At 51.5% G+C, this 64,783-nt stretch overlaps 3 protein-coding genes and 2 pseudogenes across 3 annotated transcripts; all 5 read right to left on the bottom strand.

The window, feature by feature from the left end:
* Nucleotides 1-3,805: 3,805 nt before the first annotated feature.
* LOC129082486 (leukocyte immunoglobulin-like receptor subfamily A member 5) lies at nt 3,806-18,452 on the bottom strand (annotated as a pseudogene).
* Nucleotides 18,453-26,776: 8,324 nt separating this feature from the next.
* LOC129082485 (putative killer cell immunoglobulin-like receptor like protein KIR3DP1) lies at nt 26,777-35,199 on the bottom strand. The gene is made up of 9 exons (XM_054588178.1): nt 35,166-35,199; nt 34,989-35,024; nt 33,903-34,181; nt 32,799-33,098; nt 30,236-30,535; nt 29,573-29,623; nt 27,577-27,699; nt 27,063-27,115; nt 26,777-26,950 (listed from the first exon to the last, which is right to left on the bottom strand). Exons 1-9 carry the CDS (start codon nt 35,197-35,199, stop codon nt 26,777-26,779), a joined length of 1,350 nt encoding a protein of 449 aa, XP_054444153.1.
* An 8,535-nt stretch (nt 35,200-43,734) lies between these two features.
* Nucleotides 43,735-45,159, bottom strand: LOC129082484 (leukocyte immunoglobulin-like receptor subfamily A member 6; annotated as a pseudogene).
* A 3,407-nt stretch (nt 45,160-48,566) lies between these two features.
* On the bottom strand, nt 48,567-53,633 carry LOC129082483 (leukocyte immunoglobulin-like receptor subfamily A member 6). Its single transcript, XM_054588177.1, has 7 exons — nt 53,600-53,633; nt 53,445-53,480; nt 52,980-53,264; nt 52,541-52,843; nt 52,028-52,324; nt 51,472-51,774; nt 48,567-48,703 (listed from the first exon to the last, which is right to left on the bottom strand). Exons 1-7 carry the CDS (start codon nt 53,631-53,633, stop codon nt 48,567-48,569), a joined length of 1,395 nt encoding a protein of 464 aa, XP_054444152.1.
* Nucleotides 53,634-56,489: 2,856 nt separating this feature from the next.
* LOC129082482 (leukocyte immunoglobulin-like receptor subfamily A member 6) lies at nt 56,490-63,593 on the bottom strand. Its single transcript, XM_054588176.1, is given in 10 exon segments — nt 56,490-56,824; nt 56,942-57,015; nt 58,601-58,733; nt 61,462-61,764; nt 61,988-62,097; nt 62,099-62,267; nt 62,485-62,787; nt 62,931-63,215; nt 63,401-63,436; nt 63,560-63,593. Coding segments are annotated over 10 exon segments (1,782 nt in total).
* Between the last annotated feature and the right edge of the window lie 1,190 nt (nt 63,594-64,783).

Below are 64,783 nucleotides of genomic sequence, written 5' to 3'. Positions count from 1 at the left end.
CATACACAAAACCACCCACTTGGGAATGAGCACTAGAAGGACCAGTTTGCTTGTGGGTGGTGGGCAAAGCAACTGAAAGCTGCCCAGGAGTCAAGCAAGTGGCATTGTCCCCTCTCAGACCCCTCCCTGACAGAGAGAACCCAACGCAGTGACCTGAGTTGCCCACTGAGGTGAATACCTAGGCTGGACCACTCCAAATGTAGCAGATGTGCTGAGACAAAGAAATATGGCCCAAATGAAAGAAAAGATCAAGACTCCAAAAATACAACTAAGCAATGAACACATAGCCAACTTATCAGATGCACAGCTCAAAACACTGAGATCAGAGAGGGGGAAGGCGGAGAATGGGAGGAAAGGTACAGGGAATAAGCAGCATAATTAGTAGGTACAAAATAGATCAAGGTGATGGAAGAGTGAATGGAAGTCACACTGACCTCCCAGGACCAATCTGGAATTACAACTAAATTGCAGAGTACTCACCTGGAACAAACCACTCAACAATAGTGACACAGGGGCCTTTCAACCTCAGACAGACAGAAGAATAAGTTTTAATACAACCTGACTGATAAGGAGTGTGGTAGAGACTCGAGAACATGGGCTGGGCACCCACAGGTCTTGGGATATTGAAATGGCCAGTAGGATCCCCCTGGCAAGAGTGGGGTTAAACTGTAAGTGGGGATCTCCAGCCTACAGCACCGGAGCCCAGGAAGTACACAGATAACAACCAGCTGCAAAAAGCGGCAGGGTAGCTCTCTGCCAGAGACAGGAGGCTGGAGGCAAAGAGCCTTTTAAAGAGCCAATGCACAAACTTTTATTTGCAGCCACTAACCCTGTCTCCAGCAAAGGCAGGGGCAGAGTGGGCTGGAGATGCCTGAGGAGAGACTGGGGAAAGAGGCTTTAGGGAGAGAACTGAGAGAGTAGCTGGCAGGGTCCTGGTACTGACTCATCCACATACAGCAGCAGCCATCTTCCTCAGGCAGACCATACCCCTGAGGGGCACCAGTGTGAGAGGTCACAATAGCCCCACCCCCAGGAGGGAGTCTGCCCTGCCCTGTGGTGCCTAAACTGGCCTGCTGAGTGCAGAGTGACTAAATGAACAGCTGAAGGAGACAGCCACAGATAGTAGATTCCTGGAAGTCTCGAACAGATTGCCAACGGTCAGATGGGGACAACATCTGACATCATCAGAGGCAGATCCAGAAAGAAAAAACAGCAGTCTCCTACCATAGAAGTTCACACACAAAGTCAGGGGATCAAGGCAGATCAATTAAAGAAGCAGAAGCAAAAAAGGAGTCTCACAAATAATGGAAAGACAAAGAAACACCTCCCAATCGAATGGAAAGGAGGAATCCTCAGAAAGAGAACTAAATGAAATAGAGGGAAGTAAACTATCAGATATTGAGTTCAAAGCAACGGTTCTAAGGAAGCTCAATGAGCTCACTGAGCTCAAAGACAATTACACAAAAACTACAGGGAAACTATGAGGAACTTACTGCAAACTATATCAGCATGGAAAAGGACATAGAAACTATCAGTAAGAGACAAGAGGAAATGCAGAATACAATTTCTGAATAAAGAACACAGTAGAAGGAATCAAAAGCAGGCTAGAGGAAGCTGAGAACTGAATCAGTGAGCTGGAGGACAAGGTGGAAAAAAGCTCCCAGAAAGAGCAAGAAAAGGAAAAAAAGACTCAAAAAGAATGAAGAGGCTTTTAGGGGAATGCAGGACAACCTGAAACGTAATCATATCCATATAAGAGGGATACCAGAAGGAGAAGAAGAGGAGCAAGGGATAGAGAACCTGTTTGAAAGAGTCATGATGGAAAACTTCCCTAATTGGAGGAGAGAAAAAGTCACACAAGTCCAGGAAGCACAGAGGGTCCCATTCAAGAGGAACCCAGTGAGGCCCACTCCAAGACACATCGGAATTAAAATGGCAAATAGCAAAGGCAAACAGAGAATCCTAAAGGCAGCAAGGGAGAAAGATGAAGTAACATACAAGGGAGCCCTGGTATAGCCAGCAGTTGACTTCTCAACAGAAACACTACAGGACAGAAGGGAATGGAAAGAAATAGTCCAAGTCAGGAAAAGCAAAGGCCTGCAACCAAGACTGCTCTACCCAGCAAGGCTCTCTATTAAAATGGAAGGTGAAAGGAGTTCCCCAGACAAAAGAAGGCTCAAAAAATACACCTCCACCAAACCAGCACTGCAAAATATGCTAAAGGGACTGCTTTAAGATGAAGAAAAAGAGTCTATGAATACCCAGTTCCTTTCACAGTCAGCAGTACTTGATCTTAACAATATTTTAAATACTTACTGATCTGATTGTGACAATGGTGTGTTATTTTAATTGTTACTTGATTATTTGTTGAAATAAAACCTGTTTTTGTATATTTATTGCTTATTTCTGTCTTTTTAAAGCTTTAAATGACTTTTTGGTATTCTTTATCCATTTTTTGACTAAATGTTTGAGAATTTTTTCCCTAAAACAAAAAATTATTAACCCTATTTTAGATGTGTTGTAAATATTTTCCTTTTCTATTACTTGTCCTTTAACTTTTTAAATATGTATATTACTGTATAGTCTTAAATGTTTAATGTAGTCATATTGTCAATATTTTCCTTTATAACTTCTGGGTTTGAATATTTTACTTCAGGGTAAGAAAAATATTATTCTGTGTTTTCTCCTAAAACTCCTTATATTTTACCTATTGATTTTTAACTCACCTGAATACTTTGTGTATAATGTGTGAAATAGAGCTCTATATTTGTTTTATTTCAAGTAATAGTGGTCCATGCACCTTATTTGTTGAATAAGCCTTATTTTTCCCCATGGATTTGCAATATCAATTTAATCATATATTACATTGTTAGACAGAGATATAAGTTTGTTTCTAGAATGCTCAATTTTATTTCATTGATCTATTTGATAATTCCCATGTGGTGTCATGTTGGTTTAATTGCTGAGACTTTATAATGGATTTACATTTTTGATATTTTTTAATGGATTTTGTTATGTAAAATAAATAAGTAAATAAAATCAATCTGTATTTAAAAAAAAAAAGAAACAAGGAACTCCTACGTTTTGTGACAACATGGATGGGACTGGAGCATATTTATGCTAAGGGAAGTAAGCCAGTCGGTGAAAGACAAATACCGTATGATCTCACCTATAAGTGGAATCTAGTCAACAAAATAATCTAATGAACAAAATAAACCACAGGCAAGGAAACATGGAGCAGAGTGAGAGTGACCAGAGGGGATGGGGCAGGAGGACCGTGGTGGGAAGAAGGAGAAGGGACTAGACAAAGAACATGTATGAAGGACCCGTGGACATGGACAGCAGAGTGGGGATTGAGTGTGGGGGGGGGGCGGGGTGGGATAGGTGTAGGGGGGCCAAGGGGGGAAAAATTCAGACAACCGTAATAGAATAAACATGATTTAGAAGTAAAAATTTAAAACAAAACAAAACAAAGATTAAAACATTTTTTTAAAGTAGGTAATGGCTTTTACTACACGGCCGCAGCCCCTCATGCTGGAGGCCGTCCCAAGGGCCCGCTGGCCCCAGCTCAGCCTCAGGCCTCCTCCTTGCTCCCTTGCGGGGATCAGAGGCATCTTAGGACCCTCTGGGGACGGCTGGAAGGGGGCGGGGACAACAAGCCCGTCGCCGGTGCTCTGGGCGGGGCGAGGTCCGCGCGGGCTGCCGGGGCCCCGCAGGCCGGCAGGGGCAGGGCTGAAGGCTGAGGGCTGGCCTGTGCGCGGGGCTCCACCCAGCCTGCCAGGCGAGGTGCTTGGGGGCCCGGGCTCTAGGCTCCGGAGCAGTTACGGTGGCAGCTGGGGTGGCGGCGCGCGAGCTTGGACAGGTGGTCGTTGCGGGTGAAGCGCTTGGAGCAGAGGGGGCAGGCGAAGCGCTTCTGCCCCGTGTGCAGCCGGTGGTGGCGGGCAGCTCGTCGCCGCGCGCAAAATTCCTGTCGCAGCCGGGCCTGTCCGCAGGCCCAGGGTGCTCCCCTGTGTGCGTTCTCAGGGCTATTTGAGGGGCAAGGACTAGTGGTGGCTTTGGCGCAGCCCCGGAAGGGACAGAGGTGGCTGTTGGTGGCAGTGGCGCAGGCACAGGACCGGGACAAGGTGGGGGAGGACAGACAACAGCTCAGCCTCACGGTTGTTGGGCGGATCAGCAGAGCCTGGGACACGAAGAGGCTCCATCGGAGTCATTCCTGGGGCCTGACGTAGACGCGGGCATGAGAGACGTGTGGCAGGAAGGGCCCCTGGGAAGCCACATCTGTGTCCCCCAAGCCGTGAGGGGGAATCAGAAGCTCTAGGGCGTCCTTGGCCGAATGGCACGTGAGCCCCGACTGAGAGGAGACAGGGACGTGGCGGCTCGTCCCGTGTCCTGGTCTCAGCCCCTCTCAGGAGTGGGGGTGGGAACCCCACCAGGGGCTGAGCCCTGAGCACAGGGCACGGAGCGCATCTCGGACCTGGTGGGGGTCCTGCGTCCCGTGAAAGTGCACGGGGACGGGGGGCAACTTCTAAGGTGAAAAGGATCCACAGGGAACCATGGGGACGGGCTTGCATTTCTTTGTAATGATGTACATTCTTTGTAATGATGTATGATGTAACTTAGACTGGAGCCTTTTAAAATATAGAATTCACTGGAATGTAGTAAAGACACAATGTCTCAATCACAATTTTTATTTGGTTTGCATAAGAAGTTTGTGTAACCCCACCCCCAAATACCACAAAGCCGCCAGTCTCCCACCTCTCCTGTCAGCCCCTGACAAGCCAACCTGACTTCTGTCTCCTGAGTCTCCTTCTCCTGGACATTTCACACAAGTGCAATCACAGAAAAAGTGATCTTTTCTTTTTACCTGCTACAGGCATTTATTTTCTTGACATTTTAGGACTGAAACATTTTACACACACAATTTACTCCTTCTATGAATGCTCTTTATCTCATGGATAAGCATTGACCACTTGGAATGGCAAATAAAGCCCTTTCTGAGCTAGTCACAGACAATATTTCTAACCTTCTAACCCTAAATTCGTCTTAACTGAATTCTAATTTTCACCCTGTACGCTAACTTCCCCCAATATATTCTCTAATTTAAGTACTCTAAATTAATCATAGTTTATTATTTTTTTATTTTTACATCATGTTTATTCTATTACAGTTGTCTGAATTTTTCCCCTTATGCCACCCTCGAACGATCCCACCCCGCCCCCGGCTCCCACACTCAGTTCCCACTCTGTTGTCCGTGTCCATGGGTCCTTCATACTTGTTCTTCGTTTCGTCCCTTCTCCTGCTTTCCACCATTGTCCTCCTTCCCCATCCCCTCTGGTCACTTTCAGTCTGCTCCGTGTTTCCATGCCTGTGGTTTATTTTCTTTGTTAGTTTATTTTGTTGAGTAGATTCCACTGATAGGTGAGATCATATGGTATGTGTCTTTCACCGACTGGCTTACTTCACTTAGCATAATATTCCCAAGTTCCATTGATGCTGTCACAAAATGTAGGAGTTCCTTCATTCTTTTTTTTTAAATGCAGATTTTATTTATTTATTTGTTTACTTTTTAAATGTCAAGATTTATTATAAAATATTGAAAAATTTAAGCCCATTATAAAGTCCCAGCAATTAAAACAACATGACACCAGCACAGAAATAATCAAGTAGATCAATGAAATAAAATGAGCATTCTAGAGACAAATGTATTTATCTGTCTAACAATGTAATACATGATTAAGTTGGTAGTTCAAATCAATGGGTAAAATAAGGCTTATTCAGTAAATAAGGTGCATTAACCACTATTAATTGAAATAAAACAAATATAGAGCCCCATTTCACACACTATACACAAAGTATTCAGGTGAGTTAAAAATCAATAGGTAAAATAAGGAGTTTTAGGAGAAAATACGAACTAATATTTTTCTTACCTTTAGGAAAATATTCAAACCCAGAAGGTATAAAGTAAGACATTGACATTATGACTATATTAAACATTTTAAGACTATACAGTAATATACATGTAAAAAAAGCTAAAGGACAAGTAATGGAATAGGAAAGTATTTGCAACACATCTAAAGAAGGGTTATAGGGTTTTTTTTTTTTTTTAGGAAAAAATTCTACAAACATTTAATCAAAAAATGGATAAAGAATACCAAAAAGTCATTTAAAGCTTTAAAAAGACAGAAATAGGCAAGAAATATACAAAAACAGGTTTTATTTCAACAAATAATCAAGTAACAATTAAAATAACACACCATTGTCACAATCAGATCAGTAAGTATTTAAAATATTGTTAAGATCAAGTACTGCTGACTGTGAAAGGAACTGGGTGTTCATAGACTCTTTTTCTTCATCTGAAAGCAGTCCCTTTAGCATATTTTGCAGTGCTGGTTTGGTGGAGGTGTATTTTTTGAGCCTTCTTTTGTCTGGGGAACTCCTTTCACCTTCCATTTTAATAGAGAGCCTTGCTGGGTAGAGCAGCCTTGGTTGCAGGCTTTGCTTTTCATGACTTGGACTATTTCTTGCCATTCCCTTCTGGCTTGGAGTGTTTCTGTTGAGAAGTCTGCTGCTAGCCATGTTGGGGTTCCCTGATATGTTACTACTTGTTTCTCCCTTGCTTCCTTTAGGATTCTCTGTTAGCCTTTGATATGTGCCATTTTAATTCTGATGTGTCTTGGAGTGGGCCTCACTGGGTTCCTCTTGAATGGGACCCTCTGTGCTTCCTGGACTTGTGTGACTTTTTCTCTCCTCCAATTAGGGAAGTTTTCCATCATGACTCTTTCAAACAGGTTCTCTATCCCTTGCTCCTCTTCTTCTCCTTCTGGTATCCCTCTTATATGGATATGATTACGTTTCAGGTTGTCCTGCATTCCCCTAAAAGCCTCTTCATTCTTTTTGAGTCTTTTTTTCCTTTTCTTGCTCTTTCTGGGAGCTTTTTTCCACCTTGTCCTCCAGCTCACTGATTCAGTCCTCAGCAGCCTGCTTTTGATTCCTTCTACTGTGTTCTTTATTCAGAAATTGTATTCTGCATTTCCTCTTGTCTCTTACTGATAGTTTCTATGTCCTTTTCCATGCTGATATAGTTTGCAGTAAGTTCCTCATAGTTTCCCTGTAGTTTTTGTGTAATTGTCTTTGAGCTCAGTGAGCTCATTGAGCTTCCTTAGAACTGTTGCTTTGAACTCAATATCTGATAGTTTACTTGCCTCTGCTTCATTTAGCTTTCTTCCTGGAGATTCCTCCTTTCCATTCGACCGGGGTGTGTTTCTTTGTCTTCCCATTATTTGTGAGACCCTTTTTTTTTTTTTTGCTTCTGTTTGTTAAACTGATCTGTCTTGATTTCCTGACTTTGTGGTGTGTACTTCTATGGTAGGAGACCGCTGTTTTCTTGTTTTTTTTTTTTTCTTCTGGATTTGTTTCTGATGATGTCAGATGTTGACCCTGTCTGACCTTAGCCAGTCTGTTTGAGACTTCCAGGAATCTACTATCTGTGGCTGTCTCCTTCAGCTGTTAATCTAGTCATTCTGCACTCAGCAGGCCGACTTAGACACCACATGGTGGGGCAGAGTCCCTGCTGGAGGCAGGGTTATAGGGTGTGCTCACACTGCTGCCCCTCAGGGGATTGGTCTGCCTGAGTCAGACGGCTGCTGCCTTATGGGGGAGGGGTCAGCACTGGGAACCTGCCAGCTACTCTCTCTATTCTCTCCCAGAAGCCTCCATCTGCAGTCTCTCCTGAAGTGCCTGTAGACCACTCTGCACCCCCTTTAGCCAGGGATCTACTATCTGTGGCTGCCACTCTGTACTCAGCTGTCAGGCTTTAGCACCGCCGGGCCAGGGCAGAGTACCTCCTGGGGGCGGGGCTATTGTGTGTTCTCACACTGTTGCCACTTGGGGGAGTGGTCTGCCTGAGCAAGATGGCTGCTGCTCTATGGGGGATGAGTCAGCACTGGGATCCCTCTGGCCTCTCTCTCAGTTCTCTCCCCAAAGCCTCCTTTTCCAGCCTCTCCTCAGGCTTCTCTAGCCCACCCTGCCCCCACCTTTGCCGGAGACCAGGGTAAGTGGCTGCAAATAAAAATTTATGCATTGGTCCTTTAAAAGGCTTTTTGCATCTCCGGCCTCCTGTCTCCGTCAGAGTGAAACCCTGCCACTTTTCGCAGCTGGTTGTTATCTGTGTACTTTCTGGGCTCCAGTGCTGTAGGCTGGAGATCCCGCTTATGGTTTAGACCCCGCTCTTCTCAGAGGGACCCAACTGGCTGCTTTGATATCCCTCTGGTGTTGCCACCTGTGGGTGCCCCACCCACCTTCTTGAGTCTCTACCACACTCCTTACTGGTCAGGTTGTGTTAAAGCTGATTCTTCTGTCTGTCCCAGGTTATATGGCTCCTCTCAGACTATTATTCAATTGTTTGTTTCAGGTGATTTCTCGATGATTTAGATGTAATTCCGGATTTGTCCCGGGAGGAGTTCAGTGTGACTTTTATTCATTCCTCCACCATTTTGATTTCTCTTAATCTTAATGTTTTGATAATCTGATTCACTGTCCTATCTCTATTAACTCCCTTTCTTTTTTAAAAGTGTATTTTATTAATTAAGCTATTACAGTTCTCCCATTTTTTTCTCCCCTTTATCCCCCTCCACCCTGTATTCCCCTCCTCCCTAAACCCCTTCCCCCCTGAACCCCTCTCCCATCAGCATTCCTTAACTCTGAGTTCACGTCCATGGGTCATACATATAAGTTCTTTGTCTTCTCCATTTCCTATACTATTCTTAACCTCCCCCTGTCTATTTTTTGCCTACCAATTATGCTTCTTATTCCCTGTACCTTTTCCCCCATTCTTCACTCACACCCTCCCCACTGTTAACCCTCCATGTCATCTCCATTTCTGTGATTCTGTTCCTGTTTTACTTGTTTCCTTAGTTTGTTTTTGTTTTTGTTAAGTTCAGTTGTTGATAGTTGTGAGTTTGTTGTCATTTTACTGTTCATAGTTTTTCACCTTCTTTTTCTTAGGGAAGTTCCTTTAACATTTCATATAGTAAGGACTTGGTGATGATGAACTCCTTTAACCTGACCTTACCTGGGAAGCACTTTATCTGCCCTTTCATTCTAAATGATAGCTTTGCTGGGTAGAGTAATCTTGGATGTAGGTCCTTGCCTTTCATGGCTTTGGATACTTCTTTCCAGCCCCTTCTTGCCTGCAATTTGAGAAATTAGCTGATAGCCTTATGGGAACTCCTTTGCAGGGAACTGTCTCCTTTTTTCTTGCTGCTTTTAATATTCTCTCCTTATATTTCATCTTGGGTAATGTAATTGTGATGTTCCTAGGTGTGTTCCTCTTTGGGTCCAATTTACTTGGGATTCTCTGAGCTTCCTGGACTTCCTGGAAGTGTGTTTCCATCACCAGATTAGGGAAGTTCTCCTTCATTGTTTTTTTTCAAATAAGTTTTCAATTTCTTGCTCTCTCTCATCTCTTTCTGGCACCCCTCTAATTCAGATGTTAGAACACTAATGTTGTCCTAGTGGTTCCTAATCCTCTCCTCACTTTTTTGAATTCTTGTTTCTTCATTCTGTTCTGGTTGACTGTTTATATCTTCCTTTTGTTCAAAATCATTGATTGGAGTCCCAGTTTCTTTCCCTTCACTGTTGGTTCCCTGTATATTTTTCTTCATTTCATTTTGCATAGCCTTTACTTTTTCCTCTGTTTTGCATCCGTACTCCACCATTTCTGTGAGCATCCTGATTACCAGTGTTTTAAACTCTGCATCTCTGATAAGTTGGCTATGTGTTCATTGCTTAGTTGTATTTTTGGAGCCTTCCTCTGTTCTTTCATTTGGACCATATTTCTTTGTCTCAGCACACCTGTTATGTTGTAAGGGGTGGAGCCTTAGGCATTCACCAGGGTGCAGCAACCTATATGCTGTGTTGTGGTGCTTTATGTGGGGGTGGGGCCTGAGAGGAAACAATGCTGCTTGCTGGGGTCTTGCCCTACTTTCAGTCACTTCCCCTGCTACCCACAAACAAATTGAGCCCTTTTGGTGCTGATTCCTGAGTGGGAGGATTTGTGCACAGCTAAGGAAATGAATCAGTATCTCCAATGAGCTCTCCCATGAGGCTGGGAGTTTCTCCTGCCATCATAACACCCACAGGTTTTTTACTGCCAGGAGTTTTGAGGCTTTAGTTTCCTGCGCTGGAACCCTGGGTTTTGTTGTCTGTCTTGCTCCCCAGTTGTTTCTCTTGGTTTATCTGCACATGAATGTGGGATTGCCTGGTCCACCGGCCCGCTCTTCTAGCCGCCGCCTTGCTGGTGTCTTCTTTGCCTCAGCTGCCTATCTCTACCCCTCCTACATAAAGAATGTTTCTTCTTTAACTCCTCTGTTGTCAAACTTCCATACGGTTGGATTTTCTGGCAGTTCTGGGTTTTTTTTTCTTCCAAATTTGTTGTTGTCTTTCTTTGGTTGTGTGAGGAAGCAAAGCTTATCTACCTATGTCTCTGTCTTGTCTGGAAGTCAGGAAAAGTAATCTTTTCTGTCTTACTTCTGTCATTTAGCTACAGAATGTTGACTTTCACCCACTGAGTAGAAGGTGTCAGTACTTTGATCTTTATGGCTTACAAAAACTCCAGGGTTATGAAGACTTCACATTTTGTTTATATGAATGGGATCCAGCATGAAGGGGTGTATAGAAATAATGCAAACCAGCCATGTGGGTTTGCCTGTCATGTCACAGTGTTGTGAACAGAAGGACAGTTATGGGGTATCTGTGGTGATGAAGGCGGACAACCCCACAGTGGGATGGAAGAGGTGTCTCCAAAGGAGTGCAGCTCATGTTTCCTGCCTCCAAAGTTCGTCTGCCATGTCAGCTCCCCTGGACATTCTCAGCAGACAGTTTCCCCACCTGTGTTCCAGACCGTCCTTCACCACCTGCTGGGTCATCAGATGGGCTCCACAGCTCCCCGGCTCTGAACGGTGTCCTGTCCCCTCTGTGTTTATGTCCTGGCTGCATCGTGGGTCCTTCTCTTGCTGTTTAGAGCCTGAATAAGCAACACCATGAAGACCACCAGGATCAATCCAGCCACACCCATGCAGATGAGAGTCTCCACTGTGTACTTTTGTGGGTGGGAGGCTAAGAATTATAAACAAGGATGTTGCATAGTTCAGAGCAGACCAATGTCACTGCAGGACTCTGGATGTTCACCCAGGACACCTGCCTCCCTCTGGCAGGACATGACCCTCTGCACTCAGCCCCATAAGTGAGAGTTTCTCCTACTCTCCACTCTTGGGGTCTGACTTGTTTTGTGATGGGCTCATGGTATTGGCTGCTCCTGAGAATCATGAAATGAGGGTATGAACAAAGACTTGGGGAGATGCAAACCTTCCTCCTGGGGTCTGTGCTCTCTGATGCCCCACCTCTCAGATCATAACTTTTGCGTAGACCCTTCATGAGCCCTGTCTCTACTCTGCCAGGTTCCCTGTCTCCTCCTTGAATTATCTCAGCCTCTTGTGCTCTCTGAACCTGCACAGATTCACTTTGGACCAGAGTTAACTGTGCCCTAGAGTTTAGGATTAGTAATAAATGGTCACAGCGTGGAAACGGTTGCGTGCTGTGTTCTGTGTTCTGTCTGAGAGGCAGACCCCATAAGCTCATTCCCCTATAGCTGAGAGATCCCACCAACTCAACAGCAGATGAACCAGAGTGCATGGAGTAGGGGCTGGTGTGGGGGTGGCCCGAATATCCTCCTCCGTGGAGCCTCCTAAGCTCCCCTATTTATTACAGAGCCTTGTGCTGAGTGAGCTCAGGATGATCAGGGTTCATGTCCCCTCACCTGAGGCCAGGAGCTCCAGGGCTCCCCACAGCCATGGGGAGGCGCTGTGTGAGCTGCAGCACCTGTAGGGTACTCCATGGGGTGAGGTCACAAAACTCATGAAGAATTGGGGGTGGGGGGAAAATGTTCATCCCTTTATGGAAAAAGGAAATTGTCTGTCAGGCTCAATGACACATAGCAGGGTCACCTGCTCTACTGAGGTCTCTGGGGGCCTGGCTACACAGAGAGAGAGGGTGTGCCTAGGAGTCGTGGCACAGAGAGGAGCGTTGGGTGGGGTTGGGGGCTCTGCCTTCCTGAGCTGTGTGAGGCCCCTCATGTCCCCTAATGTCACCGCAGGCCTGTGAGCAGGAGGGGACCAGGGGTGAACAGACATGAACCCGACACTCAGAGAAGAGAAGGGACCATGGGCCCCACAGCGGGAGCCGCAGAGCCGGGACCTGACCCAGGACTGACTCCAGCCCTGGCTCCTTCCTCTGAGCTGAGCACCTGAGCTGAGGGATAGACCTGGAGGCCCCAAACCCATGTCTTTTCTCTCTTTCCCTGTACAGTGTCACTGTCACTGCTACAGAGGGGACAGACCCCATAACATCACATCCTGAGGGGCTTCCCTGTGAGGACCCCTCCCAGGAGGTCAGAGTCAGCACTAAAAAGAAACCAAAGGTCTGGGCCAGGATTCTCTCCTTTTACACTTGGAGACACTGAGGCACAGAGAGGGGGAGGGCGTGTCCAAGTCAGGGCCTCCAGAGGAGGCTCAATTTCCACAGGACTCAGCCCCTGTCCCCCGTGGACACACCCACCACCTCCCCATGGAGACCCTCACTCACCGCTCTGCTGGCCTGACTCTATGGTGGGGAGGGGCCGATCCTTAGAGCCCCCTATAAATTTGTGATAACAGCGAGGTGTGGGGGCTGCCTTCTCCCAACAGGAGCCTGGCTCCTCCCCCAACCTGGGACCCAACATGTCCCTCTGACATGACCGCGCATCCTGTCACCTGCCAGCCTCAGAGCCCTGGGGGCCCTGTGGTTCCAGCATCTCTGCCAACTTCCAGCCCTTGGGACACACATCTATCCCCGAATGTCTTGGGGACACAAGAGCCCCTGATGGACTCTCAGAACTTCCCTGGGCTGCTCTGTGCTCCCTCTGAGCAGGGTTCTCAGTGACCTACCAGCTGTGGAGACAGGGGCTGAGGTCTCCGGAGGGTCCTGGGAATGAGGACTTAAGGGGGTGAGGGCCTGGGCCTAACCCTGGAGTAGACAGATAACCCAGGATCTTCCGCTACATCTGCTCTGAGGCCCCCAAGACATGCCTCCTGCCCACCTACAACCTTTGGAGCCCAGGTGAAGGGAAGGCTGTCCAGGACTGAGAGGGTCTCTGGGGGCAGATCTGTGCTGGGCGACCATCACTCAAAGACCCTCACTCTCATCCCACTTCAATTGTCTCCTGGGGACAGGACCCTGAGCTGACTGTGCTCAGAGAGGACGAGGTCAGGGGCTCCTCACCTGAGAACATGAGCTCCAGCGGGGCCCTGGGCTGAGACCACACCTGGGGGTACTTCCTAAAATATCCGTAGCATCCGAATATCCACCTGTGGCTGAGGGTCACGGGGCCCAGAGGGAAGAGGGCCTGGGCCTTCCCCCTGGGGTGTCGCTGTGAGTCCAGGGTCGAGGGGGGCCTGCGTTCTTCCTTAGAATGAACCTGCCAAATTCCTCCCGTGAGCCACCCTGGAGGGTCACGTTCCCTCCTGAGGTCACGACAGGGCTGGGCAGGGCTGAGAGGCTGGGTTTGCTGCAGAATCCTAGGAGAGAAGGAGGCAGCGAGGTAGATGGGGCTCTCACCTCCTTCATGTCCCCCAGAGCAGGGCTGTGAGGGGGAGACACCCTGAGGGCATCCCCCTTCCTGAGGGCAGTTCCTAAGCCTGGCACCCCTGAGTGTCCCCTCACCTGTCACCGCCAGCTCCAGGGGGTCACTGGGCTCTGACCAGCCCGTGGGGCTGCGGTATTTACAATAATATCTCCCTGCAGAGACGTCTTCCATGAAGAACCTGGCTTTGTCACCAGGAACCAGCGGTTTCTGTCTGTCCAAGGGCGTATCCATGTCTTCTGTACCGAGACAGCACTTCTGGGCTTACAGGGCCCCCTGACACCAGATGGTCACTGGGCTCTCCCTGGGGATCACAGAGCCTGGCTCAGCCCAGATGGGTCTGCGGAGGGTCCCTGGAGGAATCAGAGGTGGCATTAGAAAGACCTTCCTCGCCCCTCGTTCCCCAGTTCAACCCATGTCTCTCCTCTTTTATCCCCTCGTCCCAGGACCTCTGTGCCCCTTCCTGAGCCCCAGGCGTGAAGTAGGAGGTGGGACAGGGGGCCTGGGGAGGACTCATCTGCTTGCACACCGGTGTTTTGACCCAGATTCAGCCCTGGAAGAGAGTCCCTGTCATATTTGCACCCAAGGTCTGAGCTGATTCCCTTACCTCAAGGCCTCAACCACTTCAGCTGCCTGAGCCTGAGGTTCCCCATGAGCAAGTGCGTGCCGCTGCCCCGCCCCCTTCTGCTGCCCTGTCCCCATGTCCCCACAACTGACTGAGGCAGAGAAGAGCAGGGAGGATGGACACCGTGCTGTCTGCTCTGAGTGTCCCCACAGTGCAGGTGGATGAGACCCTGGGCCTGAAGGACAGAGACGAACAGGATGTGGTGAGTCAGGGACTGCCACCGCCCTTCTGGGTTCCCACCTCTGTGGGCCCACAGTGAGGGGACGGCCCCACCCTGGGCTCTGGGTATTTCAGGATTGAACCCTCAGGAGGACTCCTCGCCCTCGGGAGACCCTCAGTGCAGACCTGGGGTCTCTTCTCACTCCCAGGACCCTCTGTCTGGTCTGAGCTCCTGCTCAGAGAGGGCGGGACCCAGGCTCTGGTTCTCAGTTCACCCTCAACAGGCTGATGCTAAATAGAAGTTGCTACTCATTTTATCAACCTCCCACAAACAGCATTTACTTTGGCCATTGACTCACCCATAAACAAATATTTAGCGATCACCTAGTAGAGTCAAGTATTTGTGCCAAAACCAGAAATGCATCCATGATCCAGGAGACTACTTTTCTATATCTCGAGAACTCTTCTTAGCAGAAAACGAGTATTCTAAGACTAAACTGGAAATGACTTCACTTACAAAGGAGAAACGAGAAAAAATATGACTGGACCCATAACTAGAGTGTGGTTGAGGGAACAGCTGTTTTTTAATCCTCATTGAAGGATATAATTGTTGGTTTTATAGAGAGAGGATAGAAGACACAGACAGACATTTATGGGAGAGGGAAACATTGATCAGTTATCTCTCATATGTGCCCTGACTGGGGATGGCACTCACAACCTTTTGGTGTATGGGATGCAACTCCAAGCAAGTGAGCCACCAGACCAGGGCTGAGGGAAGGGCTGTTTAATGAGGTGGAACCCCAGGAGGAGGGAGTGAGGATATTCTTGAGAGGAAAGAATATTATAGAGAACTCTAGAGACAGAGACTGTCAGAGAGCAGTGAGGGAGGGTGAGGTGGTGGCTGGTCATGGCGGGGGGGAGGTCACCCAGCGCAAGGACATTGGATTAAGTATGTGAGGCAGAGGGATATGCAGGAATGAACTGTTATGGTATGACTGCGTTATGAATCTCATGTGGGCCATGTATTACAAAGGACAAGAGCAATGCAATATGTGTAAATAACATATAATGTCAATAGTAATTGAACTCCAATCCTGTGTGTCCAACAATATTAGATGAAAGGCTCACATGGATTTACCACACAATCCATGCATATTTTTAGCTGTCACAACACATGAAGAGAAGAGAAATGAGGAGAAGAAATCTCAGTGTTAATTCTAGTCCTGTGCTTTTAGTGGGAAACTTGGGAAGGAATTTCCTACTCCTATGGAACTTTAAGGAAGCAGGCATGGAGAACAGATGTGATCAATAAGAGATGATGTGAGTGTGTGTGTACAAGTGTGCATGTTTGTGAGTGTATATGTGTGAGTTGGTTTCTGTGGTGTATACATGTGTGAGTCTGTGAGTATGTGTAAGTGTGTGTAGTGAGTGTGATTGTGTGTGTGTATGACTGTGTGTGTATGACTGCGCCTGTCTGGTTGAGGGAACCAGCAGTGGGAGCTGAGGTTGGAGAGTCATTTGTGGATCATCATGAACAGCTCTCAGTTCAGAAGAGTCTAAATTTACCCTAAAGACAGTGAGGACTGTGGATGGGTTTGAGCAGAAATGGACAGATTCTGAAAAGGAGGCACAGAGACTGAGGTGGAGGGTGAATAGCAGAAGGACTTAAAGCTCAGATCCGAGGCAGTTGGTGGATGTGACCACTGCCTTGGGGATGATAAGGGTGACCTTCCTCTCCTGCCTCATTGACTGGAGACCCAAGGAGCCCTCAGGACCGTGAGCCAAAAGGAGGGAGAGGAACGAGCCTGAGGGCCTGTGTGAACACTCTGCTGCCCCAGAGGAGCTCAGCCCTTCCTCCCAGCCTTGGAACGTATGTTCTCTCTCACACAACTTTCTCTTGACTTTGTGTCTCTGTGAGAACTGGTATCTTTCTTTCTCCACCTCCTTGGAGTCAAGTATTTGGGTCATTTCTGCTGCCTCAGAGCACCTGGGAGGCTGGGCGTCACTCTCCAATGGAAGCTGTGGAGACTTTGCGGATTCAGAAAACAGCTGAGGTTCTGGGAGTTCTGTTAGAGATAGAACACCTCATACCCTTTACACATTAGTTGTTGCAATATCACATCCTGAAAGGCTGAAGGACCCTGGAGCAGCCTGCTTCCTCTGATGGTCTCACTTCCCTCATTCGTGGCCCAGTGAGGCCACCCCCACCCCGCAGCGGTGGTCAGAATTCGCCCTGCCTGAGGTACGGGGGAAAGGAAACCAGCCATTCGGCTTTAGATGAAGACATTGGACATTGGAGAAACTGAGAAGCGGAGATACTTCGTCCAATGAAAGAAAGATCAAACTCAGACCACCGTGCAGAATCACGTGATCATGACAGAGACCTTTGTGGTGCAGTGGGCAGCTCCGGGTCCTTCTGTCACGGGGGCAGGGCCTGCGGGGGGAGTGGGTGGAACAAGGCGGACTTCACACCTGCTTCACCCCGTATGCAAAACTGATGCGAGAAGGGCAACAGACTGAAGAGTAAATCAATTACTTTTTCTTTAGCAAAATATGTAGAAAATGTCTTTTCTTTTTTTACTTGCAGGAAACTTTTTGTAAAATCAATTATCATTGTTATTCTATTACAGTCACCCCATTTTCCCCTCTTCTCCCTCCTCTGCCTATCCCCCACCCCCGTTCCCACAATCCATCCCTGCGCTGTTGTCCATGTCTGTGGGTCCTTCATACATGTTCTTTGACGAGTCCCTTCCCCATTTTCCCAGCATTATCCCTCTCCCCCCACCCCCTTGTCACTGTCAGCCTGTCCCACGGTTCCATGCCTGTGGTTCTATTTTCTTCATTACTTAATTTGGTCCATTAGATTCCTCTTATAGGTGAGACCATATGGTATTTGTCTTTCACTGACCGGCTTGTTGCACTTAGCATAATATTCCCCAGCTCCATCCATGCTGTTGTGAGAGGCAGGAGTTCCTTCTTTTTTGTGTGCTGTGCAGAATTCCATTGTGTAAATGTTCCACAGTTTTCTGATACACTCATTTGCTGGTGGGCACGCGAGCTGTTTCCAGAACTTGGCTATTGTAAATAATGCTGCTAGGAACATAGGGGTGCATACATTCTCTTTAATTAGTGAATAGTAATTCTAAGGTCTAGTCCCATGACAGCAGAGGATAGGACGGGCGGAGGAGGGCAAAGGGAAAACTTGGGACAACTGTAATGGAACAACAAAAAAATATTGAAACAAACACGCAAAGAAACAGGAAGCAGACGGTAGCTGGGTGTGCTCCAGAGGATGGGGGGTGGAGCTGTCCAGGACCCAGTGCTGAATCTCCACAACTTCTTGGAATTCGCATACAAAATAAGACAGAATCAGGGGAGATGGAGCTGTCCCATGGTTTAGAGGGAAGCCCCCCAGATACACGTGCCCAGTCCTGTTCAAAGCTGGACTTGGTCTGGGTCAGCACGACCGCTGGACGGTAGACGAGCTCTTCAAACTTGGGGACCCCATGATGACTATTGTGAGTTTACTTTGCAGCATCAGGTGTGTGGTGTTCTGACATTAGGAAAAGGGGTAAAGTCTCAGTGGACATTGTTATAGCAGGGCTTTTGATGATTTGTTTTTTGGTTGTTAACATGAAGCTCAAGAGACAAAGTGACAGGATGTGGTGGGCAGTGTCCCCACATCACGGTCTGTTCAGTGCAACGTGATTGTCACACAGGAAGAGGACCAGCTCTTCTCACCCTAAAAATAGCAGGTGCTGAGGGACTGAGCTGAGCCACACCACTTAACACTCCTCATGTTTAAGGTGTCACATTTAGTGTTCCTAAACTCTACAATCACATATAGGTTTTAACATAGCCTGCTGCCATTTCAGAGTTGTAATAACTAGTTCATACTATGCAATATTTCTGGCCTAAGCTGATGTACAAAATGGTTAGTGGTATGAAACTATTTTCAGGAGACATAGGAAATCTTTCTCACCTAATATCCATTAAGCTTTTTGCCAGTTGCATATTTTTTATCCTCTTGCCAAACATAAAGCAAACAGCTTGATTCTGTATTTCTAGAAGAGAAGAAAACCTGTAAAGCCTGTTTTTTTTTTTTTGTTGCTTCATTGAAATCATTTTTTACATATGAGTCAGGACCAAGTTTCTCCTATGAGAGGGGCCGGGGAGTAAGAGAGACAATTAGTGTGTAAGTTTGGCACAATAAAATGCAACTAACTGGGTGGCTTAAAACAGAAATTAATTTTATTAGAGTCTGGGTAGGATACAGATTGATTGGCAGATGAATGTTATATATATAATATATACATGTAATATCTCTATATAGACAGATACATAGACACACAGATAGTAGATAAATGGACACACAAGTAGACAGATTCACAAAATTTCCAACATTTGCTATGGTCAGCCCCGTTACTTGCTTTGCTTTTTTAGGCAAGTTCTTTTTACATAAAGCCTGAGGATAATTTTTTTCCAGCTTTACTGACATGTAATTGACAAAAGTGTTTGGTGAGAATGAGTTGATGTGATACATTTAAGTGTTGTAATATCACTCTTTCTTAGCTTTCATGGGAGCAGAGGGTGGGATGGGAGGAGGAGGACAAAAGGGGAAAAGTTGGGCAACTGTAATAGAATAACAATAAAAATACAGAAGAAGTATGAGGAAAAAGTCATATAACTATTACTTCTTGTGTGGTGAGAACATTTAAGATACATTCTCTTAGCCACTTCCGGATACATAACAGTGTTGTTAACTACAGTCAGTATGCTGTCTGTTAGACCCCCAGGAAGCGGGAATCTCCTAACTTAAAGTCGATGCTCTTTGACCAACAACCCTCCTCTTCCGCCTGCTCCCCTTGGTAACCGCCATTCCACCCTCTGTTTCTACAAGTTTGGCTTTTTCGGATTCCACATATTCATGAGATTATTCCATATTTGTCTTTGTCTGTCTGACTTGTCTCACTTAGCACATTGCCCTCAGGTTCCATCAGGGTTCTCGTAAACGGCAGGGTTTCCTTCCCTCTTGTGGCTGCACCACGTTTCATTTCCTGTATGCTCAGACGTTCGCCAACGTCCCCATGAGCGCGTTCCGAAATGATTTTTCCTGACACTCCTCCACGCTGTCCCTTCAGACATTATTGTGTTGATTCCGAACAATGAGATTTCTGCAAAAACGAGACTGGTGGCGCCTGGGGGAGAGAGAAAGAGTCGTGGGGTCCAGAGAGGGCGGTAGGCATCGCTTTAGGTCTCCTTTCTTCATGTGGGTCTCACTTCTGCCATTTATTCAATTGTTGGATTTAGGTAAAGTCCTGTGAACGGAACGGTTGAAGGTTCACTAACACTCATCTGGTAATGCGGTTGTTAGAAATTTTTTTAAAAAAGTATTAGAGGAAGTCGGAGGAGAGCGTGAGGTTTTCGATGTGTGGACCCAAACCGCTAAGTGGGATGGGTCCTCGTGTCACGGGGGTGAGAGTCAAAGGAGCCACGGTCAGGGGAGAAAACACTCCGTTCGTGGAGGAAGGGTCCCCAGCCCCAGGGCGGAAGCAGGGGTGGGACATGGAGCTTGGGGACGTGGAGACTCTCCTGCCTGCACGTGAGCCCTATGACCCAGACTCAGCCCGGGAAGGGAGTCCTTGTAAGAGATTTGCACCTGGACATCTGAGCTCATTCTGTCCCCTCAGGGCCCCGACGCTGGGACTGCCTGAAGCTGAAGTTCTCCACAGGCAAGGGGGTGTAGCCTCCCCATTCCCTCCGGCTGCCCCATCCCTACATCCCCACAACTGAACGAGGCAGAGAAGAGCAAGGATGATGGCCATGATGCCGTCCACGCTGAGTGCCCCCGCTCTGCGCAAGGATGAGCCACTGGACCTGAAGGACGGAGACGCACAGGATGTGGTGAGTCAGGGGCTGCTGCTGCCCTTTCGGGTTCCCACCTCTGTGGGTCCACAGCAAGGGGATGGCCCCGCCCTGGGCCTGGCTCTGGGTTTTCCCATGACGAGGGCTCAGGAGGGCTTCTCCCCCTCTGGAGACGCTCAGCCCAGATCTGGGGCCTCTTCTCACTCCCAGGACCCTCCACCTGGTCTGTGCTTCTGCTCAGGGAGGGAGGGTGCCAGCCTCTCATCCGGAGGTCACCCATGATTGGCTTGCTCTAAAGAGGACAATCACTTATTTTTCTTAGTGCCCCTGCAAGTGAAATACAGTTTTCGACTTCCACTAGTCAATAAGGAAATATTTACTGATCACCTGCTGCCTGCCGGGCATTTGTGCCAGAACCAGAATTACATCTGTGATCCAGGAGACCCACTTCCTGTATTTTTAAAAACTCTGGTTAGAAGAATACGGGGGATTCTAAGGCTAATATTTCAGTTAAATTATTTACGAAGGAGCAATAAGTGAAAATACAAGAACAACTGGGGAATGTGGCTAGACTGTGGTGGGGAGAATGTCTGTTTGAAGAGGTGGAGGCCAAAGAGGTGAATTAGAGAATATTCTAGAGAGGAAAACCATTCCAGAGACAGAGCCTGCCCAAAAGGGAGGAAGAGAAGGTGAGGGGGAGGCTGGTCATGTGGGTGCTGTCCATCGTGCACAGATGTTGGGTCATGGCTGTAAGACAAGAGGAAGGTGTGGGGAATGGACTGTTACGGTCAGGTTGTGTTATCAAAGCCCTCTGTGCCACGTGTTACAAATGGACTGGAGAAATCCCATATTTGTTGATAAAAAGAAAATACCAATATTTGCTGAAACCCAACATTGTGTCTTCAACTGTGTTTCATAAACATCTTTCATGAATATATCATGTGATTCTCACATACCCCTTAGCAGTCATGAACACATTTAGAGAAGAGAAACAAAAAGATAATAACTCAGTGTTATTTCTTGTTTTATGACGGTATCTGGGGCCTAGGAAGTGATTTCCCAGGTGTACATGGCTCTGGAAAAGCCTATGTGAAAAAAAAGAGAGAAGTGTTGAATAGCAGGTTGTGTGTGAGTGTGTATGTGTGTGTGCATGTGAGTATATATGTGTAAACAGGTGTGTATGTGTGTGCATGTGTTTGAGTGTGTATGTGTGTATATTTGTGTAGATGTGTGTGTGAATTTATATGTGTGTACATGTTTGTGTGTGTGTGTGTGTGTATGAGTGAGTTAGAGTGTATATTTGTATGTGTGAGCGTGTGTTCACAGGTAACTGCAGCCGTCTGGTTGAGGAAAGCAGAAGGGAGAGCTGAGGTTGGACGGTCACATCTGGGTGACCATGAATAGCTTTCAGTTCAGCCAGAAATGTCTGGGTTTACCCTGAAGACAGTGAGGTCGATGGAAGAATTTTCAGCAGATAATGGACAGATTCTGAAATGTGATTTGAGAACACTGATATGGAAGGTGAGCAGTAGAAAGTAAGCAAGGACTGAGAGCTCTGAACCTAGGCAGGAGGTGGATGTGACCACTGCCTTGGGGACATGAGGGGTGACCTTCCCTCCCTGCTTCATTGATTGGAGATGAAAAGGAACCCTCAGGACAGAGAGCCAAGGGGAGGGGGAGGGGCGAGCCTGGGGTCCCTGCAAACACTCTGCTCCCGCAGGAGAGCTCAGTGCTCCCTCCTGGCCCTGGAGCGCAGGGGCTGCGTCTCACACGGTTTCCACCTGACTCTGTGTCTCTGTGAGAAGTGGGTCTTTCTCTCTCCCTCTCTTTGGGGTAAATCATTTGGGTCATTTTTCCCTCCTCAGAGCACCTTTGATGCTGGGGATCAGTCTCCTCTTCCAACTCTGGAGATTCTTCAGTATGCAGACAAGAATGACTTTCGTGAGCCTTTTCCTTAGAAGGCAGTAAACACACACACTTTAAATACCAGCTGTGGTAGCACCATCTGAATGGTTGAGGGACCCTTGAACAGTCTGCGGCTTCTGTTGCTCTCACTTCCCTCAATTATACCCCAGTGATACCAACCCCACCCTCACAAATGTGGTAGACTTCACCTAATCTGAGATACAGGGGAAAGGAAACCAGCCATTCAGATTTAAGTGGACACATTGGAGGTCTGAGAACATGAAAAGCAGAGATAACTTGTCCAATGAAGGAAGGCTCAAACTCGGACCACATGTGTAGAGCCATGTGGTCATGACAGAGACTCTCTCCGTGCAGTGGGCAGATTGTGGACACAAGAACACATGGTGCTGGGCCAGCTGGGAGAGCGTAGGGAACACAGGGGACTTCATACCTGACTCACACCATTACCTTTTTTTTTAACCTCCAATCCTGTCATGTTAAGCTTCACTTTGGGAGGGAAGGCGTGGCTTTGGGAGGGGCTTGCCAGCCATCCTAGGGCTGGCCTGTGCTTTAAAGGAATCCTAATCCAGCTGCAGGGGTTTCCTTGGAGCCAGGCTGAGGTGAAACCAGGGGTCCCCTGCTTTTACCCCAGTCAACACCATGTTTTCAAGGCATTGTATGGGGTGCATTCATGGTCCCCCCGCCCACTGCAGCCCAGGATGCCAGGATCTGGGTCACAGAAGGAGGTGACAATGTCTCACAGCAACGTCATGTTTCCAGGCTTCTTGTCCTGAAGCATCAGCTCAGAGTCCCCCTACCCACACGGCCCCATGGACAGAGAACCATGATCTCCCATGACCATGGTTGTCCACAGACTCACCCCCCGATTCCACACACACACCTGTGCACACAAACACAGACAGAAACACCGACACACTCACACCCACACCCATCCAGGCACCTACGTCCAGGAAAAAAACAAGCTCACCTTTTCTGTAGTATTAATTTTAGAATAAAAACAGAAGTGTTTGTGGAGAGTTATCTCTATGGGCTTTCCTGTGTGAACACACAGAGAATAAACCATTATGTCCTTATAAGGGACACTGCCATTTTTGAAAATGTCACCTGTTATTGACAAGGTATTTGCATGCACACTCACACAGTCTGACAGGAAGTTTCCATAACTGCCTGTGATCATAAAATTACTCAAGTCCCAGGATCGTGTGCATGTTCCTCAGGTCTCATGTAACACACAGCTGAGCAGAGCCTGTCACCCAAGCTGGGATGAGCCTCCAGGTCAGGGGGTGCTTGGCCCCAGGCTCAGGGCTCTAGTCAGCTCCCAAGTATGAGCCGTGTTGTTCCTGCACAGGATGCACTTGCTGGTTTTGTTCAAATACTCTTTCAAGACAAAGGTTGGGAAAAGAAAAGATGTAAGATTACCAGCATCTTCTAAAAAAAAGCTACCACTCCCAAAATACTTTATCTAGAAAATAGGCAAATAAACCAATACAAAAGTGAAACGGGATCAACGTAAAGTAGCATCTTGTTTTAGAATTATTGGGTGGACGGGGAAGCAGAACTCTGTCTCTGGGCACCTGGTGATAAACTTGCCCCTGTCAGTGTGGCCACAGGCCACTTTCAATGGCTTTCTCTCCACAGACTTTTGGGGCATCTGGTAACCCTGCTCTGTGGGGAGTCACGCAGAACTTCCTTTCACTCCAAGTCAGTCCTGTAGCCCACAGGTGAGCCTGTACTTCACTGGACCACGGAGCCCACCTTCCAATGATACAAAAACACTGTTCTGTCTAAATACATCTTCCAGGCTGTGCTCCATATTGGGGGCTTCCCCTTTCTACGGATGACCCTCCATCAACATGGTTGTTTTGTGTTCAGCCTGGTGGACCGTGAGCCCTTACATGTGTTCCAGGGAGATGAGAGCATTCGCATTGCTTCCTGATTCCCTCACCTCAGGGTTCAGGTGCTGCCCAGGGACTAATTTTGCACCTTTGCAGCATATTGTGGGGGAGCCAGGGTGATTGCTGTAGGGATTCAGCAAAGTTCAGGGCACAAGAATTCCCCAGGTGGGAGAGGACCTAGGAAGGGCAAACACTTCAGAGTCCTGATGGAGGGAGACTCAACAAGGATCTGAGGACATGGACAGAGAGATTCCCTCAATGGCCACACCTGTACAAGACTGTCACCTCGGGTTTGTTAAAAACTGCTGCTCAGTGGACAAGCCATGGGCCTGACGGGAGCTTGGCCACTTCAAAGCCCTCTACATTCGAATGGGTGGTATTGGGGGCGGGAGGAAGGAACTGCTCCTCAGAGAGGGAAATGCTTGGCATGTCTCTGTGGCTGGAACATGCTGGCGGCACCATGGCCATGATGACTTTTGCTCTATTCTGGGTCCCACAAACCCCTGAGGGGGCACACCACAGGGTTTACAGTCAGAGCTGTCCCTGAATCACAGAGTCCCGAGAGTTGTCCCGCTGCTGCTTCACGCAGCTCATGGTCCGGGTGTGGTGGAACGTGGAGAGCCAGCAGCTACAAGTCAGCCTGCTGGGCGTGGGAGAGTGGTGGCAACAGAGCCTCTGGGGTAGGGGTGACTGAGACTGTGAGAGAGAGACGCTGGAGTGAAAGCGAGGTCTACACTGAAACGCTCAAGAAATCTAGGAGAGTGCCTGGTGCAGGAACAGCGCATTCTAACACCAAGAGCTGAGCAGGAGTTTTTATGGTATGCAGCAGTTTGAGGGTTGTTTGTGTGGATACTGATTCAATTAGAAAATAAAAGAATAAAGGGTTAGAAGGGGAGGTCATCAGAAGCCAACGTTCCCAGGGGCACTGTGTCCTAAGAACAAAAGTTTGGTTTTTCTCCAGAAGATAGTGGGTACCAAAAAAATGTGCAAGCAGCAGGTGGTAGTCTCAGAGTTCGTGTGACACTCTATATGGAAGAAATTTTCATGAATTAAAGACACAATAAGACATTCCAGGATGTTCTTCTTGTTGCTCACATTTCACTAGACATGGTAATCTCATAACGGATGTTGATTATGACCATTTCCTGTAGGTCTCTTGCATCAGACGGAGACCCATAAGAATGTGGACTCTTTCTTTCTGGGCATCCTCAGTCTGGGAGAGCTACCACACGCTGCAAAGACAACAATGTGCTGTAGCTGCTCTGTGGTGTGTGACCTTCAGCAGCGACTGTATGTGTAGTTGCTGAGAACTTGGGTCCAGGCTAGTGTAGCTGGGGAAATAAGGCCACAGATTTATTTAATCTGGATATTTATCCAAAGAAAATGAAAACACTAACTTAAAAGGACATATACTGCATTATTTATGATAGCTAAGATATGGAAGCAACAATGTGCTCATCAATAGATGAATGGATACAGAAGACATAGTACATATATACGATGGAGTATTACTCAGCCATGAAAAAGAATGAAATCTTACCTTTTGGGACAACATGGATGGACCGAGAGGATATTATGTTAAGTGAAATGAGTCAGACAGAGAAAGATATACGCCATATGATTTCACTTATTGGTGGAAGCTAACAATAAAACAAATGAAACAAAACAAAACCAGAAACTCATAGAAAAGGAGGAGAGATGGATGGTTACCAGAAGGCAAGGATGGAGGATGGGTGAAATGTGCAATAGGAACATAGTCAATAGTATTGACATGAGTTTACTCAGTGACAGATATTGCAAGAATTAGTGGGGTGATCACACTGTACAGTATAAAAATATCCTATCACTATGCAGTACATCTGAATCTGATATAACTAATATGAGTGTATACCAACTACACTTAAACAAAGAAATAAATATAAAAATACAGAAAATAAAATAAAGTCCTGGCTGTTGTAGCTCAGTGGGTTGAGTGCCAGCTTGCGAAAAAAAGGGTCATGTGTTCGATTACCAGTCAGGGCACATGCCTAGGCTATGGGTCAGGTCCCCACTAGGGGGCACATGAGCGGCAACCAGACATTGATGTTTCTCTTCCTCTCGTTCTCCCTCCCTTCCCCTGTCTAAAAATTAACAAGTAAAATCTTAAAAAAATAAAAAAAATATGTTAAAAATAATTTAATCTAGAGCAGATTAAGTTTCACTAATTTCAATTGAAGTAGCCATAGATTTCTAATGTCTGCCATCCTGGACACCACCGACGTGAAATATACTTCATCTCTGCAGAATTTTATTGAAGAGTTAGAAGAAATTACTGGCAGAGTCCATACATGAGCCTTTCTAGAGTTTGGTTTGGCAGAATTTCAGAAAAATGTAGGGCGGTAGTGATCAGACTTATAGCATGTATGGGTGAGTACACAACATCTCTGGAGGTGGCTGGGTACTTACAACAGCCCTACAACAGCTGAGCTCTTACGAAGAGGTCGTGGGATTCTGAAGATGCTCCTTCAAGTCTGAGGCGCCCCTGCTGTCACCTGGAGATGTCAGGCTGGGTTTGAGAGGGAGAAAGAGCATTGCTGGAGGGTCTCCTCCCAGAAAGAGACCCAGGTCCTTGCTTGGCAACACTCTGTGTGCTCAGAGCCCAGGTCCAGGCTCGGCCTCAGCATGGGCTTGGTTTACTTTGAGTTCCATGTAGATGCTGGGCTCAGTGGAGACATTCTTAGGACTCCGGGAAGAGGGCGTGAATCCTCTCTGTTGGGGAGTCAGCAGGGCATATATCACATTGTGCGTGTCTTCTGCTGCAGGGTCCTGGGGGAAGAAAGGTAAGAACCATGGGCTGAGGCTTGATGCTTGGAGGCAGGATCATGGGTCGTTTGGAGGAGCTGAAGATGTGGTCGGTGTTTGGGCAGGGAGAACTCACCTCGCCATTCATCGTCTGGCCTTTCTTGGGCTCTGGTTCCCTAAAGGCAGCACCTGTGAGTGGAAGAGTGAGTCAAGACTCGTGGGAGGGCGATTCCTGATTGTCACACTGAGATCAGGACATAACGGCCAAAAAGAGGGAGAGGTGTACCCAATGTTGCTCAGCCTGTCTACCCCACTAATTCCAGAATTGTCCCGTCAACACAACCGGGCATACCTTGACTGTCCCTGGGTCCTGTCCTAACCCATCACTGCACCCTACACACTCTCTTGTAGACCATCCTCAAGAGAGTGGAATCCCCATTGCTGAGGAGGAGGTTGGGGAAGGGTGGTGGCGGCTGTTGAGTTGAAGAAAAGAATGGGGGCCCCTGGGTCCCTCTGGAAAATCCTCCATCAAAAAATCTCAACAACAAAACCACAGTTCAACCCACAGGAAGTGAACATGCATCTCTGTGCTCCAACCACACCGCCCACATCCACTCAGGTGACACTAGACTCTCCTCCTTCAGACTTACGATTTTTGATAGAACACCAGTAACACACAAGAGCAGCGAGGAAAACAGCAATGGAGAGGAAGGCTGTGGAAAATCCAATGAGAGTGTACAGCTTGCTGGAGTTTTCTTGAGGAAGATGTGCCTCTGTCAACAAGCAAACGAGAAAGCCTCCATTTACTGGTTTCCTATTCATGCTAATACACCCTGGATTCATGACATACCTTGAGTCAAACTGTCCCAACCTCCCTAAACACGATCAATCTCTTTATGTTCCAATATGTATATAAAATTCAGAAGAAGTGGTAACAGAGGTCCAAAGCAAAGAGACAGGACAGACAAGCAGAGGTCTGATCCAGGTCTACCAGGCTCTGAAGTGCTTTTGGTTGCTGCCCCCTAGATGGGACATTATTCTTTTGCATGAAAAGGATCTCCCTGCATCAACCACAGGTGACTCCCCTTCCCCCGGGCTCCTCCTCTCCCCACCCCAGCTGCCCATCCTGAGACCTGAGGAGGAAGAAGGTCATGCCTTTATTCCAGGGTCCTCATGTGGAACTTGCTCTGAGGAATCTTGATCACTGTCCCCAAAATGATTAAGAGTGGGGTCCGTGGAGGTAATCACAAGATGGAGAAGTGAGTCCAAAAAGGGATAAATCATATATGGAGCCACATCTCTGTGCCTGGGCCCTTCTGCGGTCAGGGGACTATCACATTTTTGAGCTCCTCTTCTCCTCAGTGAAGCCGTGGAGGGAGCATTATGAGTTTTACGATCCAGCTGAGAGAATTTACTCACTAAGACTAGAACAGCTATCAGTAGAGCCCCGGACGGTGACTCCACCCATTTGTCTCTGGAGGACGCCAGGCTCCCTGCCCGCCTGGGTGTTCCTTTCTCTGACAGCCCAGGCACGAGTTTCTGCCCAGTGCTGCAAAGGCTGCAGAGAAAAAGAAATACGACCAAGGTCCCCCAGCTGAGAAATACGAGACCTGTGGTCTGCAAGGTCCTTCCTGATGAGTCTACCTCTGAGTCCATCTGGAATGCCCTTCTCAAGTCCTTCCCCCGCACCTTCATGGCTACGCTGACAGGAGTTTTCTCCACCAGGACTGGCCTAGTCTCCCGCCACCCTTATGGCTTCAACTCCTGTGCCCCCGACTAAATTCTGTTCACACCTGCAATTTGCTCCTTCTAACGTGTCATGCACACCATGCCACTTTTCTGATAGACACCGTCGAATGTCTCCCAGTTTCAGGCAGAAAAAAAACCCAAGCTCTTTTCTTGCTTATCGACCTTTTCCCAAAGCTGCCCCTTGTCACCCTGTTCCTCTCCACCTCACTCGTCACATGTCCAGGACACTGGTGGTTTGAACACTCCAGCCTCATTACTGTGTTGGCTTCATGACATTTACCATTCCTTCGGTCAGGAATAGCCTTCTGCCCATCGTTCACTGTCATTTGACGGCATCTGAAATGTCGCCCTCAGAAGGGTCTTCCCTGCTACTCATTCTAAGCTGCCCACGTCTGCTTTGTCTATTGCATGACCTAGCTCAATGTACATAAATGACTGAATCAAAAAACTGTCATGCATTTATTCATCATACTATTTCCGGCCTCCCCCACACACCCAAAGTATGATCGGCACGAACACACGTTAGCTGTGGGATATTGAGCTCACAGATTTCTAACCGAGGGACAGTGAGTACTGAGGGCCGTCCCTGAAGTCTTTTCCGCCCCTGCTCATGCCCATCGGCACATGACTTTATGGAGGGAGGATAGAAGTCTCTCCTGAGCATGGGATTGGAGTCACTGTTACCCCCTGGTCCCAGTTGAGAAGCACGACCAGCCCAACGCCTTCTCTGCTTCCCATGCTGAGCACAGTCAGCAGTGCTGACAAAGGACGTGTATGTCAGCAAGGGACGTTCACTAGGCCAAGGTCACAGAGCAGGGGCCGGGCAGAGCCACGCATATGCAGGAGCCTTTGCCTTCCAGGCGCCATGCACCAAATTTAAGAGACCCCCTTGCTCACCTTTCGTGGTGCTTGGCTCTCTAGCTGACAGGAAAGCACTTGTAGAAGATTCTAGGGAAAGGAACAGAGAGGTGTCGCCAGGTGTCCCCTTTACGCCGCTGAAGTAGGACCAGTTTTTCCTGAAGGGGTGGCTCCCAGCTCACCCCCTACTCTGTCCTGTCCTGTGGGGCCTTCTGGGCTTCCACCTGAGTGCCTTGAGCAAAGACCCCCTGAGATGGGACAGTGGAGAGGGGCAAAGTAGGATAAGCCTGGTGACAAAAGACAGCTGTGGTCAGGAAACATGTCCCCTTGGTGATATATTTCGATGCCCCTCAGTGGGGAAATCACATGTGTGTCAGAAGGTGCTTCTGGGAAACAAATAAGGGTGAGAGGCTGGGCAACCTCTGTACTCCCCAAATTGCACCCAGCCCCTCCCCGTCCCGGACCCGCCCTGTCCCCCTCCTTCACCTGCCTGGATGCATACGACCCCCCTGCGGACATCCATACAGCAGGCGAAGGGAGGTTTCAAGGGCTCTGCCTCCCTCCCTCTCTTTTCCTCCCTGTGTTCTCACTGCTTCCTTCCCCCCAGAGTCCCTGGGATGCCTGTCACCAGCAGCGTGACCTTCGGATGGAGCTGCGTGATTCAGCGTCTCATAAGCCTGGAACAGGTACGAGGTTCCTCACCTGTGACAACAAGGTGCAGCGGGTCGCTCGGGTCTGACCACGCATAGGGAGAGTGACCGAAAGAGCTGTAGCATCTGTAGGTCCCTCCGTGGGCTGAGGTCGCCGGGCCCAGCGGGAAGTCTGCCTGGAACAGGCCATGGTGACTCTGCCCTCCGGCCGGCCAGCACCCGTGGGCCTCGTGCGCCCTGCAGAGATGGTACAGGTCGCTTCGACTGTCGGAGTGGCAGGACAAGGTCACGTTGTGCCCTGACGTCACCGTGGGGCCTGGCTGAGCTGAGAGACTTGGTTTCTTCTGTATTCCTAGGAGAAACAGAGACCTTGCTCTCAGCCCACAACGTACCCTGTCCTTGGGCAAGAATGAAGAATTCTCTCTTCCGGGCCTGCAGTGCCCGCTCTGTGTGCCCTCTAGTGTCCCTCAGTCTCCCCTTGACGTCTGCAATGCCCACTCCTCTGTGCATGCGTGTGCGCGCGCACGTGCGTGTGCATACATGTGTGTTGGCCTCTGCTTTTCGCTGGCCCTGTCCTGTTTTCTGCAGGCACCCCCGTCCTTAATGTCCCTCAAAGCCGAGAGACCTGGGATTGTCTCGAATGATGGAACCGGCAGCACCCTCCAGGGAGTCTCCCAAGCATGGACTGAGCTTAGGCTTCCTCCTCGGAAACGGAGAGGTCATGGCGTGAAAAGTGCCAGGGCCTCCCCTCGTTCCCACTGCGTGAGCCCCTCGTTCTGCAGGGACTGGTCGCGCGGCCCTGCACCCAGGTGTCGGGAGTGACCGCTCCTCCCTGTTTGTGCCAAAGGACCTGTTACGCCACGGTACTGGGCGACTCCTCTGGGTCCTAGTCTCTCATCGGGACCTTTCGCGGAGCTGCCTGAGGGGTGTCTGGTGCGTCGCTGTGTTCTCGCCGCCGCAGAGGAGGGGGGTTGTGGTGTCAAAGCGGGAAGCTAACTCCCAGGTGTCTCTCTGTTTCTGAGCTGGAGAAACAGCCCTCATCCCCCGTCCATGTGTCTTTTGGTCCAACTTTCTCATCCTCTGTCTGTCTCTCTGCCAATGTTGCCCCCGTAAGAAACGCCCGAACCTGTAGGGAAATCTGTGAGTCTACTTGAGACAAACTGATGACACTCGTCAGGAACAAAATCCAAATAACTTGAGAAAATGCTCCAAAGAATGGAAATTTTGCACCTTATTTTATAAAGTACAATGAAAAGAGTCAATCTACTTGATTATTTATGTGCTGGTGTCATGTTGTTTTTATTGCTGAGACTTTATAATGAACTTACAATTTTAGTATTTTATAATGGATTTTGACATTTTAAAAAAATAAATAAAATCTGCATTTAAGAAAAAAAGAAGAAAGAAAGAAGGAACTCCTACCTTTGCGACAACATGGATGGAACTGGAGAATATTATGCTAAGTGAAATAAGCCGGTCAGTGAAAGACACATACCATATGATCTCACCTATAAGTGCAATCTCTTCAACAAAATAAACTAACGAATGAAATAAGCCACAGGCAGGGAAATATGGAGCAGACTGAAAGTGACCAGAGGGGATGGGGAAAGAAGACAATGGTGGAAAAGAGGGGAAGGGACTAGACAAAGAACATGTATGAATGGCCCAGGGACATGGACAACAGAGTGGGAACTGACTGTGGGAGCAGGGGGTGGGGGTGGGACGGGTGGAGGAGGGCAAAGGGGGAAAACGGAGACAAGTGTAATAGGATAAACATGATGTAAAAATTAAAATGAAAATGAAAATTAAAAAAAAGAAATTATAAAACATAGTATGCCAGCAGGGAAAAAAAAAGAAGAGTAGGCCTAAATGAAATCCACTGGTGATAGCTTAAGGAGGCGGGAGGAAGCAAAGTGGTGACCTCTGGGATTAGACGAAAAGTAAGATGGTAGACGCATCTTTTACACGGGAGTGTACAGGTCGTTAATAGTCAACATGTAACATGATAACAATAACAAGGAGGGGACTCGTGGTCTTCCCTGGTGCAGTGCCTGTGTTCTGAGGGGTCTGGAGAAAGGAAACCCACCATTCCAAAGGTATGTTATCACCGATGCAGAAAGACAACAGACAGGCTCAGTTAAGATATAAAGACTGACCTTTGTTAGGGAAAAATACCAGCCCGGGGCATGACTCCCCGCCATGGCCTGCTTCTAGTTAGAAAGTGTTTTGCATCAGACCACCTATGTGGGTACTTTAGGTCCCCAGGTTTGTAAGGCACTGCACAGGCCTCCCCTGAGCTTGCCAGGTGTGATATGTGGCCCCTTTTCTTCCACAATGTGTCTTGGTTTTCTTTTTGGCTTACAACACGTTCTCCATTTTTTCTTCTTTTCCCTTGACAATCCTCCCCGCTCCCCCGCGCCCCGCCCCCCCCGCCCCCGCACAAGCCTCCTCTCCTGATTGTTTTACTCTCTGCATGTTGGACTTCCTCTCCCTGTACTAACGTTGTACTCAACACCATGTCAACACCATAGCGACGTTGTACTCAACACCATGTACTCAACCCCTTGAAGCTTCCAGAACACAGAGAGAATAAGGGCCGGCGTGTCCACACTCACCTATGATCACGACCTTCAGGGGGTCACTGGGGGCTGACCACTCATAGGGGAAGTGACCAAAAGAGCCGTAGCACCTGTAGGCCCCTGCACGTGAAGATGTCATGGGACCCACGGAAAAGTGAGCTTGTCTGGTCCTGTCATGGAGCTTCTCTACAAGCTGCTGGGGGAGCCACGCGTCCCCCTCCCGGTGCAGGATAAACTTGTCGAACGTGAGTTCTGAGTGACAGCACAGGGTCACAGCCTGTCCCATGTGCACAAGGGAGCCTGGCTGGGCTGAGAGGGAGGGTTTTCTGAAGACCCCTGGGAAGAAACAGAGTACGTTCCCCTGTGTCGCCTGCTTCACGCCTTCCCCTGGTATTCCAGGAGTGGATTTCTTCCTCCCGCAGCCTGGAGATGTCCCGTTTCCTTCCTAAGCCTTTGTGCTGCAGTTCCCCTGGGCATCCTTGTCCGTCCTCTGGCTCATGACGTTCACAGTCTGGATCTCATGGCCTCACCTCGACCTGCTTTTCTGTCTGTCCTGACTAAGAGCCCCGGCCTCTCCGGGCTAGTCTGAGCTGCGTGGCCGTCCCATCCAATCCCACTCTCTCCTGTCCCTGATCTGTGTGTGTGTGTGGGGGGGTGACCGTGGAGGTGCGTCTCCTGACTCCTTGCCCACGTCTCCTCGAGCAGAGGAGACGACAGGCAGGGGACTGGGGAAGAACGTGGAGATGACGCGGGTATTCCCCGATCCCTGCCTTCACCTGCGCCTCTGAAGACCACTCCTGAGGTGACGTTGGCTAACCGAGGCTCTGACTCCTCCAAGACAGGGTTAACCTCCCTGGGGGCTCTCTGGAGCTGGGGCGAGGTGACATGGCCCCTCCTGGGTCCGCCCTGCCTCCCCAGGTAAGCAGCACCCTGCTCAGGCTAATCCCTGGGTTGACTCTCCTGCTTGTTGGCTCCTCCCCCTTCCCCCGGGGCTCCCATCCCCACGCCCTGTCCCTGCGTGCTCAGAGCGGGTTCTCCCTCTGAGGTTCCTGACTGGGGATGCAGCGGTAACTCTTGGCCCCACGGGCATCTGACTCGGACTGCGCAGGGTGCCCGTGGGCTGGGCTGGACGCCGCCTACCTGTGACGATGATGTCCAGGGCGTCGCTGGGTGCTGACCACCCCAATGTGTTCCTGTGGTCTTTGGAACAACTGTAAGATCCTGCATGGGCTCTGGTCACTGGGCTCAGGGTGACGGATTTGATGTTACGTGTCTGGAGCTCAGGAATGGGGGTCCCATTTCTTTTGGTTAGTTTGAATGAGGTAAACGGAGAGAAGGAATGACACCGAAGGGTCACGTTCCCTCGCAGCGGAACCACAGGGCTCGGCCAGGCTGACAGGGAGGGCTTGTCATGTCCGCCTGGGAGAGAGGGGTCACTGCCTGAGGGCTCGGACTGGGGAGCTGCCCCTCTTCTTATCCCCCCATGGGGCTCTTCCTCCTTTTCATTCCCCCAAGGTGTCCCTGCAAGCTGAGTCTCTGAATGCTCAGGGCCACCTGGTGTGGGACCAGAGACACAGCCTAACCCCACACAGACCTGCGGGTGTTCCCCCAACAAGGCGTATTCTTAGAGTGGTGATAAAATGCCTGTGCAAGGTTAACTTAAAACGCAATTCTAATAAAAGAAATACACATGGGAGAAAGGAGCAAGGTCTGCTTGGCGGAAATAAGGTGAAGCAGAACCCGGACATTTCGGTAAGTCCTCCTCCATCAGAGGTGCCGTAAGGGCCAGATGGCCCTGCTGGTGGGCCAGCCCCTTCCCCTGAGGCGGGTCTGGCAGGAAGCCCTGTAGACGCTATGGTCAAGGGCAGGCCAGAGGAGGCGGGGGCACCTGGTCCTAGGACAGCTGCGTGGGGTCAAGCGTCTTGTTCCCCGATTATGGAGATGATAGCCACTTGCCCTAGAGCACAGCCTTGGAGATTCACGGCAGCTTCATGTGGATGCAGACCTGGGCTTTGTAGCCTGGGGGAGCGATTAGGAAGATTCTAAAGGCAGAAGCAAGACCCTAGGGTCGCCCAGGGCTTGCTGCTCTCCTTGTGTTTCCAGAAGTCTCACCACTGGCCCTCCAAGTCATCCACAGCGGCCCCAACTCCTCTCTTCCCTCAACAACCCTGGCTGGCACCCAGAGAGTTTGCTCCACACTGTACTGAGGAGATGGAGGGGACTCACCTGCGTGTGTCCCGATCTTCTGGCCCAGGCAGAATCCTGGAAGGAAGCCACAAGAGAGGTCCCAGGTCCCCAGTGGATCCCATGCGCCCATGCACCCCTCCATGGAACCTGGCCCCTGTGCCAGGAGGAAGCCCAGATTTCCTCCATGGCCCCCCCCCCTTCCTTTCCAGGACTCACCAAGGCCCAGGAGGCTGAGGACTTTGGGGAACATGCTGCTGCTGCTGTTGGGCAGGAGATAGGAGCTGAGCAAAGCTGACAAAGTCACAGTATGTGGTCAGCAGGTTCTCCACACCCCAGTTCGTACGGTCCACAGGTGCCCATCACTCAGGAAGATGAACAACATGTTCTCACCATGAGGACAGCAGGTGCCGAGGGCATGACTCGAGCCACATCGCGGAACACCCTCCTGTCTAAAGCATTACGCTCAGTTTGCCTAGACTTGCAACTGTGTGAGTGTGTTATGTTGTCTCACTGCCCTTCTTACATTATAGTTACTATTCAGTTTGGAACATGCCCTATTCCCTGCCCAAGCTAATAAATAAATACTGATGTCATAAAACGCTTTGCAAAGGAATATCTCATGTGTGTCCAGCTAATATTTTCTAGGGCTCATGGTTGCTGTAGAGGATTTACTTCTGTTAAAAAAAGGCATTTAACCAGAAACTTGGTTACTTTCTCCCAGCTTTTTGAGGACTCATGACACGTAGGAATTGTGTCTATATCAGGTGTACATCTTGGAGTTTTTGTATATATGTACCCTTTGGAAAGATCACCATAGTCAAATGAGTTAACATACCCATCATCTCACAGTTTCCATTGTTTTCTGTGACTGTAGTGAGAACACCTGAGATCTACTCTTAGCAAATTTCCAGTGTATAATTCCTGACTTTTTCACTATGATCAACACTCTGTACATTAGGTCTCCATAACTTATTTATCGTGCAACGGAACGTTTACATGTATTGATCAATATGTTCTTCTTTTCCCAATTCCCAGCCTCTGGTAATCACTAGTCTCCCCCACTTTACTCGGACGTCAGGTCTCTAAAAATTTACTCTACATAGAAGTGAAATCATGCAGGATTTACCTCACAGTGTCCGGGGCCGTGTCCCTCAGCACGACGTCTTCTCGGCTCACCCATATTGTCTGAAAAGGCTGCATTTCCTGCTCTTTTATGTCTGAACAGTATTCTGTTGCGTGTCTAGACCCCACATCTCCTTTACCCACCATCCACTGGGGGACCAAGTCTTCGCTGTCGTGAATGACCCCGCAGTGAACCTCGTAGTGCAGGTGTCTCTTTGAGGCCCTGGTTTCATTTCCTCCGAACAGGTGCTCAGAGCGAAAGTGCCGGGTCCTATGAAAGCTCGACGTGCACATCGGCAGCTACAGAACAGTCACGGGGACGTCAGGTACAGCATAGGGAACAGTTGCCAAAGAACACAGGTGCGTAACCCATGGACATGGAGAACGCTGTGGGGACTGCCTGAGGGAGTTGGGGGGCGCTGGGTGGAGGGGGCAAGGGGGGAGAATTGGGACAAATGTAATAGCTGAAACAATAAAACATAATTTAAAAATGGAAGTTCTATTTTCAGTGTTTGAGGAACTGCATGGTCTGTGGCCAGCTGCAGGGTCTGTGGGTGGCCGTTTGTAGAGATCCACATGCCAGTTGCTGAGAACCCTCCCCATTTCTCTCTTCTCAGCTGCCCCCGGAGGATCCAGCCTGCAAACCTGCCAGCCAGACGGAGGCTGGCCCTTCAGGCAGTGATGGAAAGGCCGTGGGGGCAGAGCCCCCCGTTCCCGCACCCCCAGGAGAAATGGCAGGTGGAGGGCGTGTCCCTGTGTGGAGCTGGGGCAGTGGGTGGGAGGGCTGATGTGGGTAAAGTGAAGCTGTTCTTCTCGCTTTTTTCAAGGTGATGGTTCTTGGGTTTGTGCTCCAGAGGGTGCTGGGACCTCACACCTTCACCCCAGAGTGTGAATGTAGTTTTGTCTGTGGGTGGTGGTCAAATTGGGGCTCCCGTGGGTGAGCGGAGCCGGGACTTCTTATCTCGCCACCATCTTGCTGACACTGATCATTGCCGTTGTCTTGTGATGGGGAGCATGTTTTCCTGAGCTCATTTTTCCATTTGCAGAAATTATCTTTGCAGAATATCTTTTTGAGGAAACGCATACTCAAGCCCTTTGACTATTTTTTTTTGAATTGGACTTTTGTGTGTGTGCGCGCGGTTGAGTTATCTGTATTTACATATTCTGGACCAGGTCATTATCATGTATAATTTGCAAATATTTTCTCCAGTTTTGTATGTCATTTTTTTCACTCTCTTGATAGTGTTCTTTGATTCACATACATTATTATTTTGACAAAATCTAACACACTTATTTTTATTTATTGTGCTTTTAGTGTCATTTCTAAGAAAATATAAGTAAGCCCACACTCATGAAGATTTTCCACTTGATCTTAAGTTTTATAATACTAGTTGTTACACTAATCCATTTTGAGGACATTTTGGTGTGGGGTGTGTGGTACATATTCAACATCATTCTCCTGCATTTCTTGTGCATTCATTTTCCAACACCATTTGTCAACAAAAACAAGTCTTAATCAACACGGTGTGTGTTTTTCAAAGTCAGCCACCTGGTGAGTTTCCATCGGGAATGGAATCAAGAAGAGCCTGACCTCAACATCTGGCACCCCCTGTACTCAGCTGCCTTCCCCCGAGTCCTCCTCAGTGGGGTCCAAGAGGACACGAGGCATCCTGAGTATTGTTCAGCCTGCCGCCAAAACCTGTGTGACCTGAATACTGCTACCTAATGGAGCTGAACCCCATTTTGTGAGAGAACCCCAATGTCCATATTGGTGACCTACGATCATCTAGGCAGTTGGAGCAACATGGGATCAGAAGCTGCTGTGGGTGTTTAACCCGGTCAGTTGTGTGTCAGGGGGTGATGCACAGGGTGTCTTCTCGTCTGAGATCCAGCGTCTCCCTCAGGCAAGGTCTCCTCCTTTGGTTGGACTCAGGGCAGCTGGTCGGGCAGCTGCTGATCACGTCTTGAGGCAGCCACATCGCCAAGGCAACGCCTGTGCTCTAACACGTCAACAGCCACTTTGTAGGAAGTGCACTGCCTGGGTTAGCCTGTGGATCTTCCCACCCTACTTCATCACAGCTCACAGGGAGGAGGCTTCCTGTGGGAAAACAAGTACCTTTCAAGACCTAGTGCCTTCCGTACACAAGGCTCCTTTTTCGCGCTTCAGGTCTTTGTCTCCAGCCCCCTTCCCGGTGTTTCCCACCTACATTCCGTTTCCTCCCTTTGATGTGATGTGTACTTGTCTCTTTATTAAACTGAGGAAGTTCCCTTTAATTTCTGGTGCCGCAAGAGTTTTGTTGGCTTTTGTAGCATGAGTTTACTCTGGTGTACATTAGTTAATATGTGGGTTTATTTCTGTGATTTTGATTCTGTTCCTTTGGGCCTTGTCTCTCTTTTTGCAATTGTCATATGGTTTTAATTGTTATAGCTCTATAGTATACTTTGATATCAGGCAGTGTGGTGCCTCCAGCTTTCGTCTTCGTTTTTGAGACTGCTCTGGGTATTGGGAGTCTCTTGTGGTTTTGTATGTATTTTATTTTTGCCTTTTCTAAAAGGTTGTTTTTATTGATTATGCTACTACTGTTTTCCCCATTTTCCCCGTTTGCACCTCTCCCCGTTTGCTCCTCCCCTTCTGTGACCCCCCTTAGTTCATGCCCATGGGCTGTGCATCTGTTTTCTTTGGGTTCCACAATGCTTGTGCTCTCCTTACCACCCCCCTGTCTATTCTGTACCTGCGCAACTTTGCTTCACCGTCTCTATACCTCTTCTCCCACTCTCTCCCTTCACCCTCCCAGCTGATAACCCTCCAAATGACCTCAACATCTATGAGTCTCTTCCTGCTTAGATGTGTGTTCGGTTTGTTTTAGTTTTTTAGGTTCAGTTGCTGATAGTTGTGAGCTTGTTGTCATTTTAGTGTTCATAGCTTTGATTTTCTTTTTCCTAAATAAGTCCCTTTAACATTTCATATAATAAGCACTAGGTGATGAGGAACTCCTTTAGCTTTCCCTCGTCTGGGAAGCACTCTGTCTGCCCTTCCATCCTAAATGATAGCTTTGCTGGGTAGAGGAATCTAGCTTGAAGGTCCTTGCTTTCCATCACTTTGTATACTTCTGGCCAGTCCCTTCTTGCCAGCAAAGTTTCTTTGGAGAAATCAGCGGACAGTCTCATGGGAACTCCTTTGTAGGTAACTCTCTCAAGTCTGTCTTTCTCTTGCTGCTTTTAAGAGTCTCTCTTTATCTTTAACCTTTGGCATTTTAATGATGATGCGCCTTGGTGTGGACCTCTTTGGATCCAACTAGTTTGGGACTCTCTGTGCTCCCTGGATTTGTATGTATTTCCTTTGCCACATTAGGAAATTTTTCTTGCATTATTCTTTCAAGTAAGTTTTCAGTGTCTTGCTCTTCCTGTTTTCCATCTGGCGTCCGTAGGATTCGGATGCCGGCCCTTCTGGAGAGGTCCCAGAGTCTTCTGAAACTCTCCTCACTTTTTCTGAATTCTTGTTTCTTCATTTTGTTCTGGTGGAATGTTTCTTTCTTCCTTATGCGTTAAATCATTGATCTGAATCCCAGCTTCCTTCCCTTCGCTGTTAGTTTCCTTGGGTTTTTCTTTATTGCCCTTAGTAGTGCCTCCATTTCTTCCCTTACGCTTCTGCCGTATTCAGCGAGATCTTTGAGCCTCCTGACCACCCGGGTTTTGAACTGTGTGTGTGATGGGCTGGCTCTCTCCGCATTGCTTAGTTCTTTTCTGGGTTCTGTTTTGTACCTTCATTTGGGCCGTGTTTGTTGGTCTCCTGATCTGGGCAGCCTCTTTGTGCCTGTGTCCTAGGTAGAGCCGCCTCAGTTCCATTTCAGCCCACCCGTTAGGTCGTATGGGGTGGAGCCTGGGTCTTCTGCAGGGTGGGGCCCCAGGGGCTGGGTGTGCGGGGGAGGCATCTAAAAGGGAAGGGTGCCGTTGCTGGCTGACTTCTGGGGCTTGCCTGGCCCTTGCCTGGTTTCAGGCCGCTCTGTCCACTTCCCGCCTGTGACTGGCACACTTCCATCTGCCGTCCTGGTGGTGGTTCCGCTGTAGGTGGGGTTGTGTACGCTCGGGGCTCTGCTGAGAAAACCGCAATTTCTTCCACTGCCCCAGCCCCCACTGGGCTCACAGCCAGAAGTTAGGAAGCTTTCTTTTCCCGGGCATTGAATCCTGGGCTGTGAGGTCTGGCCTGGGTCTGGGCTGGCTGCTCGCAAGGGGTCTGCTGTCGCCCTGATTTTTATCCGCCACAGGAGAATGTGGGGCTCCTCAGCCCACCAGCAGCCTCCACCTGGCCACGTCTGCCCTTCCTCACGTCCCCTCCCTTGCGCGTGCCTGGCCGCACCGAGCCTTTTCCACTCCCTGCCTCTGCTCCTCCTTCCCATCTGGATGAACGCAGCTTCTTTAAATCCTTGGTTGTCAGACTTGATAGCGGTGTGGGTGTTTTCCAGGGTGATTTTCTGGTAGTTCTGGGTGTTTTTCATTTCTCTGTTGGTTGTATTCCTTCTTATGGTTGTGCAATGAGGCGCGATGTGTCTACCTAGGCCTCCATGTTGACGGAAACCTATATTGCCTTTCTATTTCTGTGGAAAAGCCATTTTAAAGTTTTGATAGGGATTGCATTGAATTTGTAGATTGGGCAGTCTAGGCATTTTAGTGAATTCTTCCAAACTTGGATTAGGGGATATTTCCATTCGTTTGTCTTTTCAATTTCTGTGATCAAAGTCTTAGCGTTTTCAATGTCCAGGTCTTTCACCCCTGTGGTCACATTCTATTGTCAACAGTGTCATTTTTTACATTTCTTTTTCTGATGTGCTATGGTTTGAATATAGAAGTGCAGCTGATTTCTTTATGGTCATTTTGTACGACGCAGCTTTACCAAACTTGTGTATTCACCCTGACCGTTGTTTTGGTGGGGTTTTTAGGGGTTTTCATATGTAAGATTGGATCATCTGCACACAGCTTTCTTTCCTTCTTTGCCATTTGGATGCTCTTTCTTTCTTTCTTTTTCTTGTCTGACTCCTCTGCCTCGGACGGTTAGTAAGTGTTGCATAGGTAGGGTGAGTGGGCACCCCTGCCTCGGTGCTGATCTCAGAAGACAAACGTTCAGCTTTCCACTATTGAGTATGATGTTAACTCTGGGCTGGCCACCTGTGACCTTTACTTTGTGGAGGCGTGTTCATTCCATCCCCAATTTGTTGACAGCGTTTATTATGAGAAGTTTATTATGAAAGAATGGTATATTTTCCCCAACGCCCTTTCTGCATCTATTGAAACAACCATGTGTTTTTATATCTTTTAGTTTATTATTGCGGTGAAAAGTTTTATTGATTGGTACGTGTTGAAGTATTTTTGCCGGTTTTCAGGACCCTGTGTTAAATCCCATGGGATCATGGTGTATAAAACTGTTAGTGCGCTCTTGATTTCGACTTGATAATATTTTGTTGAGGAGTTTTACATCTATGTCCAACAAGAATATTGGTCTCTTATTTTTAATTTTGATCTCCTCATTTGTTTATGCCCTCGATACCATTGTTTATTTCATTCATAGAATTTTTCAACCCCAGAATTTATGGGTTTTATTTTATGATTTCTGATTCTTTGTTGAATTTGCTATTTGGTGCATGTAACACTTTCCGAAGTTTATTGAATTGTCTTTTGGTTTTTGTCTTTTAGTCCATTGAGTTTCTCTTGGGTAAATTGCCCTTCTCCATGTCTTTGGGTTCAATATTGGCGTGTTACTGTGATCTTTGGTGATGGCCTAGTTTTTTATTCTTCGTGTTCTTTGGAGTTGTGTGTCCTCTTTTTGGATCTGATGTCGCAGTCACCTCCTTGAAGCTTGACGAGTTGCCCCTCCGTTGAGAGATTCTTTCTGTTGGTCCTGCTTCTGTTCGGCGCGGGGTGGGGCTTCTGGGACCTTGCATGGGTGCACCTTGCGTCTTCTTGCTTCTTGCGTCTTCTTGCTTCTTGCGTCTTCTTGCGTCTGGCTCCCTCTGGTGGCAGGGTTCTCAGGTTGCATGTCTCCTCATTTTTCAATGTGTCTGGCTAGTTGTTAGTAAACTCTCTCTTCTTTCTGTTTTCTTTTTCTTTTAAATTTTCTTAATAGTTCATGGCTTTTGCAGACAGGGGCTCCAGCCCCCCATGCCTGACTGCCATCTCCAAGGGCCAGCTGGCCCCAGCTCCGTCTCGGGCCTCCTCCGTGCTCTGCTGAGGGGGATCAGAGGCATCTTAGGGCCCTCAGGGGACCGATGGAAGCGGGCGGGGACAACAAGCCTGTTGCTGGTGCTCTGGCCGGGGCGAGGTCCGGGCAGGCTACACGGGGCCCTGCAGGCCGGCAGGGGCTGGACTGAGGGCTGTGTTGTACGCGGGGCTCCGGCTGGGCTGCCGGCAGCGAGTCGCTGGGTGAGATGTTCCGCCTCGGGCTGCGGAGCAGTTATAGTGGCAGCCGGGGTGGTGGCTCCTGAGCCTGGACAAGTGGCGGCTGCGGGTGAAGCGCTTGGAGCAGGGAGGGCAGGGGAAGCCCTTCTGCACCGTGTGCAGCCGGCGGTGGCGGGCAGCTCGCCGCCGCGCGCGCCCTTCTCGTTGCAGCCGGGCGTGTCGCCGGCAAAGTGCGCTCAGCTGTGTGCGCTCGCAGGGCAGTTTGACGGGCGAGGACTTGTAGGAGGGTTGACGCAGCCCAGAAGGGACAGAGGTGGCAGCGCAGGCACAGGACCAGGACCCGGACCGGGTGCGGGAAGACGGAGATCAAGGGGACCGGGACAGGGAGGTTGGCTGTAGCCTCCGCGGGACTCCAAGGCCCCGCACGCAGGTCGGCCAGGATCCTGGCGGCCAGCAGGGGTGGTGCGGCCGTGGCTACGGTACCTGGCGAGATCCCCACCGCCCAGCCAAGCCCGCAGCAGGGCGCACGCTCTGGGCCCGGCCGGCCGCAGCGCCCGGTGCGCCCCTGGAGGCGAAGTAACCCGCGCAGGTCCCCGCCGCCGACAGGCCCGGCAGGGTGCGCGGCCGGGACTCAGTGCGGCGGGTGGGGGGTGGGGAGAGTGACGGGGGCTCGGGGAGACGGGGCGGGCGGCTCTCCCGCCCTCGAGAAGCATTGACACACAGGAATTAGGCAAATGCCACAGATCATGGCTTTTGGGAAACAAAAACAAAAACAAACACAAAAACGATGTTTTCCTGGAGCTGGTTCACCAACATGGGGCGTGACTGTCATTTCAAGCACCTGAGAGCGCGTTCCACCTCCTGGCGGTTCTGGAGGAACCACACCAAGTACTTTATCAGATACTCAGAGCACGGCCTGACGCGACAGGCTGTGTGTTTCATGGTGATTTTAGATTTCTTGGTTCCACACTATTCTCCTAAAATTAAATGTATTGGGGTGACGTTAATAAAATTGCATAGGTTTCAGCCCTGGCCGGTGTGGCTCAGCGTGTGGAGCACCAGCCTGTGCCCTGAATGGTTCCCTGCTCCCTTCTTGGTCAGGGCACACGGCTGTTCTGCGGGCCATGTCGCAGGCTGAGGGTGGTGGAGGGCGTGCTACAGGCAACAAATCTATTTTCCTCTCCCTTTCTCCATCCCTTCCCCGCTCTAAAAAAACAATAAATGGAATCTTGAGAATATTACAGAAGTTTCAAGTACAAAACTCTATGATACATCATCTGTGCATGTTGCCCAGGGGGGCGCTAGAGGCCGACCACGCATAGGAGATGCTGTGTCCGCTATTGCACCTGTATCCGCCCCTGTGGGTGCGGGTCACAGGGCCCAGGGGGAAGTCGGGACTGTGCTGTCCCTGGAGACACTGGTGCGCTGTGGGCCCCTCGTCCTTGGTCAGAGCGAATCTGTCAAAGCCGGGCTCCAAGTGACAGTGGAGGGTCAGGCTGTCCCCAGGCAGCAGCAGGGAGCTGGCTGGGCCCAGAGGGAGGGCGACCTGTACTCGCCGGGGGAGAAGGGTCATTGGCCCTCAGGGGACACACCCACCCACTGCCCACTGGGGCTGCAGGGAGAGTCCTCACGTGTCTCTGCCTAAGCCTTCCGCCTGTGGTTCTGTCCCCAAGAAACTAGTGTCACTGACCCCCACGACCTAATGGGCTTTACTAGGCACAAGGTTTAGATCAATTGTTTGGGCACAGGGGAGAACGGAAGACAAGTGTGGACCACCTCACCTGTGACCTCGATGGGCAGAGGGTCCCTGGGCTGTGACTCCTGTGTGGGGTAGGAGGTAGAAGCATAGCGTCCGTAGGTCCCCACATGGGAGGAGCTCACAGGGCCCATGGGGAAGATGGTCTGGTACAAAAACCTCCCAGCCCCGGGCCTCCATTCTGATTCCATGCTTCCGGGCGGCTCAGCGCCTCCCTGTGCGGCAGGTGGAGAGGGCCCGATAGGGACTTTGAGCTACACGAGAGGGACATGTGTAGCTCCTGGCAACCTCCTGAGGCCACCACGGGGCTAGAGTGGGTTGAGAGGGAAGGTGTGCTGTCCATTCCTGAGGGAGAAGGAGGATCTGAGTTAAGGGGACTGTCACACGGTGCTGATTCGTGACATTGGACAGTACAAGCCCAACATTTCCAGATATAGGCTGTGAAGGGTGAGGCCCCCTAAAGCCATACTCTGTCCCCTTCAATGTCTGAGGAGGAGAGGAGACCCGGGTTCTCCTTACCCGTCACCACCAGGACGAGGGGCTCACTGCGCTCAGACAGGGTGCGTCCAGCCCTGTGGACACACTCGTATGGCCCTGCATGGTGTGAGGTCGTGGATCGAATGCGGAACCCGGTCTTGTTGCTGGAGGCCTGTGGGATCCTCGTAAGCCAGGGCTCAGAGCCCCTCTCTTTATACAGACCGTAGGCATCAGCCCGCAGAGACCCCTGACACCAGAGGGTCACAGGGCTGCCCTTGCTGACCATGGGGCCTGGGTCAGCCCAGAGGGAGGGTCTGGGGAGGGCCTCTGAAAAGGGTTCAGACGCGCGGTGTCAGGGGGTGCCCTTCTCCCCGCACTTCCCCTAGCTGTCACTCCAAGGCCCCCCCCCCAGACTGGTCACCATTGTGCAGACCCACTGTGTGTCCCCAGCTGCCCAGGGGTCATTGTGCTGAAGCAGGAGGTCAGGGGGAGGACTCACCTGCCCGGACCTGGTCCCAGGGGCCCCCACACAGCCCTGGAAGGGAGTCCCCGTGAGATCATCCCTCAACCCACACGCAGAGGCTCCAGGTCTGGTCAGGGCCCTGAGCGCTGGGGTCTGACCTGGGCTGAACAAATACCTTCTCTCCTTGGAATTTCTGCCCCACTGAGCCTCCTGCGTCATGGACCTGGGAGGGGAGAGGCCCCATCCTTCTCCTTTCCCCAAAACTCACTGAGACAGAGAGGAACGATGAGAGTCGGGGTCATCACGAGTCACCCGGGGTTCCCAGTGATACCCGTGATGTTTGAAGCCCGCAGAGCCCAGCACGTCAGATGGACACAGAGGTGTGACAAGGTCCCAGTTCCCTGTGACAAGTCACAGTTTCATCCTAAGCTGCAGTCTGCCCTCCCTGAAGGGTGGCCGAGGAGACAGCAGGTTCTGGGACCTGAGACCAGGTCTGAGTCTCAGCAGACCCCACATGCTCTGCCTGCACCTCGTGTGACGCCTGTCCTGGAACATAAGGGGAGAGTTTGCCCGGCTGGAGAGGAGCACCCCACTTTCTATTCCAATTCTATCTCTGCCTTTTGTGGAACCCGCATAACCTTGGGCAATTCACTTCATGTACCTGAGAAACTTTAACGTAAAGTTTCTCCATCCTGGCAACCAACAGAGGTATGCTGAGCTGTTGCCCTGTCCAGCACTGAGGTTCATTGGGGAAGGCGACCGATTCTGCCCCGGGACACACGCAGTGCTGATTAGTGACAGTGGACAGTGCAACTACTTAGGCCATAGGTGATGTGGGCGTCGTTTTGGTAAGTTTCAGAGAAGGAAACAATGGAGCACAGAGAGAGACTCCGTAACAGGTGGACGTCGGGGAGTGTGGGGACCTGCAGGTGAGGGAGCGACCAGAACACCTTAGGGGTCAGCACAGGGAGGCGAGAGAACCCTCCACCGGGAAGAAGGTGTTTATTCTAAGTTTTTGAGTCACCAGGGTGTGGTGTGTCCTGGTCCTACGGGGCCTCTGCTGCCTGCGGGGACTCCTGCGTGTGAACTTTAAGATAATGGAAACCTTTGTGGTAAAGGAACGTGTGAGCAGATCGCTGCTTTGAGAAGACACCGCTCTGTGGGGACGGGCTGTAGGAGTGAGGTGTGGACGATAAACTGTGATAAAACCCAACACTAATCTAACACCAAAGTGATGAGCGGATCAGCATTCTATGTGGTTTATGAGAATTTCTCAGGAAACCCTACACAAATCTCATACCACAAATATTTCTGACGCTGAGGGAAAAGAGGCAGGGATGTTTCTCTGTGGTTGTCTTGTCCAATGAACAGTGCAGAGACGAGCACTGACCAGATTGTCTTGGGAGGCATCCACGAGAAGCCCAGTGTGGTCTGACCCAGGTGTGAGTCTGGGAGGGAGGTGGGCATGGGAAGGGCCTGGTGGGCAGGGAGCCCGATCTGCAGCCCCAGGGACCGTCAGGTGGAGCTGCCTGGGTGTTGCTGGAGCTGGTGGGGACCTGGGGGGAGGCTTTGTGCGGGGCGGGTCCGGGACAGGTAAGTTCAGGTGCGTGAGAGTCCAGCCCCTCAGCTGGGAGGGCGGGTCTGCCGGGGGCCAGAGAGGAGGCTGTCGGGGTCCCGCCAACAGGATGTCCTGGGTCTTGACGTGGGTCAAACTGAGGAGGGGACTGGTTGGCAGAGAGGGGGGCTCCGGGTCAGAGTGGGGGTGTGTTCATCGTGTGGGGGCAGGAGAGGGAAGAGCTGAGGCCCCTCCCCTCTCTGCCTGGGTGGCCTGGGGAGCCAATGGGGCCGTCCCAGGACTGACCGCCCCGTGGACGGCCGCAGTCGTGGGGCCAGGGTTACAGCAGCGTCACCTCACCCACAGCCGGATCCACCTGCCCCCCTGGCCGGGCCTGTGGTTCTGCCTGTCCCTGGCGCTTCCTCTCTCTGCCTCCCTTGCATCTGTGGGCAGGAGACCTTCTCTGCAGGTCTCCCTTCCGGGCCCCTGGGGCATGTCTGCCTCCTCAGGGCCCTGCTCTGGGAGGGGATAACCCGCCCTCTGACCCTGCTCAGTCCACCCCCATGTGCTGGGCAAAAGCCCTCGTTGCAGACTATTCGCAGGTTTTAATCTAAGACACGGGGAAGCATTTATTGACCGTCTGTCTGAGCCAGTCACTCCCCTCTCCCTTTCCCTCATTGCAGACAAGGCTGGAAGCTCAGCCTCACGGTTGTTGGGAGGGTCAGCAGAGCCTGGGACACGAAGAGGCTCCATCGGAGTCATTCCTGGGGCCTGACGTAGACGCGGGCATGAGAGACGTGTGGCAGGAAGGGCCACTGGGAAGCCACATCTGTGTCCCCCAAGCCGTGAGGGGGAATCAGAAGCTCTAGGGCGTCCTTGGCCGAATGGCACGTGAGCCCCGACTGAGAGGAGACAGGGACGCGGCGGCTCGTCCTGTGTCCTGGCCTCAGCCCCTCTCAGGAGTGGGGGTGGGAACCCCACCAGGGGCTGAGCCCTGAGCACAGGGCACGGAGCGCATCTCGGACCTGGTGGGGGTCCTGGGTCCCGTGAAAGTGCACGGGGACGTGGGGCAACTTCTAAGGTGAAAAGGATCCACAGGGAACCATGGGGATGGGCTTGCGTTACTGTTTAATGACATACATCCCTGTAACTTAGACTGGAGCCTTTTAAAATGTAGAATTCACTAGAATGTAGTAAATACACAATGTCTCGACCACAAATTTTATCTAGTTGTATTAAAAATTTGCATAACCGCTCCCCCAAATACCACAAAACCCTCAGTCTCTCATCTCTCTGCCTGGTCAGCCCCTGACAAGCCAACCTGACTTCTGTTTCTGTGGGTTTCCTTCTCCTGGACATTTCACACAAAGTCAATCACAGAAAACATGATCTTTTCTGTCTGACGTCTGCCATTTAGCTGCAGAATGTTGACATTCACCCACCAGGTAGCAGGTGTCAGCACTTTGCTCTTTGTGGCTTAAAAACCACTCGCGGGCGTGAAGAATCACATGTCGTTTATATGAGTGGGATCCAGCATGAAGGGGTGTATAGATGTGGGTCCAAAGCAGCCACGTGGGGCAGCCCCACACGTCACGGGGTGAGAACAGAAGGACAGGCAGGGGGAGTCTGTGATGAGGAGAGGGGACAGCCCCACAGTGGGATGGAGGGGGGGTCTCCAGGGGAACACGGCTCATTGTTTTACTGCCCCCAAACCTCGTCTGCCATGTCCGCTCCCCTGCACATTCTCGGCAGACAGTCTCCCCACCTGTGGCCTAGACCTTCCTTCACCACCTCCTGGGTCCTTAGATGGGCTCCTCGGCTCCCGCCCTCAACGCTGTCCTGTCCCCTCTGTGGTCACATCCTGGCGGCAGCGTGGGCCGTCCTCTCGGTGTCTCGAGCCTGAAGCAGCAGCCCCCCGAGGACCAGCAGCAGCAGGCCAGCCACGCCCATGCGGACGAGATTCCCCGCTGTGTAGTTTTGGGTCTGGGAGTCTGTGGACGTGGAGACAGGGGTCACCGGGGTCAGGGAGCCTCCAATCGCCAGGACTCTGCTGCCTCCCCCAGCCTCCCTCCGCCCCTTGACACCAGTGTCCCTGGGGTGTCTGAATGCAGCTCCACCTCTCAGTCACAGTGACAAGAGCGAGTTGTGCCCAAGAGCTCAGGGTCCGTGACAAAATGAAGTGAGTTGAGAAACAATCAAGAGCTGTGTGTTCTGTGTTCAGTCGCAGACTCAAGAGCCCATAAGCTTAATGCCCTGCACCTGAGAGACCCCATGATTTCAACATCTGGGGACCCTGGTCCATGGAGGAGGGGTTGGTGTGAGGGGCTCCTGAGTGTCAGGAGCACAAGGGGTGAAAGTCTGGGGTGCGTCTTCTTCACCCCACCCCGCCCAGGCCCGTCCCCTCTGGCGTCTGCACTTTAATTGTTACCTGGAAATCTTCATCTCTATATTGTTTTATTCATTTTTATATTATAACAACACCTACCATGGTAGACAGACTTTCCAGATCAGAAATATGGGCATTGGATGAATATATGTAGATATATAAATTTAATATCAATATAAGAGTAAATACAGGGTGGGACAAAAGTAGGTTTATAGTTTTGCTTTCATGAAACACAGTTATTTATTGTAAAATGAGTATTAATTGTTGTATTATATTTTGTACAAAGAACTTTAAACCTACTTTTGCCCAACCTGTAGATGTACAATTTATAGAGTGTATTAAAAACATTATTTTAAACGAGTCTGCATTTATAGTTACACACATCTACTGTTACATAAATACTAAATTATAAATCATCACCTATATCTACATGTACTTGTGCTGTACCAATATATTGTGTGTGTGCGCACAGGGGCGGGGATGGAGGGAGAGAGAGTTGACATGAGCCAGTGAGGAGGGGGCCGGTCCCCGGAAGGGTCTAGTCTGCTCTTCAACAGGGAAAGGGGTCTCATCTGTGGGGTGTAGGGCGGGGGCAGAAGAGAAGGGGGACTGGGACTCGGGGCCTTGGAACATGAGGTCAGAGGTCAGGTCAAGTGCCCAGAAGGGGCAGGCATTTTCTTCTCCTTTTGGACAAACTCTGGAGAGTCTGGCAAGATTTCATGGATGGGCAGCTAATCATGTGATTTTTACCCCAAAACATAGCCTCCACACACTGCTTATCAAAGCTGCTGACCAAGGAAACACACAGTTGAGGTTTTCAAACTCTGAGAAACAGAGAAATTGCCCCAAATGGTAGTATTTTTGTGAGCACCTAAAGTAGGAAATTACGTTAATCTGTTTCTCCATAGAAAACAAGATGTAAAAAAAATTGTTGACTTACCCTATTCCAAATGTCCATGCAAAAATTCTGTCAGCTCACATAATTCAAAAAACGCACACAGACAATAAATGTTATTCATTTGCATCAATATCCAAATGATTGAAACTAAGAAACCTTTGAAATGTGTTTCATGTGGTTATAAGTCAGAGAGAAAAGATGATTTTTTTAGGAGATGTGTATCTGTCAGTAAGAAAAAATAATTCTAAAGAATCCCTAATGAAATAGAAAAACATATTGAAACATAAAGTCAATAGTGCATTCGATATAAAATGCAGATACCTTAATGGGTTTGCTGTGAAATAATGTGGGGTATAAATGAAATTGTTTCTCAGAGGTAAAGCTGTGTTATATTTTACTTGGTCATTTTAATCTTCTGGAATGTGGAGCAAGAGAAATAGGTATATAATCTGGAGTAAGTGAAATGACCTTTGACTTGTGGCTACTGTAATTTTCTCAGTATCTCAGAGGGATGAACTGAAAAGCAACCCAAAGGGAGAGAGACTTCAGGGAGCTCAACAGGTCATGAAATAAACGCGCCCAAACCAATAGCTTTCCTTACTGCTACTAAGATGATATAAAGGAATCAAACAGCGTACTCACACATTACATTATGAGATGTGCACTTCCTACAGTGGGCTATAAATTTACCCCGTTTTACAAGTACCCATCAAAGTGCAACTCAAGTTAACTGAAGCCGCAGTTGAAATGTGTGTCACAAGAAAACTTAACAGTAACAGGAGTTATTCTCTGCAACACATGTTTGAATTAAATCTCTCCCTATGAACATACGGAATAGCATTACATGCATTTGAGTGCTGACTCCCATAAAGTAAACTAGGTGGTGACTCTGCGCACTGAGGCGCAGCCTGAACGTCCTCAGAAAAGAGCAGGAGCAGCCAGAGCGCCCAGAACCGCCGAGGAGACGGCAGGAGGGCCCCCCGGGCCCCCCCCGGCCCGGCTGTGGGCGGGAGCCCAGCTCCCCCGACCCGCAGCCTGCGCGGCCCCTCCCGCCCAGGGGAGCAGCGAGGGCTGGAGGCGCCAGGTGAGCCCAGGGGCCTGCAGAGCGGGGTAGGGGGCAGGGGGTGCTGCTTTCCCGGGCAGAGGATGGGGGGGCCGGGACCCAGGGGCTCAGACTCTGAGATGAAGAAGCAGGAGGTGAGTGGGGGAGGGGTCTGTCCTCCGCTCAGTCCAACCGCGTTTCTCCTCCTTTCGCCCACATCTGCCGCCGCCCTCCCTGCTCTTCATCTCGGCCCAGATTCTGAGAAAGGGACTCAGGATTGGGAGACCTCGTCTCTTTCTACTCCCCTGGGGCTGGACCCTCCCCCACCCCCCATGGAAGCTCCTGCACTCCTCATTTATTTGTGTCCCCGCCTTTCCAAGGGACAGCGCCCTGGGCTGAGTGAGCACAGAAAGGAAGGGGTCAGGGGCCTCACCTGAGACCAGGAGCTCCAGGGCGTCACTGGGCTGCGACAGCAGGTAGGGGCTGCTGTGGTTTGCGCTGTAGCACCTGTAGGTGCCCCCGTGGGCCGAGGTCACGGGCCCCATGGAGAACTCTGCCTGGTGCTGCTGAGCTCGGGGCTGTCGTCTGAGCCACAGGGGGGGGTTGGCCGCCCCCTCCTTGGTCAGAAGGAAGCTGTCCCTCGGGCTCCGTGACTGACACAGCAGGGTCACCTTCTCTCCTGAGGCCACCATGGGGCCCGGCTGCACCGAGAGGGAGGGTCTGTCAGGGAGCCATCCTAGAGAGAGGGAGGCAGGTGAGGGGCTGCCGCCCACCCTGTTCTGACCTGAGAGTCACCAGGCCCCTTTCTGAGGACCCTCCCCTCTGTCTCTGTTTTCTCTGCATCTCCCCCTCCCCCTCCCATCCCCTGTCTCTCTGTCTCTCTCCCTCCCTGGGGACCCCACACCCCTTGTCCTGGCCATCACCACCTGAGACCCCCAGCAGGGCCTGACCAGACTCTGGGTCCCTGACTGAACCCGCTGACACCTCACCTGCCACCAGGATGTCCAGGGGGTCACTGGGGGCCGACCACTCGGAGGAGACGCTGTGTCCCCCGTAGCACCTGTACCGGCCCCCGTGGGAGCCGCGCACCGTGTCCAGGGGGAAGTCGGCCTGAGAGAGCCCCGCCCGGGGCTGCAGGGCAGTGCTCTGGCGGGGGGCCTGTGCCCCCTCCTTGGACAGAGCGAACCTGTCATAGCCGAGGTCCGAGCGGCACTGGAGGGTCAGGTTCTGTCCAGGGGCCACGATGGGGCCCTGCTGGGTCAGGAGGGAGGGCTTCCCTGAGCCTCCTGCAGGGACCAGAGGTGAGTGACAGGGGCTGCCCCTCCCATGGACCCTCCCCCTGGCCTGGCCCCAGGTCCCACTGTCTCTCTCTGTGCCTCTGGCCCAGGAGCCCCTGTGCGCCCCTCTCCCCACCTCTCACGTGGGCTCCGCTCCCAGCAAAGTCCCCAGTAACCTGGCTGGTGCTTCAATCCATGGATGTGTCCCAGACGGGACTTCCTCACCTGAGACCAGCAGCTCCAGGGGGTCACTAGGCTGTGAGCACTCCTGGGGTCTGTCCGTGTAACAGCCATAGCACCTGAGCCTCCACCGGTGGACAGACATCACGGGGCCCACAGGGAACAGGGCCTGGGACTGCCCACTGGGGTGTCGCTGTGAGTCCAGGGCCCAGAAGAGCCTGCGTTCTCCTTCCTTCGTCAGAATGAACCTGTCAAAGCCTTCCCGTGAGCCACACTGGAGGGTCACGTTCCCTCCTGAAGTCACTACAGGGCTGGGCAGGGCTGAGAGGCTGGGTTTGCTGTAGGATCCTAGGAGAGAAGGAGGCAGCGTGGTAAATGGGGCTCAACCTCCTCACTTCCCCCAGGGCTGGGCTGTGAGGGGGAGGCACCCTGAGAGCATCCCCCTCCCTGAGCCTGAGGCAGGGACCCCTGAGTGTCCTCTCACCTGTCACCACCAGCTCCAGGAGGTCACTGGGCTTTGACCAGATATTTTTGCCAAAATAATAACAGTAATATCTCCCTGCAGTGTCATTTGTCATGTGTGTGATGGAGAACTTGGCCTTGTTCCTGGGGTTCTGTGGCTTCTGCCTGTCCCAGGGCCCTTGGCTTTTCTCGCTGTACAGATGAAACTCCTTAGCTTGTAGGGGCCCCTGACACCAGATACTCACAGGGCTCCTCCAGGGGATCACAGGGCCTGGCTCAGCCCAGACAATGGGTTTGGGGAGGGTCCCTGGAAGGAATCAGAGGCTGGGACACAAGACATTCCCCGATACCTGTCCCCAGATCTCAGCCCCAGGACCCACACTGGTGTCCACTGTACGTTTACTTTTGTTCTCCATCCCCAGCTGCCTGTAGGGTAGCACTCGGTCTCCTACGTGGATTGGGACCTGAGACACTTGGAGTGACTCACCTGCCGGCACCGGGGTCCCCAGGCCCACACTCAGCCCTGCAAGAGAGTCCCCGTGAGGGATGTGCCCTGAGTCCTGAGCAGAGCCCCCCTCCTCGGGAGCGTCCTGAGCCCTGGGTCCTGACAGAGCAGGGCTCCCCCTCCCCCCCGACACTCACCGAGGCAGAGCAGGACCGTGACCGTGGGGGGCATGGCGTCTCCTCTCTGAACCCAGCTGTGCAGGAGGAAGAGACTGCAGTGTCCTCAGAGTAGACAGATACACAGGGTGTGGCCACTGGGAGGCTGGACGTCCCTGTCAAGGGAGTTGTCATGTCAGCCTCAGGAGGGGGGACAGTGTCTCCCCAGGAGCCTGGTTCCCACATTCACTACGGAGGAAGAAACAGACCCTGAGCCTCCTGAGATGCCCCTTGCAGGTGAGGTGACCCAGGCACGTCCTTCCAGGTCAGAACCTCCCCCACGGGGTCCCCTTCACACTCTGCTTGTCCTTCGGCACCTCCCCGTGGGTCCTCTCCATGGGCAGTGGTCACCCAGGCCCTGGAGATGCTCAGGGAGATGGGGGTCCCTGTGCCTGCAGAGCTCAGAGCAGCAGAGACACGGTCTCCTTCTCACTGTGCCGTCCAGGCGCGTGTCGCTGTGACCATGAGCACAAAGGACACATACAGGGGAGTGGGGGAAGGAAACACGCCCCTTCCCCTGGCCCCAGAGTGTGGCTTTTTTCTCCCCCAGCCACCAAACGGACTTCTCCTTTTCTTCTTAGAAACAGCTTCCATCCCACCTTCTGGGAAAAAAGCCTCTGAGCGATTCCTGCCCCCTCAGTGCCCCCTGTTTCCTGGCTACAGCCTCTTCCTCATGCTGTGGTCCTGCCTTCAAGCCTTAGGGGACATTGATTTGGGTAGGAGCCCTGATGTTTACTTTTAACAAGTATTTATTTATATAACCATCACCCAATGCCCGAGGACTCTGTGTGGTCATGGTCCAGTTGCCCCCTCTGGACCACGTTGTCACAACCGCAGTCCCCACGGTGGCTGGGGACCAGTGGTGCTGGGCCATGGGAGGGAGACGCCCATTTCCGGACCCGGTGAAGGTGTGAATGGGCTGGGACATGAGAGGATCAAGGTGCCCGGGTCAAGGGCAGGATTGTTGCACCCGCTCGGGACCTTGTCTGCTCCGAATACCAAGCGCAGCTACTCACCATGGCGCTCAAGTATGGAGGCACCGACGTGTGCAGGAAAGAGAAATGAAAGTTTCCCAACAGAGGGAACCACAGTGGAGAACAGAGGCTGAAACCGAGTGGCCCCCAGTGGCTGGGACTCTCCACGGGTCATAGGGAGGAGACTGCCCCCTGAGTGGACCGAGAGGGACCCCAGGTCCTCCCCGGAAGGGGGTCATCATGCAGGTGAAGGCGGGACCGTGGTCCCTTCCCCGTGTTTCTGTGCGGGCTCTGGGCTGTCTGCCCACTGGCCCAAGTCCATGGTCAGCAGTGAGCAGTCTCCCCTGTGTGTCCTGACACAGGTCGAGTCGTGTATGTCAGCCATGGGTGCCTGTCCCGTGCGTGCGTGTGAGGCTCCCATTGGACCAGCCCTGGTGGGCAGAAGGCTGAGCAGGTGCTGAGTCTGCGCGAGTGGACGCCATGGGGCGGGGGCAGCGGCCACAGCCCAAGGTGAACCTGACTCCCAGGTCAGCCCCGGGGAACCTGTGGGGGACCAGGTGAGAGCAGAGACTGGTTTATATCATTTATTGATTACTGCAGTTAAAAATTTTATTAATTGTACATGTTGAAATCTTTTTGCCGATGTTCAGGACCCTGTGTTAAACCGCATTTAATCATGATGTATGCAACGCTTACTGTGCTCTTGAATCATCACGCTAATATCCGTTGAGACATTTTGCATCTATTCAATAAGAATATTGGCCTCTGATTTTTTTTTTCCTGGGCTGTTCTTTGGTTGATGCCCTCTCTACCATTGTTCATTTCAATCCTTTAATTTTTCAGCCCCAGAAATTATGGGTTTTATTTTAAGATTTCTGACTCTTTCTTGAATATTCTGTTTGATCCATCTAATACTTTCCTGACTTTATTGAATGGCCTTTTGGGGTTTGCCTTTAGTTCATGGAGTTTCTTTTGAACAATCTATTGGGTAAACCGCAGCTCTCCATGTCTCTGGGTTCAGTGACTGGGGTGTTATTGTGCAGTTTGGCGATGGCAGAGATTTTGATCCTTCGTGTTCTTTGGAGCTTGTGTTCTCTTTTTGTATTTGACGTCGCAGTCCCCTCCTTTAAGCTTCACCACCTCCCTTCAGGTGAGAGATCCTCCCTGTCGGTCCTGCTCCTTTTCTGGGGCTCACGGACCTCGGACCGCAGCACCGGCTTCGTGCGTCTGGCTCCCTCTGGTGGCAGGGTCCTCAAGTTGTCTGGCTTGTCCTCATCTTTCAATGTTTATGACCAGTTGTTGGTAAACGTCCTCTCTCTGTCTTCTTTTTAGATGTGATTTTTATTTTTATTTTTGGAATAGTTCATGGCGTTGACAGACACGGGCTCCAGCCCTGCATGGTGGACAGCCATCTCCAAGGGCCACTGGCCCCAGTCCAGCCTCAGGCCTCCTCCTTGCCCTTTTGAGGGGACCAGAGGCATCTTGGGGTCCTCAGGGGACAGCTGGAAGGGGGCCGGGACAACAAGCCTGTTGCTGGTGCTCTGGGCGGGCGAGCTCGTGGTTGGGCTGCAGCCGGTAGGAGCTGAGCTGAGGCTGAGCTGTGCCCGGGGTTCCGGCCGGGCTGCGGGCAGCGAGTGGCCTGGAGAGGTGCTGCGGGGCCCCGGCTCCCGAGCAGTTACGGCGGCAGTCGGGGTGGCGTCGCGCGAGTGAAGGCGGTCGCTGCGGGTGAAGCGCTTGGAGCACAGGGGGCAGGGGAAGCGCTTCTGCCCCGTGTGCATCCGGCGGGGGCGGGCAGCTGGTCGCCGCGCGCCAACTTCCGGTTGGCATCCGGGCGTGTCGCAGCCACAGGGCGCTCATCTGCGTGAGTTTGCGGGGCGAGGAGTAGCAGTGGCTTTGGCTCAGCTTGCAAAGGGACAGAGGTGGCTCTCGGCGGCGGCGGCGGCGGTGCAGGCGCAGGACCGGGGCCAGGTGCTGGGGCACGGGGAGGTGGAGGGCGGCGCGGCGCCTCCCCGGGACTCCGCGGCTTCCCACGCAGGTCGGCGAATACCTCGGCGGCCAGCAGGGTGGCGCGGCGGGCGCACACCCAGGCCCTCGGCGGGGCTGTGCTCCGCCCGTCCGGCGGCAACGCACCCTGCGCCCTCGGAGCCGGCCCTGAGCACGTCGGGGCGAAGTAGGTCACCCAGCACAACGCCGCGGGCCGGATCGACGGGGCGCGCGGCTGGGATCCGTGAAGCTGATGGAGGCGGAGAGAGAGTGGGGCACAGGGAGAGGGCGGCGTCCCTGGGCAGAATGTTTAGATGAGTTATTTGTGGCAGGGGAGAGAATTGGAGACAATTGCGGGCCACCTCACCTGTGACCTGGATGCGCAGAGGGTCCCTGCGGTGTGACCACCCGTGGGGGTAGGAGCTGGAGGAAGCGTAGCATCTGGAGGTCCCCCCGTGGGAGGCGCTCACGGGGCCCACAGGGAAGACCGCCTGCCCCCTCCCATCGTTGGACCGCTGTTGATGCCATGCGTCCGGGGGGTGGGGTGGGGGGGAGAGGCTCAGCCCCTCCCTCCTTCAGCAGGTGGAAAGGGCCGGATGTGGAACCTGAGCTACACACAAGGGACACGTTCCCCCCTGAGGCCACCACCGGGCTTGGCTGGCCTGCGAGGGAGGGGGCGCTGTCCACTCCTGAGGGAGAAGGAGGATGTGAGTTAAAGAGGAGCATCACCCCACCCTCCCCAGCTGCAGGCTGGGAGGGGTGCGGCCCCCTAAAGCCCCACTGTGTTCCCTTCAGCCTCCGAGGGGGAGCCCGCAGTGGGGAGGGGACCAGGGTCCTCCTTACCCGTCACCACTAGGACGAGGGGCTCACTGCGCTCAGACAGAGTGTCCCCAGCCCTGTAGGCACACTCATATAGCCCTGCATCGTGTGATCTCGTGGATGGAATGAGGAACCCGGTCTTGTTGCTGGAGGCCTGTGGGATCCTCGTAAGCCGGGGCTCAGAGCCCCTCTCTTTATACAGACCGTAGGCATCAGCCCGCAGAGACCCCTGACACCAGAGGGTCACAGGGCTGCCCTTGCTGACCACGGGGCCTGGGTCAGCCCAGAGGGAGGGTCTGGGGAAGGCCTCTGAAAAGGGTTCAGACGCGCGGTGTCAGGGGGTGCCCTTCTCCCCGCAGCCCCCCCAGCCGTCATCTCAGGCATCTCGGACCTGGTGAGACTCCCGGCTCCCATGAAGCTGCACGGGGACGTGGGGGGGAACTTCTAAGGTGAAGAGGACCCACAGGAAACCATGGTGATTGACTTAGGTTCTTTTTAATGACGTAAATTCATGCAACATAGAATTGAGCCTTTTAAAATATATAGAATACACTGGAATCTAGTGAGTACACAATTTTATCTAGTTTTAAAAAGAAGTTTGTGTAACCCCGCCCCCAAGTACCGCAAAGCCCTCAGTCTCCCATCTCTCCTCCCGTCAGCCCCTGACAGGCCAGTCTGACTTCTGTCCGTGTGGGTTTCCTTCTTTCGGACATTTTGCACAAACTCAATCACAGAAAACACGATCTTTTCTGTCCGGCTTGTCATTTAGGTGCCGAATGCTGATGTTCACCCACCAGGTAGCAGGTGTCCGCACTTTGTTCTTTAGGGCTTAAAAAACCACTCCGGGATTATGACGACACCACGTGTTGTTTGGATGCACGTCATGCAGCGTGATGGGTTGTGCAGAAGCGAATGCAAACCAGCCACGTGGAGTCGCCCCTCGTGTCCCAAGAGTGAGAACAGAAAGACCGTGCAGGGGAGTCCGTGATGATGAGAAGGGACGGCTCCACGGTGCGATCGAGGAGGCGTCTCCACAGGAACGTGCTCGTGTTTCCTGCCCCCAAACCTCATCTGCTACATCTGCTCCTCTGCACGTTCTCAGCAGTTTCCTCACCTGGGGACCAGGCTGTCTTGTGCCACGTCCTGGGTCATCAGGTGGGCTCCTCGGCTCCCGCCCTGATTCATGCCCTGTCCCCTCTGTGGTCACATCCTGGCGGCAGCGTGGGCCGTCCTCTCGGTGTCCTGAGCCTGAAACAGCAGCCCCCCGAGGACCAGCAGCAGCAGGCCAGCCACGCCCATGCGGACGAGATTCCCCGCTGTGTAGTTTTGGGTCTGGGAGTCTGTGGACGTGGAGACAGGGGTCACCGTGGTCAGGGAGCCCCCAGTCTCGAGGACTCTGCTGCCTCCCCTGGGTCCATCCTCCCCTTCACGTCCGTGTCCCTGGGGTGTCCGAGTCCAGCTCCGGCTCTGAGTCACCGTGACAAGAGCGAGCTTTGCCCAAGGGCTCAGGGTCCGTGATTAGATGATCTCAGTTCAGAAAGAGTTGAAAGCTGTGTGTTCTGTGTTCAGTAAGAGACTCAGATCCCATAAGCCTTTGGCCCTGCCACTGAGAGACCCCATGTTTTCACGACCTGGGGACCCCGGTCCATGCAGGAGAGGGTGGGTCAGCGGCTCCTGAGTGTCAGGTGCACAAGGGGTGAACTCTGGGGTGCATCTTCCCTACCCTACCCCGCCTGGGCTCCTCCCCTCTGGGGTCTGCTGTTTAATCTCCACCTGGAGATTTTTATCTATTTATTATTTTATTAATTCATTTTTATATAATAACAAAACCTGCCATGGTAGATACAGTTACCAGATGAGACATATGGGCATATGGATGAATATTTGTAGATATATTGTAGATATAAGTACAGGGTGGGGAAAAATAGGTTTACATTTGTATGTACATGAAATACAGAGTTAGTTTTTGTATTACCATTTATTAGTTGTATTATTTTTTGTACAAACAACTTGAATCCTATTTTCCCCATCCTGTATATGTACATTTTATAGAGTCTATTATAAAACATTATATAAAATAAATCTGTATGTAGTGTTATACATGTATCTACTCTTACATAATCACTAAATCATTTATCAGACTTTATATCTACATATGTTTGTCCTGGACCAATATATATTATTTGCGTGCTTGTGTAGAGAAAGACAGAGAGCAGGATAGACAGACAGAGAGAGGGAGGAGACTTGACATGAGCCAGTGACGAGGAGGCCGGTCCCCGGAAGGGTCTCGTCTGGTGTTCAGCAGGGAAAGGGGTCTCTTCTGTGGGATGCAGGGAGGGGGCAGAAGAGAAGGGGGACTTGGACTTAGGGGCTTGGTACAGGGGGTCCGAGGTCAGGTCAGGTGCCCAGAGGGACAGGGCCATTGTCTTCTCTCTCCTTTCAGACAAACTCTCAAAAGTGTGGGGAGGTTTCCTAGGTAGATGGCTAATCATGTGATTCTTACCACAAGACACAACCTCCATGCACTGTTTGTCAAACCTCCTAACCAAGGAAGTGCACGGTGGTGGTTTTCCAACTTTGAGGAACAGAGAAATGGCCCTAAATGGTACTATTTTGTGAGCACCAAAAGTAGGAAATTACGTCAATCTGTTTCCCCATTCTGATATAAAAGGCAAGATGTAAAAAAACAATATGGACTTATCCTAATTACAAAGACCCATGTAAAAGTGCTATCAGCTCACCGTATTCAGAAAATGCACATCAACGATAATGTTATTCAGTTGCATTAATATCCAAATGTTTGAAACCAGGAAGCCTTGGTAATGTGTCTTATGGGATCATAAATCAGGGAGAAAAGATGACTTTTAGGAGATGTGCATCTTTCAGTGAAAAAGAAAATAAAGCATTCCTAATAATCTTAATGAAACCTCAAAACATAATGAAACAAGAATTGATAGTGCATTTGATACAAAATGTACATATGTTAATGAGTTTGCCTTGAAATAAGTTGGGGCATAAGTGAAAATGTTTTTTGGAGGTAAAGATGTGGAATATTTTACTCCATCATTTTACCATGTGGAATTTGGAGTGAAAAAAAATACAGTCTGGAATAAGTGAAATTACCTTTGACTTGTGGCTATTACAAGTTTCTCAGCCTATCAGAAGGGTCAGTTGAAAAACAATCCAAAGGGAGAGAATCTTTAGGAAGCTAAATAGGTCATGAAATATATATACTGAAAGCAATAGCTTTCCTATGTGCACTTACTCTTATTCAGAATATAAAAAAGAATCAAACAGTTTACTCACACAAAGTGCCCCTGAAGTTCACATTAGAGTGTGTGTAACAAAAAGACTGAATTACAAGAAGTAATCTCCACAACAAATGTATGAATTTAATCTCCTTCCTATCAAAATAGGAATAGCTTTACAGGCATTTGAGTGCTGACTCCACATAAAGTAAACTAGGTGGTGACTCTGCGCACTGAGGCGCGGCCTGAAGGTCCTCAGAAAAGACCAGGAGCAGCCAGAGCGCCCAGAACCGCCCAGGAGACGGCAGGAGGGCCCCCCCGCCCCCCCGCCCCCGGCCCGGCTGTGGGCGGGAGCCCAGCTCCCCCGACCCGCAGCCTGCGCGGCCCCTCCCGCCCAGGGGAGCAGCGAGGGCTGGAGGCGCCAGGTGAGCCCAGGGGCCTGCAGAGCGAGGTAGGGGGCAGGGGGTGCTGCTTTCCCGGGGAGAGGATGGGGGGGGGGCCGGGACCCCGGGGCCCAGGCTCTGAGATGAAGAAGCAGGAGGTGAGTGGGGGAGGGGTCTGTCCTCCGCTCAGTCTAACCGCGTTTCTCCTCCTTTCGCCCACATCTGCCGCCGCCCTCCCTGCTCTTCATCTCGGCCCAGATTCTGAGAAAGGGACTCAGGATGGGGAGACCTCGTCTCTTTCTACTCCCCTGGGGCTGGACCCTCCCCCACCCCCCCATGGAAGCTCCTGCACTCCTCATTTATTTGTGTCCCCGCCTTTCCAAGGGACAGCGCCCTGGGCTGAGTGAGCACAGAAAGGAAGGGGTCAGGGGCCTCACCTGAGACCAGGAGCTCCAGGGCGTCACTGGGCTGCGACAGCAGGTAGGGGCTGCTGTGGTTTGCGCTGTAGCACCTGTAGGTGCCCCCGTGGGCCGAGGTCACGGGCCCCATGGAGAACTCTGCCTGGTGCTGCTGAGCTCGGGGCTGTCGTCTGACCCACAGGGGGGGGTCAGCCGCCCCCTCCTTGGTCAGAAAGAAGGTGTCCCTCGGGCTCCGTGACTGACACAGCAGAGTCACCTTCTCTCCTGAGGCCACCGTGGGGCCTGGCTGCACCGAGAGGGAGGGTCTGTCAGGGAGCCATCCTAGAGAGAGGGAGGCAGATGAGGGGCTGCCGCCCACCTAGTTCTGACCTGAGAGTTACCAGGCCCCTTTCTGAGGATCCTCCTCTCTGTCTGTCTGTCTGTCTCTCTCTGTCTCTCTCCCTCCCTGGGGACCCCACACCCCTCATTCTGGCCATCTCCACCTGAGACCCGAGCAGGGCCTGAGCAGATTGTAGGGTCCTGATTGATTGCACAGGCTCCTCACCTGCCACCAGGACGTCCAAGGGGTCACTGGGGGCCGACCACTCGGAGGAGGGGCTGTGTCCCCTGTAGCACCTGTACCGGCCCCCGTGGGATCCCCGCACCATGTCCAGAGAGCCCCGCCCGGGGCTGCAGGGCAGTGCTCTGGGGGGGGTCCTGTGCCCCCTCCTTGGACAGAGCGAACCTGTCATAGCCGAGGTCCGAGCGGCACTGGAGGGTCAGGCTCTGTCCAGCGGCCACGATGGGGCCCTGCTGGGTCAGGAGGGAGGGCTTCCCTGAGCCTCCTGCAGGGACCAGAGGTGAGTGACAGGGGCTGCCCGTCCCATGGACCCTCCCCCTGGCCTGGCCCCAGGTCCCACTGTCTCTCTCTGTGCCTCTGGCCCAGGAGCCCCTGTGCGCCCCTCTCCCCAACCTCTCACGTGGGCTCCCCTCCCAGCAAGGCCCCCAGTGACCTGGCTGGTGCTTCAATCCATGGATGTGTCCCAGACGGGACTTCCTCACCTGAGACCAGCAGCTCCAGGGGGTCACTGGGCTGTGACCACTCCTGGGGTCTGTCCGTGTAACAGCCATAGCACCTGAGCCTCCACCGGTGTCTGGGGGTCACGGGGCCCACAGGGAACAGGGCCTGGGACTGCCCACTGGGGTGTCGCTGTGAGTCCAGGGCCCAGAAGAGCCTGCGTTCTCCTTCCTTCGTCAGAATGAACCTGTCAAATCCCTCCCATGAGCCACACTGGAGGGTCACGTTCCCTCCTGAGGTCACGACAGGGCTGGGCAGGGCCGAGAGGCTGGGTTTGCTGTAGACCCCTAGGAGAGAAGGAGGCAGCGTGGTAAATGGGGCTCAGCCTCCTCACTTCCCCCAGGGCTGGGCTGTGAGGGGGAGACACCCTGAGAGCATCCCCCTCCCTGAGAGCGGAGCCCGAGGCAGGGACCCCTGAGTGTCCTCTCACCTGTCACCACCAGCTCCAGGGGGTCACTGGGCCCTGACCAGCCCGTGGGGCTCCGATAGTTACAGTGATATAACCCTGCCGTGCGCTCTGTCACTAGTGTGATGGAGAACTTGGCCTTGTTTCCGTGATCCAGTGGTTTCCGTCTCTCCCAAGGCATTGGGTTTCCCTCTTTATTCAGATGGTACTCCTTACCCTCTAAGATCCCCTGACACCAGATGGTCACCGGGCTCCCCCAGGGGATCACAGGGCCTGGCTCCGCCCAGAGGGTGGGTTTGGGGAGGGTCCCTGGAAGGAATCACAGGCTGGATCATGAGATTGTCACCCCTAGTCCCCAGTTCACAGCCCAAGGACTTCCCAGAAACCCTCCAATCGTTAACCCAGAACTTTTGCTCATCATCCTCACTGCCTGAGGAGGTGGTCCTTTGTCCTTTAGGTGGAGAGAGACCCGGGGCCCCTGAGGACAGACTCACCTGCCTGCACTGGGGTCCCCAGGCCCACGCTCAGCCCTGCAAGAGAGTCCCCGTGAGGGATGTGCCCTGAGTCCTGAGCAGAGCCCCCCTCCCCGGGAGTGTCCTGAGCCCTGGGTCCTGGCAGAGCAGGGCTCCTCCTTCCCCTCCCCCGACACTCACCGAGGCAGAGCAGGGCCGTGAGCGTCGGGGGCATGGTCTCCTCTCTGAAGCCGGCTGTGCAGGAGGAAGAGACCACGGAGTCCTCCGGGTGGACAGACACGTAGGCTGTGGTCCCTGGGAGGCTGGTCGTCCCTGTCACGGGGTTGTCATGTCAGCAGCCCCTCAGGAAGGGAGACAGTCATTCCCCTGATGGAGGAAGAACTAGACCCAGAGGCTCCTGAGACGCTACTCGCAGGTGAGGTGACCCAGGTACATCCTTCCAGGACAGAGCCTCCCCCACGGGGTCCCGTTCACCCTCCGCCCGGCCATCAGCACCTCCCCGTGGGTCCTCCCCATGGACAGGGGTCACCCAGGTCCTGGAGACGCTCAGGGAGACGGGGGTCCCTGTGCCTGCAGAGCTCAGAGCGGCAGAGACACGGTCTCCTTCTCACTGTGCCGTCCAGGCGCGTGTCGCTGTGACCATGCGCACAAAGGACACGTACAGGGAAGTGGGGGAAGGACACACGCCCCTTCCCCTGGCCCCAGAGTGTGGCTTATTTCCCTCCCAGCCACCAAACGGACTTCTCCTTTTCTTCTTAGAAACAGCTTCCATCCCACCTTCTGGGAAAAAAGCCTCTGAGCGATTCCTGCCCCCTCAGTGCCCCCTGTTTCCTGGCTACAGCCTCTTCCTCATGCTGTGGTCCTGCCTTCAAGCCTTAGGGGACATTGATTTGGGTAGGAGCCCTGATGTTTACTTTTAACAAGTATTTATTTATATAACCATCACCCAGTGCCCGAGGACTCTGTGTGGTCATGTTCCAGTTGCCCCCTCTGGACCACGTTGTCACAAACCACAGTCCCCACGGTGGCTGGGGGCCAGTGGTGCTGGGCCATGGGAGGGAGACGCCCATTTCTGGACTCGGTGAAGGTGTGAATGGGCTGGGACATGAGAGGATCAAGGTGCCCGGGTCAAGGGCAGGATTGTTGCACCCGCTCGGGACCTTGTCTGCTCCGAATACCAAGCGCAGCTACTCACCATGGCGCCAAGCATGGAGGCACCGACGTGTGCAGGAAAGAGAAATGAAAGTTTCCCAACAGAGAGGGAACCACAGTGGAGAACAGAGGCTGAAACTGAGTGGCCCCCAGTGGCTGGGACTCTCCACGGGTCATAGGGAGGAGACTGCCCCCTGAGTGGACCGAGAGGGACCCCAGGTCCTCCCAGGAAGGGGGTCATCATGCAGGTGA

This window comes from Pteronotus mesoamericanus, unplaced genomic scaffold, assembly GCF_021234165.1.
Source record: "Pteronotus mesoamericanus isolate MK-2021 breed Mesoamerican mustached bat unplaced genomic scaffold, CSHL_Meso_final scaffold_128, whole genome shotgun sequence".
In the NCBI taxonomy this organism is placed as follows: Eukaryota; Metazoa; Chordata; class Mammalia; order Chiroptera; family Mormoopidae; genus Pteronotus; species Pteronotus mesoamericanus.
This window is presented reverse-complemented; position numbering and strand designations above follow the sequence as displayed.

Excerpts from the sequence above, each read along its gene's own strand:
- LOC129082485 (XM_054588178.1), bottom strand. The coding sequence starts at position 35,199 with ATGTTCCCCAAAGTCCTCAGCCTCCTGGGCCTTG. Across the intron at positions 33,099-33,902 it reads CCTGGACATCATCGTCACAG|GGGTCTTCAGAAAACCCTCC; the intron begins GTAGGCGGCGTC and ends GTTTCTTCCCAG. Across the intron at positions 30,536-32,798 it reads CCTGAAGGTCGTGATCATAG|GAATACAGAAGAAACCAAGT; the intron begins GTGAGTGTGGAC and ends TGTTTCTCCTAG.
- LOC129082483 (XM_054588177.1), bottom strand. The coding sequence starts at position 53,633 with ATGCCCCCCACGGTCACGGTCCTGCTCTGCCTCG. Across the intron at positions 51,775-52,027 it reads CCTGGACATCCTGGTGGCAG|GATGGCTCCCTGACAGACCC; the intron begins GTGAGGTGTCAG and ends CCCTCTCTCTAG. Across the intron at positions 48,704-51,471 it reads CCTGGAGCTCCTGGTCTCAG|ACTCCCAGACCCAAAACTAC; the intron begins GTGAGGCCCCTG and ends CCACGTCCACAG.